Source organism: Pseudorasbora parva, chromosome 16, assembly GCF_024679245.1.
Source record: "Pseudorasbora parva isolate DD20220531a chromosome 16, ASM2467924v1, whole genome shotgun sequence".
Lineage (NCBI taxonomy): Eukaryota > Metazoa > Chordata > Actinopteri > Cypriniformes > Gobionidae > Pseudorasbora > Pseudorasbora parva.
In genome coordinates, this window is record NC_090187.1 from 13,797,662 (window position 1) to 13,869,750 (window position 72,089).

Sequence of the window (72,089 nt, forward strand, 5' to 3'; positions counted from 1 at the left end):
AAACAATTACTCGATCTGCATCAGCTATATTCCAGAGCAAAAACCAAAAAAAAAACAATGTCCGTGTATTTTCTTCCAGAAGTTAACTTTAGTTAAACAAACAATGAAGAAAACTCACAGTACTTCAGCTCCCTTAAATCAGAGACAAACTCTCTGCCCATCGGACCATCTCAGCCCACACGACGAGCAGTGCTCCTCTTTATAACACACACACATGCGCACGGTTACACGTTCTCAGCATCAGCGATCACGTTCGGCTGAAACCCACAACAGCACAAGCTCGGTCCAGCTTCTCATCAGCTCACTCAACACTTGGGATATTGTAAGTATTCAACTGAAAAAATATAACACTGGCCTAGTGGTTTTTGGATAATTTACTGCAAAAATACTACATAGTGCACCTTTAATGTCAGGTGTTGTTTGTTTTTAAATAAAAAAATCCACCTATTCACAGATAAAATATTTTCTTTTCTCTTTTCTCTTTTCTATTCTCACTTTGTTTTCCCGCCCTCATTGCAAGTATTGCATCTTCAATGGAATATCCTGCTGGTAAATTCATAACATACAAAGCTCGCCAATACATTTTTGACACTGTCACATGTATAATACAAAGCAGGCTGCCTGGTACCTCCATAAGTTCTCAAGTGGACGCTATGGCCTCTCTGAGGGGCAATGTTCCTCCTGGAGCACCCACCTCTAACAATCCACACATACTCACTTTCTCTCTTCACATGTTTGAAAGTGTTACCCCTACAGAAAGCACGTAAACACAGCACTTGTTAATGAGAAAGAGAAAAGTGGTGAGGATAAGTTTAGAAACAATAGGGGGAAAAAATGGCAGAGGAGAAAAGAGTGGAGGAGGAGAGTATTTGAGAAGGAAAGGGAGGGGTATAAAAAAGAGCAGCTGGCAGGAGTGAAGCCTGATATTACAGACCGCTGCTCCAAACCAGATGCTCAGGAACCTAAACCAAAGGCTAAACTCAGACGAGTAAGAAAAGGAGTCACATAGTGTGTACTTGAAGAAAGAAAATAATTTAAAAAAGTATTCACACCCTTTATTTCTGTGTATATATAAGTGTCTGAGATAGTTGTGATAGTATTGGACTGAATTATCTTATAATGGCCCTGCAAAATGGAATGGGACGCTGATTTTTACAAACATTTTGCTTGGCTGAAAAAGGTAAGCATGTCTGTTTCTGGATGCCTTTCCATTTTTGTGTCACTAATGTATCTAAATGTTTAATCTTACATTTGAAATATGTAAAGAACAACTTAATTTGTTCATAAGCGGATTAATCTGGAAGTCATATAGGCCTCATGGAAATGTCAATCTCATAGGTGTTGTGTAGGAATGACAGGTAGCCTACCTTAAGAAGCATGATGAGATGCACATCCATGCACAACCTTTTCATGGTTTGTTATTTTACAGTTGTCATGGCTGCATTAGGCTAAATATGAAGTTAAATATTCAGATATGTCAAGTGCACATTCTGCATTCTTAAAATACTAGATTGCTATGGTTAAATGATGTTGTAGGCCAAGTGACATATCAGATTCTGTTAGTCTACTGCATCCATTGGAAATAGTTGACCTAGAATTGAAGAAATTTCCGCATGCAAATTGCATTAAGCTTAATGATTTGTTTATTTATTTAGTAATTGAGTGAATGAGTGAGCATGCGTGTGAGTTAGTGAGTGGGTTATTTTAACTCTTCCCCTGCCATTGATGAGTTATTCCGCTGTTTATGAGAAAATGCTTCCCTGCCATTGATGAGATTTCCGTGTTATCCCTGTTATAAGGTAGGGGGCACTATTATACATCTTGGGAATGAGTACATTATCTCCAGATCTAAACACAGCAAAAAAGAAGCAGAAATGAGAGATCTCATTTGTAAGCAGATGCATATGAAAAATAATGTGATCATCAGTTATAAACAGCATATTTAAATGTGTATAAGTTTAATGTCAAACCAGAAAGTGGTTAGGACTGTGCAAGCTTTCGGGGGTTTGATGGGTTCAGTCTACTCCATTTGTGTTTTGATAATCATATTGAATCAAATCCAAAAAAATATATATTTTCTCTGCTTTTGTCTTGAAATATTTCTTCTTCTTCTTCTTCTTCTTCTTCTTCTTCTTCTTCTTCTTCTTCTTCTTCTTCTTCTTCTTCTTCTTTTTTTTGTAATAATATTTTTATTACGTTTTATTGAACACACAACAATGTATATCACATGTCTGTAACACATTATGACATATAATGTACGAAAACAAAACAAACAAAAAGGGGTAAAATTGCTTGAAAAAGATATACATACATACATACATACACATATATGCATACACATATATGCATACACATATACATAAACAGCTCATTAAAAAAAAAAAAAAAAAAAAAATTAATAACCAACCCAATAAATCAAACACTCTTGTGGGGGGATAGCACGTTTATTTGAATATACTCCAGGGTTTCTACTGATAAAAAGCCATATGCTAATCACTGAAGTAACCCTTTAAGTATTTCACACATCACTGACATATCCCAAGTCCCTCAGCATTCCTGCATGGAGCTTGTGTACAAAATCCTGGTTAGAAAAATAAACCTCTTAAGAAATTCCTTTTTAAAGCTGTAGGTGGGTTGGGTAAAGTGAAGTTTTGCAAACTTGCTGTGGCATATTCAATAAAAACTGAATCAGGATTTTGAAAACCCTTAAGTAGCCATTTACTGTTTACATCTGTAAAGGTAGCTGTGGACTTCAAGCTGGGTGGTTTATAGCGTTTCGCTTTCTTCTCTGCTGATTGTAAACATAACTCTAACCATCTGTGAACCACAGGTCAATGTGCAAGGCCCAGGCAATGGTGAGAGCTACCAGGAGCGACTGTCTCGCCTAGAAGGGGATAAAGAGTCTCTTGTATTACAGGTAAAACATGGGGCAGTCCGTTACAAATAATTTCCTACTTTGCACCTACAGTATGACGTTGCAACAGATAATTTAGATACAAGTATTGTATGAATTCAATGTGAACTTATTTCTAGAACACTTTGGTATGTTTGGATAAAAATACTGTACATAATCAACATTGACAGAAATAAATTATTTATACATATATTTTGCTGATCATATAACATTGAATTTAAGGATATTGGTTAAAGTTATAACAGACTTTTTGGGACTTTAGCTTATTCACTGTATTCCCAGTCCATACATACCATTCTCATCTCCGTGTGTGCCATAACTCTGTCTGACGCTCCCACCGCTAACCTAGCTTAGCACAAAGACTGGAGGTAAAAATGCCGATATTTTCATATTTACATGTTGTGATGTGTATAGTTACATTGTGTAGTAAATCTGGCGGAGCATGAAAAGTTGCGATTTTCTAGACCAATTTATCTAAGAACAGAACTCTCATTCCTGCGTAATAATCAAGGAACTCTGTGCTGCACCATGGGTTCAGCGGCACAATGATGTTCTGCAGCACCTGAAAATAGGCTAACTTCGGTCAACATAACCAACCTGCTTGCCTTGCAGAAAGAGTATGCTGGGGACTATTTTCAGGCGCTGCGTAATATCATTGTGCCACTGCACCCACGGTACGGCAGCAAAGTTTCCTGATTATTACGCAGAAATGAGAGAATAGTTGCTAGCCATATCGGTCGAGAAAACTGCAACTTTTCATGTTCTGTCAGTCTTAGTACACGATGTAACTATGCACATTACAAAATGTAAATAGAAAAATGTTGGCATTAGTTTGTCACTTATTGAGTACTAGGCTAGATTAATAGTAGTAGCCATTTACATCCTGTCTTTGTGCTAAGCTAGGCTGATGGTGGGCACGCCAAACAGAGAAATGACACACACAGAGATACAAATGGTATGTATGGACTTATTTAACTCTGGGTGATACGGTAATTAAGCAAAAGTCCCCAAAAGTCGGCGTGTTCCTTTAATTATATTGTATAATTAAATAATAAAAATGCCAGCATGGGGAAAAAAAATCCCCCTTGATCTGTTCTAAAAATATTCTGATAGCTCTGCTGTTTATTTATTGTTTGCATAGTCATCATATGTTGGGACTAAAACTGACTAAGCACCTGATGACTGGCGATACTTGCTACTTAAAAATACTTTTACTTTAAAAACTGATGTTACAGTACTGTATAATTGCATAGCCTATAGTTCTAAGGAAGATACTGCAACTACTGACCTGATAGATGTTGAAGGCACTGTAGGAAGATTTAAAAATTGAGCTATATTAGCTGTAAACTGCTGATCTGTTCAAACTAAACATTAATAAATGTCAGTTTTATAAAGACATTTTGCAAAAGCTTTTTAGCTGTCAGGTAAAATAATTGAAGCCATTGTACTACAGGTGTACAAAAAAAACACTGGGTAATAAAAGAACTAAAAGAAAAGAAAAGCCAAACCAGTACAATTGTGGTGTTTCATGGGAACAGACATGGCTTTGCGGATTAGTCCTGTTCTGGCTTGTTGGGATTTTGACAGCAAGTACATGTGCAGAGTAAGTGCTTGGACTGCGTATTCCTGATCAACTTGGTTGACTAGCATATGCTAGATTTATTTTTATTTGCTTGAAAATCTGTATAATATAATATTTTTTATAAATGGATTTAGTCTGACTTTGAATACAATAATGAGTTTGATTAGTTTTAAATTAATGTTTTTCCCGTAACCCTTAACAACTTTAGTAGGACAATGGACAAAGATGATGTACCTCGAATTCACACAAACTTGATTTAAACCTGTTTCTCAGGTGAGTGTGTTAACGGATCAGGTGGAGGCTCAGGGAGAGAAGATCAGAGACCTGGAGAATTCTCTTGGGGAATATCAGCACAAACTCAACTCCACTGAGGAGATGCTTCAACAGGTAATATTTATTCAAGAAAATATTTAGATTTTCATTTATTTTCAAAATATTTAATTTTCATTTGCAAAATGTTATTCTCAAATAAGCTCTCAGAGATTTTTGTCAACATGAAATGATTATTTGACATAATTTCATTATAATGTAGTTTTATTACATAACAAATGGAATGAATTCTATATAATATTAGTCAAATAATTTAATTGTGATTAATCACATGTACTGTGTATAATTATTGCATGCATATGCTGTATAAATATTATATATATATATATATATATATATATATATATATATATATATATACACATTTTTTTCTTAAATATATACATGCATGAGTGTGTATTTTTATTTACATAATAATAATTGTACACAGTACAAACACATATATTATGTAAACACAATCATTTTTTTTGCAACTTTCAATTTGACATAACTAATATGTGCTGAGGTCTATGTAGTATTATTGATTAGCACTTTCCACCAGCACTTTTACTGTATTTAAATTTAAGATTTTAACATCCCCAGGCTTTAATAACAGCCCCTTTGCCAAGTCTGCATAACTGTGGCAAATTCGCAAAGGAATCAATACTGATATGAGCCACGCAAAATGTTAAGATCACCCTTTACACATTCACTCTACATTATTAGTTCTGCTTTTTATGACTAATCCTGCTTAAGTTGCTTCACCCTTACTGGGAAGGCCACGTTTCTCAATAGGCTTGGTGAATGTTTAAATGAGCAGTCATGCATTAATGAGCTTGGGTTACTGGCAGTTAATTTCTTACTTTTTTTCTATTAAGGGGGAGGATCCCAGCCGTATCTAGAAACTCAACACTATTAATTCTTCCTAGATTTGTGGTTCATAAAATATAAAAAATATATTTGCTCTAGTTTTGCCCTTAAGACTACTTTTATTTTAATAGAAACTAATAGCTTTTCAAAGGAACCAGCTCACATTAATAGAATAATCTGCACCTGATGTGCCAAAGAAGGAACTTCTGTGAGGACATTCTTTGGTGAGATTCTGGGATTCTGTTCATCACATCACCTTGGCAATCCAAATATTTAAGTGGTGGCAGTATTTTATATAGTATATAAGGTTGGTTTGGGCATTGGCAGGGTGTAAACTACGAGGGAGCTAGGTTCCCCTAAATAAGACATGGACTCCCCTGAAAATGTGATTTTCTTTTTTTAATTTTGGGGAATCTCAAAAAATATTGACAGTGTGTTATTTTGAAGTGCAATTTCAGTTTTGTGTTATGATCATTGTGGATTATTAGGTGTAAAATTGCAAAAATATAATAAATGTATGCATGGCGGCGAATTAAATCTAATTCACTTCAATAAAGATAACTATACATGCTATCCTTGTCATGACCTGTCATGAGTTCTGGTGGTGCTGCGGTGCAAATTACACTCATGTTTAGTAGCCTACATGTTAACGCAAAGATTTGTAGAAAAAGAATATCCACTTCTTGATCTTGGATTTCTGGACGAACAGCAAATGAAGCTGACCCCAGGCCTGTGTGGTTGATTCTCTGTTAAGCATCCTGTCTTCCAGAAAATACGACTCTATAGGTCGTTTTTCAAGCACCTTATTACGACCTTTATTTACGTTTTAACGTCATGCGCCCTCTAGCTGGCGTAAAAATAATGACAGTGTCACGTTACGTCTGACGTCATGAAATGACGTATGACTATTGTTACCAACCAAAATGCGTGTTCATTTTAATGCAATGTCTGGACTTTTTACCACCATTTGTCATATTTCCATTTAGCAAAAATATATTTTTTATTTACCCCACCATCCCTAAACCTACCCAGTGATTTATAGTGCATACACACTTTATGAGCACATGTGTTCCCTGGGATTGAACTCACGATCACATGATCACATGTTGTTGATGTATAGTGCAATGCTTTACCAACTGAGCTATGCAAAACCTGAAATATTAAGCAGATAAAAGAGAAAAATGCTTTAAAATGAAAGTGCTCTATTGTCAATAGGAGCACAACTTTAGAATACGATCCTGTGCGTCGTATTTAATTAATTAAAATATTGCCGATAGGGGCGCAACTTTAGTAAACGCTCCTATGGGTCGTATTTCAAGGAAGTGACAAACCACCTATATAGGCGTATTGGTTGGAGGACATGTTGCTGTTAAGTTAAGGCATGTTATTCCCAATTATCTGTTGTGGCTGGGTTGATATAGGCCTGCGTGACTATCGATGTCTTAAACCTAGTTGAACACAGGAATTATGTTATACTTCTGCACCCTGACGAGTAACTGTAACCGTTGTTCAAGTCAACTCAAAGACAGCCGGATGCTTTGTTTATAGACTATTTATGGTGGCCTTTTGACCTATCAATTTGTGTTGAAGGTGTCGAAGCTATCAAATATGTTCATCAATGATTGTATATTAAGAGTAGAGACACATTTGTGAGCAATTTGTTTTGTGATTTCACCGGAAAGAATAAAGTCTCTCTCCGCAATGGCATTAAGCGATAGATTGACATGCTCATCTGTGTGTGTGGGAATGTTTTTGTGACATATGTGGACAAAAATGTGCATAATGACATGGGTATAACATAGGTATTACAAGGAGAGGGTGCAATATAAGGACTTTGGCCATGTCCTCACTTTTCAAAAGGCTTATAAATTATACAGGATAAGTTTTATTTAGAAAGTAAAAGTGCAGAATTTATTTATTTTTTTATTTTTTTATTTTTTGGGGGGGGGGTAGGTTTAGGGGCAGGGGCAGTGTAAGGGGATAGAAAATACGGTTTGTACAGTATAAAAACCATTACGCCTATGGAATGTCCCCATATGTCACAAAAAAAAGTGTGTGTGTGTGTGTGTGTGTGTGTGTGTGTGTGTACAAGCCAATAGAGAATGTAAACATTGCCAACTTTAATTTGATTCGCCATCTCAATCATTTTGACATTGACGTTAGACCTGAGGCAAACCAGACAAAAATATAACTTTTAAACCTTTTTGACATCCTAACATACAGAGCGCTGCGTAATGAAGTGCAGCAGACCAGTACACTTCCTCTTTTGCAGGAATATAAAAGTCCTCTTTTGAGGAAAAGGGCTTCCCCAAAAGCGACGGTATAGTTTGAACACTGGGCATTGAAATTAGCTTGGGAATTAGACACCAAGTTAATTGCTTTTTTTCTGTAATCAGTCAGACAGGGAAGGAGGAGAGGACAATAAATATGGTAACACTTTATATGAACTATGCACTACAGAATTTATTTATCTTTGTTAATGATAATTTCAATATTTACTAGTACATTATTTAAATCAGAAGTGTGTATTTGGTAACATTAGTTAATACACTGGGAACTAACATGAAAAAAACAATAAACAACTATATTAAATCTAGGGGTGACCCCGAATAGTCGAAGATTCGATGCATCGATATGCGGAGCCTGATTCGACCACCGATCTCACGGTCGATCGGATCCGGCTCGGAGTCAGCTGCTGTCTGGGGAATCTTTGCGGATGTTATGAAACGAGGATTGTGCCATTTTGGCAATATGGGGGTGCTCAATATTTTAAAGACGTGTCGCGGCGCTGAGCTGAGCATCGGTGTGCGACCCCTTTTAAAATTCGAACACGTTCAATGAGTGTACACACACACCGGCGGCAACATTCAGCTCCTGTCCCCGGCCACTCAGGAAGAGCGCTTTTTCAAGGTTTTATATTAAATTTATATTATATTTCACTCAAATCGTCAATGTACATACTGATTTAACCCTGTGCTACAAGATACACTCATCGTGCAGCTCTTCTGTCAGTCGATTCAAAATTGAGCTTGCGTGTATATAATGTGCGCGTCAGGTGGCGGGGCTGAGCTTCGCAGGTATTTTTTAAGGTTTATTTATCAAAATGTTCTTTTATATATTTGTGTGATGTTCTGTAATTCGATCGTGGCTTTAACATGTTATGAGAAAACTGTTTATGAATGTTTATCCACCACATTACCTTCTAGGCTATTTAAACCTAAATAAGAAAGCCATTGTCAGTTTGTCTGTCAGTTGGCGGGCAGTTTTGGTTGCTTTATTAAAAGTTGTTGCTGTATGCAGTCTGTAAAGGAAAATAAAAATAGTTTACCCTTCTGCTGACAAGTGTTGTGCTCATCCCAACCCATTCACACACACACACACACAGATGATTCGACTATCGGTCGACCATACAGAGATTCGACAATTCTGATTCGAATGTCTAAATCCTTAGTCGAGGACAGCCCTAATTAAATCTTTCCCCACCTTAAAAAAATAAAATAAAAAAGTGCTAGCCACCTCCAGGGTTTTTGACCATTTTCACATAAATTGAATAGCCCATAGAATATGTTTTTATGAATATCTGAAGTTTTATTCTAGCTTCATTCATTTTTTTTATTTTTTATCAACGCTTGAATATGGGTAAGTTTCATAAAAAAAGCAACATTTTGAACAAAAAGCTGAGAAAATGACGTGTTTGTGAAAACTTTATCCAGATCAGATTCAGAGCAATGCTCAAACACGGATGGAGTTCATCAACACCCCTAATGCTTGCACAGAACTGTAGCTCATCCTGGGTTCACATTTCATTTAGTAACATTAGACAGTTTTTATTTATATGATGTTTAATGTTGATGATCACGTTATTTTGCATTTGCATATGATTACATGTGATCGCTTGTTTTACTCATAGACTGTAAAAAAAATGGACGTAGTGTCCGTGACGTCACCCACAAGATTCTGCATCTTGGCAACGCATCATCGCAGGTCACACCTGGATAACAAAAAATAGGCAAAGAGGCGGGACGTGGGCAGAGCTGAGGTTACACAATGAATAACAGACAGCAGATAAATGACTATCCACCTGTCAATCAAAATGGTCACACCCTTAATTATGCAGAACTTTAAGGCTTTATGTAACGTTAATGAATGAGTTATACAAAAATTCACCCCCCTCATAGTTGTCATAAGGGATAGACTTAGCCATATAGACCCAAACCACAATTTGTACCAGGCTGTAAACTTTTTTTTTTTTTTTGCTGTAAATGTGGGCATTTTAACCTTCTGGAGCCTGTCCCTAGTGGCCAGTTGATTAATTGCAGTTTAAGTCACTTCCATATTGGCTTCACGAGAAACTGCGGGAGTTTGCCGCTTGGTTTTACTGCGTCTTCCTCGTTTGTGTTTTTATCAGGAAATTCTGTACACATTCAGAAAATGCATTATAGCGCCCTTTAGTGTCTGACAGTGAAAACACAGAAACCTGGAAAATTCAAATTTTGTCCGGGAATGAGTTAGCTAACATTAACAAAGAATAACAAATACAGTAACGTATGTATTGCTCATGGGTAGTTTATGTTGGTTAATTATATTCATAATTAGATACAATAAATATTAATGTGTCCAGCAAAAAAAAAAAAAAAAAAGTATAAAAAAGTGAGAGAAGCATAGAGTGGTCTTGAAGTTTTGACATTTAGCAGTCCTGCTAGAGGCATTAGGAACATTTATAAAGATTAACATTTTCAAGGCATGTTAAGACTCTTGTACTTATTCATACCATTTTCGAGGACTAAATGAACTTCCCTCTGCTTGTAAATCTCATTTTCCTTGTAAGCTAATTGCATATTTCTTTTAACTCGTCTTAGCTTTGAAAGCTCTATGGCTGATTAAATCTCCAGCGTTCAGATTGGAATCTTTTTAGGGCATGTGCCTGTGGTCACTGAGGTTTTTGGCCTTCAAAGGCAAATCCAATTCCAGTGACACTGGCCTAATATTTTCCATATGTTGTCTTTGAAAGTCTCAAAGCTCACGTAAAACCCCTCAGCACCAGCTACTGACATTTTGAAAAGGTTTTGGGCTTCTGTATTGTGGAATAGATTCCTGTTCTGTGTCTGAGTTTAACCATCAAGATCAAAGGAGGCAAGATGTTGCTTTTATGTTTTACACCAGGGGTGCTCAAACTTTTATGGCAAAAGATCAACCACTTATTAAGTTGACCTGCAAAAAATAAAAAATAAAAATCAGCCAGTCATTTGAAAACAGGGCTCTAGCAGTTGGTGGCATGCCGGAATTTGTGTGATTATAAGTTAGGATTGATCTGAATTTGGATTTGGTTGTTTTCATATAAGAAAATACTTTTTCACACAAGCTAATTTACACAATTTCATGTTCAGTCTTTCGTGTTAAGGTACATGCCTAAGAAAGTACTGGTTAATATAAGGTAACTACATGGGTTAAAGTTAGGTTTAGGGGTAGGTTCAGGGTTAGTACCTACTTATTATTCATGTATTGTTATTACTATTATAAACACATAATGTGTACTAGTGCTGTAGTCAAGACCACCTAAACTGAGATTAAGACCTGCATGTGCCGAGACCAAGACCAAGGCCAAGGCAGGGTGAGACCAAGTCAAGACCAAGACCAGACCAGCACTCCTTAAATCCATCTATAAGATCCATATTGAGACTTACTGTCTGAGAAATGACTTATATTTAATGAATACATTTAATTAGAATAGTACGACACAATATAGAGCTGTTAATATATTCATGAAAACAGCTCTTTCTCTTGTGATATTGCTTAATTATATGTTATATAAATAAACTAAATCTCAGAATTTTTGACCATTTATATACATTTTCGGCATTTTTGAGACAATGCTGCATTGCTTTTGAACCCGTCAGCCCAGTAACAAAAGAAATCACGGTAACGCTATTTTAGGTTCAGTTACCTGATAACCGTCACGAGGACGAGGACGTGCTGAAACTCTCTTTGCTTAAATTAGCTCAAAATTACTATCAGGTGTAAGTAATTACCTTGACAAACTATACATCATTAAAAAGATCTAAGACTAAAGTTTAATTTTTTTACCTCTGTTTTATTCTCAAAGTCGTATAGTGACCGTAATGTGTTAATATGTGCCAGGAGTTATGAATATGATCTTGGGCATCGCTACCTTTTGATTGTAATATGCGCGTCATTTGCTCCCATTCATAAAATACTCCTCTGTGGTCGTCATGAAGACACTCGACAAAACAACTTCCCTCAGGGCTTTTACTTCAAATGTGTGCAGATGTGGAGAAATATTGATAGATTCTCACATGTTTGAGTCAAATTTCTATACAGAGAAGTATTATTTATTCAATCTTTATCCAAAATCCGTGGATGTATGATTATGAGCGCAGTAGACTGTGTTATGCTGTGTTTTCAATTCATTCTGGCAGCCGGAGGGCGCTGGAAAGCTGTACTACTGAAAATTCACCCCAAATTTAGCTCACGAAGAACAGACACACCATATGACATTTAGGAAGTATCTAGATTTAGTAATGCAAAATAAAATCGAATAAAACGCTGGTAAATAGAAAGTCCCATAAACGTCCTGAATGGCCGCTTGACGTCCTGTGAACGTCCCCGTGAATGTCCGGAGGACGTCTTTGAGGACGTCCGCGGGACGTCAAGAGGACCCTACACATGGACGTCCGGGGGACGTTCGCGGAGGCCATTTAGGGGACGTTCTGGGGACCTTTTTTTGTTAGCTGGGATGACATTTCCAAAACAGCTTCCTGAGATCGTTATATCGCTATTTTATGCAGATAGACACGTTTTAAGACAATAAACACACAATCGCGGCAATATATGGTTGGTCTGTGTTCTTTATGCCATGTTGGGTGGTTTCATAATAGATGATATTTATAATGCAATGCTATTCCACATAGCTTTTAGCATTGTATATTTTCTGTCAGATTTTTTTGACCCGAAGGTATATGAGATCACATATTGTTAAATAAAATACTCAACATATAAATTATAAAGTGATATGAAGCAAGTTTTGAATAAAACATGATTTTAATCGTATAAATTGTTGTTTTGCTGGTGTGCTAAGCTAACATGCTAGCTTGCCCTAGATGCACCTGCCACTGAGTAAATACTTTATTTTTATGAACATTTTCTAAATGTAAAACTACTGAAATGCTTATTTGGACGAAATGCATTCGATAGAGTCTCAGTGGGGGTAAAGTGAGAGGTTTGATTTAGAAATGAGGTTTGAATAGAACAGTTTGAATAGAGAATCGTTAGTAATTATAATGCAGACAAAAGAATGATAATTAGAGCCATAACCAGTCCGCAGAAGTGTGAATGTGTGCCGGGGAGACAAACTGAATGGGGCAGTTTGCACCTCTAAACAATAGAGGCAATAGATTGAATGAAAGCTGAGAAGACATGGCAATAAACATCAGTTGATATTTCAGAGATATCTCAAAATAAAATCACATGAAACGATCTTGTAAAACGTTTAATAAAATTCAGAGTTTTAGACTTATCATCTTCAGATCTGAAATATAACATGGTCAGACTTGTGGCTTTAGCTGTAGTGCATTTTTAGATTTCTCCAAGGCCCACTTCAATTTTATTTTCATAAAGATATGTCATACAAATAAATTTCTAATAACTTTACAAAACTTTGAAGCTTATTATAGCTTTTTTTTATTATAAAAAATATTATCATTTTGACTTTACAGTAAACTGCTAGGTGTCTGCTTTCAAATGAGACCATAATTATGCTTTTAGTGCAAAGGATTCACAAACTGTATTTGTTTTAGTCTGAGTATACATTTCTTAGGATTTTTTCAAAATTTGGAAGTCAGCTTAAGAGGTTAACTAATAACTAATTGCTTATTAGCATGCATATTACTATGATATTGGCTGTTTATTAGTACTTATAAAGCACATATTAATGCCTTATTCTGCATGACCTTATTCTACATCCCTTAATCCTACCCATACACAAACTTAAATGCTACAAAAACTACCTATTAAGCAATAAATTAGGAGTTTATTGAGGCAAAAGTCATAGTTAATAGTGAATACAGTATGTTTCCCATACTAAAGTGTTACCGAAATCACATTTTCAAAGAAGTTATTGATTGCATTTTGAGCAGTAAGTTTTACATCAAATCACATTAATGGTGTTAAATCAGACAATGCACCAGTAATTTAGTGATTATCCTTGCTGTTGTGGTCTTGACTGTTCTTGTTCTTAGAGTCCTCTAAGTCCGAGACCGAGACAAGACCAAGTCCTTCAAAAAATTATCTTAAGACTGGTCTCATGACCAAGACCCGAGTACTACAGCTCTAGTGTGTACATGGGGACCACGACTGTAAATTAAAGTGCTACCAAAATATCTGTAAAATATTTCCCAGAAATATCTCTTTCATTTCATTTTGTCTATAATTCAGTGTTTTTCACATAACATTATCTTTTCAGTCACTTAATTTTCACACCGTTTCTGTTTAATATGCTTAAAAGTAATGTATTTTCCCACCATGATCAGAGCACCCAAGCTCTGTCTCTTGCTCTCTCGCATGTGTCAGTCCCTGCAAGAGAAGCAGATAAATTTAGCCCTCATAACCTATGTATATTTAGCCGTTGTGGAACAGCAAAGTACAGAGATTTTGAACGGACTTTGTGCCTTCTTCAGAAGACGGTTTCTTCGTTTTACCTTTTTTTTTGTGTTTAAGCTATATGTGTGTGTTTACAAGTATGTCTGTGTGTGGACTCTCATAGGAGCTTCTGAGCAGGAGTTCTCTAGAGTCACAGAAGCTGGGGTTGATGGAGGAAGTGTCCTGTCTAAAACTGAAGCTGGGGAACATGGAGGACAAACACATCAACAGTTCTGAGAGACAACATAAAGCTGAGGTACAAATCTGATGAAATGTAAGATAAACCTTAAAAGTTTCACATTGCACACAAAGTAGATTAAAAGATGCAAACTGAAGTAAGAACATAGCCTGTTTACATTGTGGACATTATCATTGCCATCTCAGCCATTTTCAGTCACTAAAGTAATACCCACACTGTAAAAAATTATATGTTCAATAAGTTATGACAACATGTTTTTACATTTTGTAACTTACAAAATAAGTTAAGAAATGTTAAACTTTTTTTATTAGTTATAAAAGATGTATCTCATTTTTTAAAGTCAGTTTAACATACTGTAAGTTGAAATAACTTAAAAATCCAAGTCGATTGTACTGCAAAAGTTCAAAATTTGCCCCTTTTTTAATGGAGGGTCTGAAGCCTACTGGTTTTCAGGCTAAAAAAATTGCATGTTTGCTACATAGAACTAAAATTCTGCAGATCTTTTGTTAAGTGCTGATACTTTTCTAGAGAGCAGGGGAATAATGATAAGATGTAAATTCATTGCTTTAATGAAATTGTCATCTATTTTCATACACACACAAAAAAAATAACACTACTGTTAAGGTGGACTTGTTTTATCAATAATTTAAAAAGGGCCACATATCAGATTAGTAGATTAGTATTAGTAGATTAGTAGATTAACATTAGTAGATTTATTAATCTATCAATACTTATACTGTAAGTAGGTGTGTGAAACTATGTGAACAAGCAAAGTAAATATATCCATACAATCCTCTATGTTTTAAAACTGTGAAGTGTTTTGAATCAGAATATTGCAAACAAAGTCTTGTAAAAATGTATTTGTAGAGAAAACTTAAAAGTGTTAAACCAGTTGCTTGCACAAAAGTGGTCAACAGAGTGCTTACAAGCTTGTGTTTGTGCATGTCTTTTAATTTACTGTGCGCTATTTTCATGTGATTACAGTGTTCATATATAGTGACTACTGTGGCACAAAACTGGTTGACCTAAAATATACCTTTCCTCTGGCATTACGATGTGCTGGCATGAGCTGTATGTGTTTGTGCGGTCGTGCACCTTTAATTTAAACATAATGGTCTTCATTCAACACAAGCAGAACAAATTTCTTGGTAATGATCTAGAGAGGTCTAGAAGCTGAATCTAACTGACAAATAGCCAGAGTGTTTTTAGCATAGAGAGAGTGTTAAGAATGACCTCAGTGTGACGTCTGACAACTGCTTGGCTTCATACAGTGAAAAAATGGCACCAATTCAGCCGTGAGCATTCCAGCAGCATGCCGCTCTCTCTCTCTCTCTCTCTCTCTCTCTCTCTCTCTCTCTCTCTCTCTCTCTCTCTCTCTCTCTCTCTCTCTCTCTCTCTCTCTCTCTCTCTCTCTCTCACACACACACACACACACACACACACACACACACACACACACACACACACACACACACACACACACACACACACACACAAGGTCACGGTCTTCTACCTGCTATAGATAGGCCAGTTTACCATCTAGTTTACCACGATGTTGGTGTCACATGGCGTCTCATATGAAAGCTTTTTCATCCACGTGCTAGACACAGTAGACGACTATTGACTTTTATTAGAACACAGCTTCCTTTGGTGTGAAAGATGCTACAGGAAGCTATGTTTGAATGTTGACATTTTAGAACTTTTTTGCTGTCTTTGCTTCTGAAATTTACAGTTATTTTTGTCACTGCTTTTGGTGCCTGACATTAAGTTATGTTTTTTTTTTGTTTAGTTTTTTTATAGGTTATTAAGCTATTATGGTTGAAACAGGAAAGCCAAGTTCCTCTGCAAATGACAGCTTTATGCATTCAATTATGAGTTAACTTGATATGTTTTTAAAGATTAGTACCCAGACGATGAAGTTATTTTAAACGCTACATTGGAAGTTGGTTTGTGTTCAAATCATGATTACCCACACAGTATATTCTGGAAAAGACATTTAGTCACTTGGCTCTTTAACAAAGGCTCTTGTATTTGAGACCTTGGCTTGTGTGAAATGGGCCAGTGAGATATTTACTTGTCTAAAGAAGTTGATTTCAGAAAGCCTAGGCTGAGGGGAGCAGACGGCATGTTTTCTCATTGTGGTTTGGTTGACTAGTAGATGTGCTGTTGAATGATGTTCTCGAATGTCCTGAAATGTTCCACCCTAACCAAGCGAGTGACCTGCAAAAGCAGAATGAAGCAAACTATTTTTTTTAAGAAGCTAGCATGATCTTGTGATTAACTTTCTGGTAGACCTTATAATAACTCACCTAAAGGATTATTAGGAACACCTGTTCAATTCCTCATTAATGCAATTATCTATTCAACCAATCACATGGCAGTTGCTTCAATGCATTTAGGGCTGTGGTCCTGGTCAAGACAATCGTCTGAGCTCCAAACTGAATGTCAGAATGGGAAAGAATGGCAATTTAAGCAATTTTGAGCATGGCATGGTTGTTGGTGCCAGGCGGGCCGGTCTGAGTATTTCACAATCTGCTCAGTTACTAGTATTTTCACAGAAAACCATTTCTAAACCAGAAGCCTCAAAGAGCTACTTTGACTGAAATAACCACTCGTTACAATCGAGGTATTGGGGACGGATGGGCTACAACAGCAGAAGACCCCACCAGGTATCACTCATCTCCACTACAAATAGGAAAAGAGGCTGCAATTTGCACAAGCTCACCAAAATTGGACAGTTGAAGACTGGAAAAATGTTGCCTGGTCTGATGAGTCTCAATTTCTGTTGAGACATTCAGATGGTAGAGTCAGAATTTGGCGTGAACAGAATGAGAACATGGATCTATCATGTCTTGTTACCACTGTGCAGGCTGCTGGTGGTGGTGTAATGGCGTGGGGGATATTTTCTTGGCACACTTTAGGCCCCTTAGTGCCAATTGGGCATCGTTTAAATGCCACGGCCTACCTGAGCATTGTTTCTGACCATGTCCATCCCTTTATGACCACCATGTACCCATCCTCTGGTGGCTACTTCCAGCAGGATAATTGACAAAGCCACAAAGCTCGAATCATTTAAAATTGGATTCTTAAACATGATTATGAGTTCACTGTACTAAAATGGCCCCCACAGACACCAGATCTCAACCCAATAGAGCATCTTTGGGATGTGGTGTAACGGGAGGATCCGTGCCCTGGATGTGCATCCCACAAATCTCCATCAACTGCAAGATCATATCCTATCCATATGGGCCAACATTTCTAAAGAATGCTTTCAGCACATTTTTTTAAAAAAATGCCACATATAATTAAGGCAGTTCTGAAGGTGAAAGGTAGTCAAACATAGTATTAGTATGGTGTTCCTAATAATCCTTTTGGTGAGTGTATGTATGTAAAATGCAGAGTATAAAATGTGCATGTAAAATGAAAAACAACAGTTGGTGTTTTTTTTGTTTTTGTTTTTTTCATTAAGGGGCACCTATGTAACATACTCCAAACGTTTTTGTGTCACCCCAAACGTTTGAGTTTATGAAAATGTGCAATGTGAAAGTATAATCATTCATTTATTTTATATAAAATATATATTTTACAAAACATGTTGGACTCTAAAACTGCAAGAAAATCAAATCCAAAAATCTAAACAAGTTGTCTTCCAAATTTTAGGTTGACATCTCAATAAATTTGCTTTCAGTAAGATTTTATTTGGCACAGTGCCAAAATTTTCACTAGATGCAACGAAGCTCCATTACTGACCATATAGGAGCACCTACATTTCCATATATGGTTTGCGTTATCTGAAACATATATATTCATAACTGTCATACAATTTATGAAGTAGACATCCTATTCAGAAGTAGTATGGGCAGTTTAAAAATAATTGAATTAACATCACAAATGAATAATATATATATATATATATATATATATATATATATATATATATATATATATATATATATATATATATATATTATTTTTTTTTTCTTTTCTTTTTTCTTTCTTTCTTTATATTTAGAACATTTTCAGACCTTTTTTCATAAAATCGAATGCATGTTATCTTTTGAACTCTTGGCATGAAAACAAACTGAGGTTTTTACCAATCTTTCATGATTTTTCATGTTCATCACTATTTCAAAATAAAAATCTGAATCTATATTAAAATAATCTCATATTTGAAATAGACCTAGTGTTTTTAATGCTACTAACTGCTTGTAATGCTATTTGTAATGCTGTCTATGTGTAATTCCACTAAATTATAGATAGTCATATTATCTTATGTTGCTGTGCACAATTGCTAATGACTGGGAAAAGATAAGGACTCTAGATTTATTCAAGTAACCTGAAGAATAGAGATAGGAAGGAAACCACTGCAGGTCTGCTTCCCATAATCCATTATTTCCACCTTCTCTTACCTTTTGTTTGTTCTTCCTCTCTTTACTATCCCAATTCCTCTCTGACAGAGCGTAGTGAATCTGATTAGCGAGCTTCAGGAGCAGATGTGTAGGATTCGGCAGGAGATCTCTAGTAAGATCCCAGAGAAGCCAGCGGAGATGGTCCCAGAGGAATGTTGTGGCAGTGAGCCAGTGCAAGCCTTTCTGACTGAGCCAGAGCCAGTGGTAGGTCTTAGATCTGGACATTTAGACAAACTCAAACACTGTGGAACTGTGGTCACTGTGGAATAGAAAGTGGAGGCACCCCTTGGATTGCACAGTCTGTGATTGTTGCCAAGTACATTTTCTGTGCTTATGAATTAGTGTTAGAAGTGTTTTATATAAAAGGGATGACATCTTTTATAAGTATGTATTGTTATGGATTAATCATTGTTTTAGAGCTCATCAGTGACCACACAGTTTTTACTCGGCCTTGTATTTTTCCATTTATTTTCTCCAGAGGCATTTCAGGTTTGTACCTAATATTTACAGTGCAATGTTTTTTAATTGCTGCATTTTTACAAACATCCTACTGGGATCATATTAAGCATCGCAAAAAATTTAATAATTTGGGGTGGGGGTGGTGGGGCTTTCTTACATAAGAAATTGTGTAATTTCTTCTCTGTGTTTTATGTTCTACCTCTAAAAAATCCCATGCTACATCAGTGGTAGTTAATATTTTCTTGCTAGCCTGCAAAAACTATCCTGCTAGCTGCAGTTCATTATCTGATCTGGCTGCAGTATAACTCTTTTCAGATTTTTGGGTTAAGAGGGAACCATTGAATTAGCTATTCAACTATTGTGTTTAAATCAAATTTATGTATGGCTTCAACAGCAGCATATATTTATTTTATTTTATGTGACAAAGTTCAGGCAGGACTGGAATGACTGTTAAAATGTGACTTGTACTTCCGGAGCTCTACTGTTACTGTTTATTACCTGTTAGTTGTAGTTTTGGGGCTGTGGTTATGTTTAAATTGCCAGAACATTTTTTCTATTGTTTAATCCTTACAGAAGGGAGTCCAGTCCTTTTCCTGGAGTTGATTTCAGCTGGTAAAATTTCAGCTCCCTACAACCCTCCTGCAATCAGACACACATAAACCAGATAATTAAGACAGGTGTTAGAGCAGGGTTGGGCCTCACCTCTGCAGAAAGGTAGTTCTCCAGTAACAGGATTGGGAAATCCTTCCTAAATTTAACATGGTGACCACAATGTATTACAATAATGTATCACAACTCTGGTATCAATGGTATTTATGCAAAAAGTATTACCATGGTCATTTTTTTTTTTTTTTTTAGAAAAAAGACCATTCAGTGGGGGAATTTGAGGAATACATATGTTATAATGTTTGCTAATTATTTGTATGTATATTTTATTGTGTGCAATATTATAAAGAACCTGCACCAGGAGCTCAAGACGCTCAAGCATCGAGTTGACGAGCTGGAACAAGAAAAGATGCAGTGTGAGCAGAAGCTCAAGGTGACACAGGTACTGCCTCACAAATTTGACTCATATTTTTTTGTCTTGTTTGCAGAACAGGTCCAAATTTAAGTTGTTATTCACTGATAATATTCCACTGTAGCTTTGAAATCTACGTTGTACTTCCATATTTTCAAACTTGCGATCTAAGAAACAATAGCATCCAGCATTGTTGACATGTAATTTCAAATCATGTAATTATCAAATGTTGTATGGCAAGTATTGATATTCATATGTATCGATATACGCAAATAAGATCTGAGACATAATAAGACAAAATATCTGAAGCAGATTAAAGCAACACTAGGTAACTTTTCAACCTTCATAATATATTTTTTAAGACTCTTGTGATGATAAATCGACTTACAATAGGTTGAATGACACGTCTGCCCTAGCTTGATGGGGTCTGTATCGTTTTTAATCGTACTTTTAAACTTCGGGTTTCGGGTAGTAACCCGAGAACAAAAAGAACTACAAAATTCGACTGCTTTACGGCATATACGTCACTTCCACCAACACCCACACTTCCTTAAATTCGGACGTGCGAGCCCAACTTTGTTCGTCGGATAATATAGTCATGTCCGAAGCAGCACAGACACATAAGACAGAAAAGGATTTGTTGGAGGAAAGCAATAAGAGGAAACGAAAAAGTGATGGGATTAAAGGCAGGACGAGGATCAAAATGTGACCAGCGTTTGCTCGTCGGCGTGAGCTGAAGGAGGCGTGCCCGACCGATGCTGTCATGCTTGTTACGGTGAGCTACCACTCAAACATTGAACTGAAGTATCATATAGATTCTGTAAAACGGTAACCAACAGACTACTATAATGACGCTGGCTTGTAAACGTGAGCATCGTGATTATTTGGCGTTTGAAAAAAATAAAACCCATGAAATTATATTCATATGACATGCTGAAACATATGCCACTGACTGTAACGTTACCTGGGATGAAGACATTTCACACGCGACGCCAGAAGAACTCGAACTCCTCTTGCAGTGTTCCGGGGAACTGTTAGCGCTGCACCAACCCGCGGCGCCACTTTTATAAAGTTATTTGGCCCGCAACGCACCACTGTATATATTTTTACAACCCGCCGCGCACCCGCGACCATTAAATAGACATACGGGGTCCGCGGGTTATGAGACGACCCACGCATCACTAGTTCAGGGCTATCAGGGTTGTCATGTCAACAAATGCACGCGCGATGGCAACCCCTGTTGTAGGATTACAGAGCTTACGACAGTAGTTGAGGACATTATTTTTTCCAAACTGTAGGGGGACCCCGAGAGCAAAAGTAGCCAAGTGCGGCTTTAATAAATAACAATGACTTTTTTTTATTTACAGAACCACAAACCTATAATATTGATGGTTGATAAATACTGAATTGATGTTGATATTGTTACAGTTTAGAGTTTGGTATGCTAGTTAGTTTCTATGGTTTACATTCACCTGTATATCTTGTTTGCTCTTTGTATTTATACCCTTAGTTTCTTCTGTTCATAGTTCTGTGTCATTTGAGTTATGTGTGGTTCTGTTTCCGGTGTATTTGCTATTAGAGAGTTATTGTTAAATCATTGTGCTATTTCTACAACCGCCCCAATGTAACAAACACTTTATTTGGTAACCCTTTATTTTACACTGTCCTTGTTACATATGTTACATGTACTTACCATATTAATAACAGTAAATTATGCATAATTACATGCAACTAACCCTCACCCAACCCCTAATCCTACCATAACCATATGGTAAGTACATGTAGTTAATTCATATTACTCATTACTTGAGTAATGTAACAATGACTTTAATTTTATGCGATTTAGTTGCATGTACTTACTAAAGTATTCATAGTAAATTAATCATAATTACCAGCAACTATTCCTAAAACAAACCCTGTCACCAAGTAATGTATTTAATTAATAATACTCAGAAACTTTACTTTGTGTAATTACATTGAAACTATGTTGCCTTAAAATACATTGTAAAAATAAATGTGGGCTTGTTAACCATATGTTAATTAATAAAAATGAACCATATGTTAATAGCTGGCAGTTGTAATTGACACATGTAACCATGTAACATTGCAGTTTTAGTAATTGGTCTGTATTTTGAATGTGGATTAGTATGTATATCATACTACATACATAAAAAAAGTTCATAAGTACTTTAGTACATAATGATTACTATGACTTGTTAATCATGTAAACAGTTTTAGTGAATTCATTTTTTTTTTTGGCAACATTATAATGACAGAAATCATTCTCCTCTTTCAGGCTGAGATTGTGAGTTTACAGCAGATGTTAAGCTGTAAGAACTCTGAAATAGAGAATCTACAGGCTCAGCTGCTCTCCAGCGCTCCAGTGTCTGTGGACAGTGGAGAAAGAGGTAATGCTTTCTCCCTCAAATCTCTCTAAATGCCTGTCATGATGCAGTCAATACTAATGTTGAGGGCAATTTAGCTCTTTGCATTTTTTCACAGCTGTCTAAATCCTCTGCATGTTAATTAGTGATAGACTGATAGATTAGCCGATATTTGTCCATTTGAGATATTTATCTCATAAGTGTATATTGGCTAATTAACTGAGTGGTTTTAGATCATTAGTTTGTCTCAACAGCAGACAGTACGAATGTTCAGGGAAACCTGTTTTGCATGCAGTCTCAGCATTCAAATGAAGTTACTTAGATACAGTACTATATTTGAATAGCAGTATAAGACGTATGTCTACATTGAAAAGCATTATTCATAAAAGAGCAAATATAAAAATATATAAAATAATAAGAACAAATAACCCAGACATCCTACTGCGTCTGCCAAGTGTGAAGCTGATGTTGTAGGTCATTTGACAATATATAAAGGAAGTAGTGTGAGCAAATGCATATTTTATAGAACAATCTTTGGTCACATGTTATATTAGATGTCTTTAACTACTAAGCTATATACAATGTACTTATTTTGTTCATGATGTATTGTAAAACACCTTTGTGATTTATGATTGAGGTGGGATACGGGTAAGGTTAGGCACAGGTTAAAGGGTGGGTTAAGAGGTAAGGGAATAGTGTTACAGAAATTAATAACATTTGTAATTGTTTTAAGGTATTTCTAATTTCTTATAAGTACAATGTAAAAGCATGTACGCAATAAGTCCATTGAATCAAATAATTCATTTAAATGTTAGTAGCTCAAGACAGTTAGTAGCAAGTTAGTAGCGTATGGCCGAGAAGTTCTTCATTAAAGGCGGTAAATACCCTGACAGTACACGATTTTGGGCACAGCTAGTCATTATTCGTTCAATACCTAATGGTGCAGTTTATAGTGGCACATAAATTACTCTTTAAATGTGTTCTGCATTACACTGGTCATTGGCTGCCTTGCTCTTTAGATCTTGCCCTTTTGAAAAATATATATCGGTCAATCACTTATATTAACAGCAGTTGTTAATAATTGCTTTTTGCATTTTCTGTGTGTTGTGGAAGCTAATGTTTTTTTTTGTTTTGTTTTGTTTTTTGTTCTTACTGTCATTCACTAACCATTAGAGGAGATATACAGAAGGAGAATCAATACCAAACGTAAGCTTGTTTATATTACACTACCTCACACAAATTGCTAGAAAGTTAAATGCAGAATTCATCTGTACACTAATTTCTGCATTTGATTGTGTGAGTTCTCACTTGTCTTATTGTTTTATGTGACCTAATAAACTCATGGCTGTGCGCATGTCTTGTAAGCTGGTGACTCTAAAATGAAGTCATAACCATTTATTGCTCCCCTTTTTTTTACAGCTTTCCTCTGGGAAGTTAAAGACCAGTGTCATTTCTGTTTTCCATGTCTGTAAACTTTAATTATTTTCAGGGTAGTAGATCTTCAACATTTCAGATCATCTTGCATATCTTGCACAAATAGTATTGTGCAGGGCTGCACCATATTTCACTGTTATGGTGTTGTTTAAAAATCTTTGTCTATTTCATTTATTTATCTCTTTTTTATTTTTTTGTAGATCAAGAGCTACAAAGGTTAAAGACAGGAATGGAATCACTTATTGCTGCCAATAATGAAAAGGTATACATAGTTCTTTCATTTTTGATTTTACATTTTGAAATGTAAAAAAAAGATATATATATATATTTTTATTGTATTTTATTTATTTTTTATTGTATTGTATTGTATTGTTTTTGTTTTATTTTATTTTATTTTATTTTATTTTATTTTATTTTATTTTATTTTATTTTATTTTTTTATTTTATTTTATTTTATTTTATTTTATTTTATTTTATTTTATTTTATTTTATTTTATTTTATTTTATTTTATTTTATTTTATTTTATTTTATTTTATTTCATTTTATTTTATTTTTTATTTTTATTTAAACACTATTTTAAATGTTAAGTATTTAAAAACTAAAGTCCAAAATTGTTATGGCCACTAAAAGAAATTCCAAATATAGCTCTTTGTATAAACACACTTTCCTCGCCATGATTACAGGGTGAGCAAGAGTCATTTTGAGCACACTGGGTCCTTTGTTCGTCACACTCCCCTGTGTTAATGGACTTAAGTGTGTAGAATGTCTGGTTTCCCCAGACATGCCCAATACTTGGACTTATAGGATACTGCCTTGCCATTTGAAATAAAAATAAAAAAATAATAATAATAATTAAATTTCTGCTCATGTCACAAGTTTTATACCCTTAATAATGTGATGCTTAATTTATTGTCATTTATTTGTTTAATTATTCACTAAATATTTGTGTGGGTTATTAATATTAACATTCAAAGTTGTTTCAGGATCGTCGAATAGAAGAGCTCACTCTTCTCCTCAGCAAGTTTAGAGAGATGAATGACATCATGGCTTTAGTTCAAGGTAAATTCTTCAAACGTTTTGCCTCGTTTTAACAGCAAATCCACTACAAAAAGGACATTCCATCATTAAAGTGTATAGAAAATTGGCACAACAGAGTTTTCTGATTAGCAACTATTTCTGTCAAAGTCAAGTGATAAATGTTTTGCTAATCAAGTTTAAATAAATCATCAAATTAAGAATTATTTGTTTAGAAATTGGACATGGCATTGCGATCTAAGGCTAGATTTACTAGCTTGTACCAAGTGCAAAACCTCTTTTGGCATTAAAAAAACTACTATCAGGATTTACTAAAGACACGCAGTGAAAAGGCATGGACACATTTTTTTGTGGCTATTTGTAGGAGTTTCCCTTTCAGGCGCAAAATCTATGGGAGGAGAATATTTAAATCAATCGTGTAAGGTGATTTTCAAAGGTTTGCGCTTGTAAATGTTTAGTTCACCCAAAAATGAAAATTAGCCCATTATTTACTCACCGTCAAGTCATCCTAGGTGTATATGACATTCTTCTTTCAGACGGATAAAAGTTGTTATATTAAAAAAGTCCTGGCTAATCCAAGATTTATAATGGCAGGGATTGTTGTTCTGTTTTAGAAGTCCATAAAAATGCATCTGTCCGTCAAATAACGTGCTCCACACAGCTCCGGGAGGTTAATAAATAATATAATTTATAATATCATTAATAAATTACATTAATTTAAATAATTTATAAATAATAAAAAAAAACAATATTTAAAACTTTATTATGTAAAGTGTCGGCCGATCGCCTTCCGTGTTCAGTTTAACCTTTAAAAAGTGTTGAAAGTGCCTCTGCAGTTCAAAGACTTACACTACCAGTTACTCTCGTCTATACACTAGAGCTTAGATTGGGCTCAAAAAAAATCAAGGCTGACCCTAACCGAGCCCGTGCACGTTGTGTCCGAGCCCGGCCCGACCCGGCCCGGCCCGGCCCAACACATTAACTGTAATTATGAGCCCAAGCCCAATTTAAACCCGACCATTTTTAATACGTGGGCATTCTGACGAGAACCAGCCTGTAATGAGCCGAGTGCAGCGAAGCGGACCGGTGTGACCCATGTTAAAACTAACATTGATTATCATAATATTATTTTTTACATTTCATATGATTATGATAAGTGCAAAGATTCGAGTGAGTCAGAAATTATTTTGGTGGTTCTATTTTGTTTAATATTAAGTTTTGTTTTGTATAAAGAATTATTTCATTTTGTATAAAATTGTAAATTCATTTTAATAAAGGTTTATTTGGCCAATTGCCTGGATTTAATAAATAAAAAGCAAATAGCAGTCTATAATCGTGACATGACATCTTGAGCGTGAGTTGCTCATGAACTGGAGCGCGTCTCATAAATAAACTGAAACTCAGCAGGCTACTTGCCTCACAGACATGAGAAATATGCATAGAGAAAGCTTGACATGTCTACTTTTAAATGAAACGATTCGAAACGAAAAGATTTAGTTAAAAGGGTGGTTCTGTGTTATGTTTCTAGGCTTGGTTGTGTTTATGGGGTGCAGTATAACATGTCTTATACTGCACCCTGTCTTATACTGTCTTATACTTGACATCAAGTCTTGATGTCAAGACTTGTACATGTTTTTTCATTATAGATATAGCTGTATGAAATCATAAACAGTCATATGTATCGATATCGTTTTGGTAGTTTTATAGTAATAAAAATAATTTCATTCAGTTAGAGAACAGACGCTACAATTAAAAACTGAACTAAGCACAGACCAGCGGCAGGAGTCGGATTTCATTATCAGTGAGAGAAGCTGACAATAGCGGACGATTCAGTTTCAAAGCTAAATGTAAAAGCGCCCATTTAAGCAAGCTTGCCACTGTAATGTTCTGTTTTAATTTTTCTCATTAAGAACATTAATAATATTAAAATTAAACACACCATTCAATCCATTTGCTTACAAATTGGTTCTCATTCTAAAGTGAATGTATAATACGTGAGGGAATTCATAACAGTGCTCATTATGAATGCAGCCTCCATGCTTTGTGAAAGATAAAGATCAAAAAACAAAAAACTTGCAAAAATTATATACAATCCGCCTAATCCTGGCCAAATCACAGAGATGCCAATTCGCACGGGACTACTATTATCACAGGGCCCTCGGTGTTCGGCGAAATATGTTAGGTAATTTGCGGGGGAATTTTTACTTAACAAATTATAGACAAGGCCAATTCGCATTGGGATTAAGATCACAGACATTCTCTGCAATTATTACAAATCACCAGAGTTCCCCATTGAATACTAATCCTGTGCAAATATATATTATTTCTGATTATGGCATAGCTTTCTGCCCACCCAATTAGACTAAAAAAGGAATGATGTCTCAAACTCAAACGCTTGATAAAGGGCCCGGCCCGACCCGGCCCAAGGATAGTGTCAGAAAATCTCAGCCCGAGCCCGAGACTGAGCCCGGGTCTAAACCTAAATCTAATCAGGGAATCTAAACCCTAGCGTACGCATCTTGAACTCAAAGAAGGCACTTTCAACACTACTCCACGGACAGCAATCAGCCGGAACTTTAATTCAAATAGTTTTAAATGTGGATATTTTTCTTACACAAACGCAACGATTTGCTTCAGAAGGCCTTTATAAACTTCCCGGAGCAGTGTGAAGCATGTTATTTGACAGACAGATGTATTTGTATGGACTTCAAAAACAGAACAACAATCTCTGCCATTGTAAAGCTTGGATTAAACAGGACTTTTTTAATATAACTCAACATTTATTCGTCTGAAAGAAGAATGTCATATATAGTAAATATAGTAAATCATGGGATAATTTTCATGGGATAAAAATTCATTCATCCCTTTAAATTTACTGATGTTTGCATCATTATTTACCACCCAAAAAAGCATTTCTTAAAACAGATGCTAACAGGTAGGTCATAATGGAAATCATCCGGCTTCATCTGTGTTCATTAATTTGCGTGTCATCAGTAGATCACGCACAGAACTGTCCACTCCCATCCCATAATGGAATTGCGCACTCACGGTAATTTGCCCTGTTTAGTATAGCTGGCCCTAAAAGTCTATCATACACAAAGTGAATCATAATATCAGTAGTTGAACAAACATATATCTTCCATAGGCACCGGAGACAAATCAGTACACAACAGCAGTGAAGATGGAAAGCAGAATGGGACTGTAAAGATGAAGACTTTACCCCATACAGCTCACACTGAGGTGTGTGTAGATGTAGTATAGGTGGTTGCTGACACTGTGATACATCACTTCCTGAACATGTTCTGTATTTCTTTTTTTTTTTTTGCCTCTGATAAAGCTGACCTTCAGTAGCTCATCTCCTCTGCTGTCTTCATTTTCTTCTCAGAAAGATGCAAACTCCAGGTAAAAGAGTCTGTGCATCCAAATATCCTCATTTCAAAAATTGATGTCACATCAACATCACATAATGTTGTTTTCACACAGGTCCATCAGTTTGGAGGACTTTAAAGGCAGCTCATCACAAAAGGTTTGACCAAAGAATGAATTTGAATTATTTACAGTTTAGGTGTTGACAAGGATTTAGTTATTTGTGTGTGTTAGTGTGTGTGTGTGTGTGTGTGTGTGTGTGTGTGTGTGTGTGTGTGTGTGTGTGTGTGTGTGTGTGTGTGTGTGTGTGCGTGTGCGTGTGCATGTGCGTGTGCGTGCATGTGCGTGTGCGTGTGCGTGTGGTTTGCAACAGTGCTTATACAAATCTTAAAATTTTGTTGACATTCCAAAATCCGTTACAATGATTCATCATATATTTTTTTAGGCCGTGAATGGGAAACTGGTTGAGCCTGTTCTATCAGAGGAGGTATAGACTTAATCTGTCATCATTATATATTAAATAAGACAGTATAAAAAATATAGCCATGTTGTCACTGGCAGTGGTATAATTCTGAATTCATATGTGGCTTCTGAAGACTGATTATAATGATTAAACATGATTAACATTATAATGATTAAAAATGTCTGCAGCAGCCAGTATTAACCTTTTCTTCACTTCTTACTCATTTTTATAGATTCAACCTACTGATAAAAGACATCAGACACTCCCAGCAGTGTTGAGTCACCCAGAGAATAAAGACTGTGAGACGAGTGACACACCAGACCAAAGGACTCCGGAGAACACAAATGAAGACATCAACCTTAGTATGAGACCCTTTCAAAGTACCTTGTCATGTTTTGAAGTAACTGCTAATGCTTTTATGCCAAGGGGGATTTATCATGTAATAACTTGACAGTTTTTATTAGAGAACAGTTAAGCTTGCATATTGACTATCAAAATAAAGTCTGGACCTTATTGGAGCTTGTTCTTGCCAAGAACTGACCTTGAAAAGTCCATATGACTGACATGTAAAGTTATCAACCAGTTTATTAACATTTTACACAACGTATCAGAGCAGTTATAGACATACACTGACCTTAATAATTACAACTGAATCCATGAACCTGTTGCTATTTATATTTTATTGTAACCAGGTTCTCAATTCCCAGCTAGATTTTTTTTGTGTATGTGTGTGTTTGGTCATGTCTTGATGCCCATTTTAGGTATAGCTCCCCACTTGTTTCTGGTAAAGTACTTTGTATGTGACTCAAATGTACTGTATATTTCAAGTCTCTCCTCCACCCCTATTCTGGAGTAAAACCACTTCTACCATCCCTAAAACCCGGTGCCTTTGATGGGCTGTAATGAAAGGGTCTCTACCAGAGGCCAGATCAACTATCATATGGGCCCCACCTGTTCAGGACCCACCCTGTGACTGAAGCTTGATTGAAGGCAGGCAAATCACTGCCAGATGCCCAAACATGCTTTGACATGCACGGAGACTGGAAACTGGCCTGTCTAAACCTGCCCTGTTAGTTTCTCCTGCTCCATTAGCACAGCTGCTTTCATTTTAAATATAAATATCTAACAATAAGCTAATAGTGCTGAAGACCAAAAAACTTCAACAGAGTGTTCTTTGTTGTTGTAAAAATGTAATTGCATGTAAACTTACACAAAACCATGGCTAAAACTAAAACACTGTAATGACGGTAATTCCACAAAAGAGAGAGATCGCTCCATCTATTCTTACACCATTTCCCCCTTTCACTCACTTAGCCCTATTTGGACGGTAATTGTTTCTCGTGTAGACATCCGTGAAAATACATTTACCTGGCTCCTTAGTGATAAAATTCATGCATCGGGTGGCGATTTATTCACACGGTGGACTAGTTACCTGGTAACGCGTTACTCACGTGGTCAGTCGAATGATTGTCTGCTTTAAATAAAATGTCAGCTTGAAATATAAATTCATAGAATAAATAAAGAATAAATTCATATTTAATTTAATAATTGGAAATTATTAATTATTTAATTATTTAAATATTCTCTTGAAAAAAATAGGAAGATAGGAAATCATTTTTAAAAAGTGGAAATAAGTGGAAATTAGTTAATACAGCCTCTTATTTACATGAGGTTAACATAATGCAGCTAATGTAATGTATATAACGTTAATTACTGCCGTAACAATAGCCCATGTCAAATGTTTGTTTTTCTTCTCTTTCTCTTTTGAGAGGTAATAAAAGATTATTCTTGTAAATACTTTTCAGCAATTAAGTAATAAAAGTGCAGGCTAGATCTTTAAAATGCATCCAAATTACAGCGAAGCGCAACAATACAGGGCTCAGTGACCACAGTGGTCAAAGAGGTTGTAAACAGTGAAGCAATCTATTATGAAAACGCAGAGATGTGGATTCAGACAGCAATTAAATTGCCACATGTTGATGGTGTTTAACAAAAAACAGTAGGTAAATCGGCCAGGGAAATTTTACACGGGTGGTGGGAGTAAAACACTGACATTCTGAATGTATGCCAGAAAAGTCATAGACTAGCCCCTGTAAATAATGAAAAAAAAAATGGTTATGGGCCACACCTGTGGAAAAATTATGACAGTAATATCCGGGGTTTAGGGTTAACCCTAACTATTCTTAACTGACATGAAGGAAAAATCGAACAGAGATTATGTCAGTTATAAATAAAACTGAGGTAGGGTTACTTAGTTCCTCCCTCTAGAAAAGTAGTCCTACCTCAAAACAAGTGTCAGACACAGACGAGGACATAGAGGGATTAGTGCAAGGGCAAGGATTATTATTCAGAGGTTTCAGACACAGGTGATACTCAAAGGGATGGTGACACTTAGACGAAGGATGGTGATGGTGAAGATGATGAAGGTGAAGACGAAGAGGACGATGATGAAGATAGGTGAAGATAGGTGAAGGCTTCTAGGCAGGACAGGTAATCAGTGACGGGATCGGCGTCGATGGTAGGAGGAGGAGGTACGGCACCATCACCAGGATCTGTGGGTGAAGAAGGGAAAGGTTCAGTGAAGGGCTTGAGTAGGGATACATGAAATGATGGTGATATTTTATAGGTGGGTGGAAGGTGAAGGCGGTAGGTGACTTCGTTCAGCTGCCTGTCTACCGAGAATGGTCCGATGTATCGGGGACTCAGCTATCGGCAAGTCCGCCGGACACGAATGTCTCTCGTTGATAGCCAGACCTTCTGGCCTGGCTGGTACCACGGCGTGGGTCCGCGTTTGGCGTCATCATGGTACTAATGTCTCCGGACTGCCTACTGGAGTTGCGGAATCAGTAATCCACCGCTGGGACCTCCGAGCACTCACCCGTCCAGGGGAAGAGCTGTGGTTGGTAGCCGTGGACACATTGGAACGAGGTAAGCTCTGTGTTGGACTGTTGGAGCGAATTCTGGGCATATTCGGCCCAGGGCAGATACAGGCTCCATCTCTCCTGATTCTGGCAGTATAGCCTCAGGAATCTCCTGATCTCCTGGATCTTCCGTTTAGTCTGGCCATTGGTCTGAGGATGGTAACATGACGAGAGGCTGACGGATACCCCTAGGAGACGGAAGAAGGCGGTCCACACTCTAGAGATGAATTGGGGTCCTCGGTCGGAAACAATGTCTTCCGGAAGCCCAAAATGTCAGAAGACTTGGGTGAAGAGTGCCTCCAGCGGTTTCCAACGCTGTAGGTAAGCCTTTGAAGGGGATGAGTTTTCAGGATTTTGAAAATCGGTCGACAACGACTAGGATACATGTTAAACCGTGGGATAATGGCAGGTCGGTCATGAAGTTGATCCCCAGATGGGTTCAGGGTCGCTCGGGGACCAGATGAGGGACCAGCTTGCCCTCAGGGAGTTTCCTAGGGGTGTTGGCAATGGCACAGACTGAACATCCCTTGACGAATTGGGAGATGTTCCGAGGCATGGCGGACCACCAGTAACGGTGGCGAAGGAGCGAGAGGGTCCTTCTCCTGCCTGGGTGTCCAGAGCCCGGTGAAGAATGAGCTAAGTCCAGAAGGGGCAGGTGATGGTGAGATGGGATGTAGAGGTGCTCTTCTGGACCTCCCGGGTGAGCAGGCTGTTGGGCGTTCTCCTGTTGGAACTGCTCGTGGAGCGCCCACTGGATCGGGCTGACAACCATGGCTGGAGGAGGATGGTCTCAAGGTGCTCTGGCTCTGGGTTGGCTTGGTGAAGACGAGAAAGGGCATCTGCCCAGTTGTTCTGGTTCCCTGAGCGGTACATCACCTTGAAATTGAATCTGGTGAAGAAGAGGTGATGACTTGGGACAAATGGGTGTTCTGCTCCCTCCAGCCAGTGTCTCCATTCCTCCAGGGCGAGCTTGATCGCCAGGAGCTCCTGGTTCCCGATGTCGTAGTTCTGCTCCGCCGGGGACAGCTTCTTGGGGAAGAAGGCACATGGATGGAGTCGTAACGGTGTCCCCTTCTGCTGAGACAGAACCGCTCTGACCCCGGTCGATGAGGCGTCCACTTCGACGATAAACGGAAGATGAGGATTGGGGTGGACCAGGATCGGAGCAGACTGGAAGGCGTTCTTCAACTGGTGGAAGGCCTCCGTGGCCGATGGAGTCCAGGACAGAGACTTGGGCCGGTTCTGGAGCAGAGAGGTGAGTGAGGAGCTGAGCAGGCTGTAATTCTTTATGAAGTGGCAGTGGAAGTTGGCGAATTCCAGGAAGCGCTGCAGCTCTTTGATGGTAGTAGGCTAAGGCCAATGGGTGATGGTGTCCACCTTCCTCCTGTCCATCTTGACTCCGTGGTTGTCTATGATGTACCCAAGAAACTGGACAGTGGAGACGTGGAACTTGCACTTCTAGAGCTTGAGATAAAGGTGATGGTCTCGTAGCTTTTGCAGGACTTGACGGACATGCTCCTTATGCTCCCTCAGGTCAGTAGAATAGATGAGGATATCATCGGTATAGACGATGACAAACTTGTTTAAGAATTCACTAAATACCTCATTCATGTAATTTTGGAAGACGGAGGGTGAGTTGGACAGCCCATACGGCATCACCCGATATTCATAGTGACCTGAGGGAGTGATGAAGGCTGTCTTCCACTCGTCTCCCTTGCAAATGAGGTTATAGGCTCTTCTGAGATCAAGCATGGGTAAGATGGTTGCCCCACGGAGCTGTTCTAGCGTGGATGGAACCAGAGGAAGAGGATAACTGAACTTGACAGTCTGAGAATTAAGGTGATGGTAGTCGATACACGGCCGCAAGCCTCCGTCCTTCTTGACCGGTGGTGCAGTTGTTGATACGCTAGCAGGGGCAGCGGTGGAGGAAGTGTCATTAACCAGTGAGGACCGTACAGCGTGAACCAGCGTGTTGAAGTGGTCTGCAGTGCGGTCCCCGCCTGTGTCCGAAAAGCTCTGCATTTGGTCTGGTCTTCTGTTAGACACAGACGAGGACACAGAGGGATTAGTGCAAGTGCAAGGTTTATTATTCAGAGGTTTCAGACACAGGTGATACTTAAAGGGATGGTGACACTCAGACGAAGGATGATGATGGTGAAGACGATGGTGCAGACGAAGAGGACGATGTTGAAGACGAAGATAGGTGAAGGCTTCTAGGCAGGACAGGTGTAGTGGACACCAGAATTCCAGGGCCCAGTTTATGGCCGGGCCCCTCTTTGCCCATAACAGTGGACAAAGGTTTGCTCCATTTTGATTGGATCTTGTTGGACTAGCACAAACAAGATGTCCAACCCATCAGATAAAGATGCTTGGACAACATCCAGACACCTCTTTGAGGGCAAGAAGAAGACCTCTAGTACCAAGCCCAGGAAGGACAGGACTTCTCATTGGTCCACATGCAGTTTCTGCCCTTCACCCATCTAGAGACGGATCCCTAATGTCCTGATTTGTGACAACCATAAACATTCCTCAGGACCTCAGCAGTAGTGGGTGAAACAAAGAAAGACCAAAACTGATCCATCCAAATCCATTCACAACTATGTTTGGAAACCTTAAGACTGATGTAAACTACACACATCCATCTCATACTTATTCAGATAAATAAGTATTCTCAGTGACAGCTATTTGTAATGCAACATCTTCCACAAATTCAGCTGTTAATGAAAAAATGAATGAACACATGACAGTTCAATCTTTTTCCATCATGTTTGGTGTCTATTTGTTTAGTATATTGCCAAGGGTATTCTGATGGTGGTTTGGAAAGTGAGAAATGCATTGATGAACTTTAAAGACACTTTAAAGACTTCTAACTGTGTACAGTATGCAAATGAGTTCCACAGGGGAAAGAAGTGTGGGCCACACTGTGTGCCCTTTCTGATGCCAGCAGCCAATAGCAACACTGAAATGGAGAAGCGCCAAATTGCAATCTCCTCCTATTCGGAAAAGGATAAAGGTACCCTTTCAATAGACACTCCTGGTTCCTGAGTCTCCACATCCGAGAGACAAACAGTTCACCAAGTTCTGAGTCTGTCTGCCGAGGATTAGACTGTGACAGAGCAACCAGGTTCTGAGTCTCCTCCACGCGAGAGACAAACAGTTCACCAAGTTCTGAGTCTGTTCAGATTTCAGCTCCTTTCTTCACTGCACTGTCTCCCAGCAAAACCATTGGAAGAAGTCATCACCATCGGACTGCTTACTCAACCACGTGGAACGTAAATATCACTTAACCAAACCTCTTTCTAGAGACCTTGGCATTGTTGTATATTATCAGTATATGATTTTCTAATTTACATTAGAGGTAATATAACTGATGCTAGTTAATAACAAATAATCTTTTGTTTATTTGTTTGATACATAATAAGGTTCTTCACCTTAATTTCAGAGAAACAACAGTTTATCTTTCCATAAGATAACGTAACTCTTCTATAGCCACACTTAACTTACTCACATGTATTTTATGCATTTTACGCACTTTATTCCTTTATCATTCATTGTATTCATTTAGTAGTTGTGTTAATTGTTCTGTTTATCTTTTGTTAATAAAATCTATTTTATTACAATTGTGTCTTCCTTGTGCTGATAAGGCAGAAAAGGCTCTACAAGTTAGAAATCTCACCAATCTTTCAGATAAATAAGCTGACCAACTCTTCCCCCTTTACATTCATTATAAAGGACTGGGCAGCCTCCTGTGCGGAGTGTTCTCATACAGCCAAGGTAAAAGGCCTTGACTAGTGTCCCAAACTAACAGGGGGGAAGGTGGTCATCTGATGTACTCATAATCACACCTTAAATGACGTGTGATCCAAAATTCACAACGTCAGCGGTGACGTGAGTACCAATCACTACCTTACTTAGTGTCCTTGGGTGGACAAAAGTAAAAATCACTACACAGGTATTCAGTGACGGGATCGGTGCGAGACCAGACAATGGGAGTGAAGGTGAGCCGGGTTGATATAGTGGTGAATGGTGATGATGCCCAGGTGTTCAGAATGATGGTGATGGGGAACGAGTGGGCGTGGCAGTGACTGCCGATTGTGAGGGCGTGACAACAAGTGTACAGCTTGAATAAATTAAATTGAAATTAAATTTAAAAAAACTAAAAAAAGCTTTGCATTTCTTTTTTTCTGCTGAATAATTTGCCACTGTGCTACTGATCCACTGTACTTTCATTGTAAATCTATTTATGTGAATCTTTTTATTTTTTTATTTGATTCAAACTGTGGGACAAGTCAAAATAATATGTGCCAAACAACATCTGGATCCAAGTGCAGATACAAAACAATACAAAGCAACTAAAAAATTAAGAACCTAATACAAAGAAAATCCGAATATAAATAAGTATATGGATGTTTATCTCATGTTGACTCCTCTTGATAAATCCTTAATAGCACCAAGACAGCATTCTGTTGCTGCCTTATTGCAATTGCCACTCAGGTATAGTTTTATTTATTTATATATGTTTCATTTATTAATTATTTATTTAACTGTGTTCCCTACAGGGATTACAGAGAAAATGAAGGACACAAATGCTACTGATCCTTCTTCAGTGTGTTCTGGTGCTGACTCTGGCCAGCGGTCTCCTGTGTTACAGGAAAACTTCAAAAATACCAGCATTCGCAAACTTTTTGGAAAGTAAGTTGATTATAACAAGGAGAAATTGTAAAAACGCAACAATTACCCCCACCTTCTCTGTGTAAGCTAAAAATTAACAAGATTCTGAGATCATGCATGCATCGGAGAATGTGTGTGGTAACACTTTTAATATTAACTATTAACTATTTGCTTATTAGCATATTACTAGGATATTTGCTGTTTTTTGTACTTTTGAAGCACATATTAATTGTTTATTCTGCATGACCTTATTCTACACCGCTTTATCCTAACTATTAATAAGCAGTAAATTAGGAGGTTATTGAGGCAAAAGTCGTAGTAAATAGTGACTATATGTTCCCCATACTAAAGTGTACCATGTGTGTTTGTATTGAGGATAAAGAGAACAGGTGTTCTGTCAGATGATTTGGGGCCCACTCAGTTCAGGAGAGGAGGGTTTAGGGCTACAGCTGGGCCACGGCTAACACGGACACCTGATTCTGGACACTCATCCCGGTAAAGTTCCCATAATGAAAAGGCAGCTGCAATAGACATTGGAGGGACTTGATCTGCTTTATATAACAGATAAAAAAAACAGTTATTGCTCTGATCATGTTATAATCTTCTCTTAATCAGTTCCCACACACCCTTCGCTAAGTGGACGACAGAGCAGGTGTGTGGTTGGCTGGAAGATTGTGGTTTGGGTCAGTATGTAAGTTTGGCCCGTCAGTGGGTGGATAGTGGACAAACCCTCCTCTCTGCCACCCCACAGGAGCTTGAGAAGGTTTATTATTTTGTATAATTTTTGTATATTTATTTGTATAATTTCATATTGTGGTTATTTAGCTGTTGAGATATATGTAGGCCTGCCACTATGGATTATATTAGTAACAGTAATTTGCAGATGATTTTGCTTGGACATTTTTTGCAAGCAAGTGACAAAATCAAATCTTAAATGTCCCCATAATAAAGTTGATGCAACATGATGTAAAATGACCAACCACAGTTTGTTTCTTAAAGGGTTAGTTCACCCAAAAATGAAATCGATGTCATTAATGACTCACTCTAATGTTGTTCCACACCCATAAGACCTCCGTTCATCTTCAGAACACAGTTTAAGATACTTTATATTTTAGTCCCAGAGCATATGCAGTCTATGCACACTGTACTGTCCATGTCCAGAAAGCTAATACAAACATCATCAAAGTAGTCCATATGTGACATCAGTTGGTTGATTAGAATCTCTTGAAGCATCGAAAATGCATTTTGGTCCAAAATTTACAAAAACTATGATTTTATTCAGCAGCAGTCTTCTCTTCCTCGTTTGTTTTCAAAACTCAAATAAAGATTCAAACGGCCATGAATAAGTGAATCAATTCTGAAATGCTGAAATCACATGACATTGGCATCATTGATCGATTCACTGATTCATGGCCGTTTGAATCTTTATTTGAGGTTTGAAAACAAACGCGGTAGAGAAGACTGATGCTGAATAAAATCGTAGTTTTTGTTATTTTTGGACCAATCCCAATAAATTATATTATCAACCCTTAAGATAGACATGTGTACAAGTCTCACTAAAGAGTTCTGATGACTGGTGTGCTCTGTTTTAAACAGGAGATTTGTATTAAACATCCTCTGCACAGAAAGAAGCTGCAACTCGCTCTGAGAGCTTTAAGTAACAAGACGATGGAGAAATCTTCAGAACTGGATCACATCTGGGTTACACGTATGTACTAATATTAAAAAATTAGCTAGATTTGGACAAATACTTTAAGAACATTAAAATGATTAATAAATGGTGAATGCCATTTTAAAATAAAGCAATATGTCCCAAGGCATTGCGGTTTGATTTTAAAACTGTTAAGGGGTGTTGTTAGGCATGACACAGCACAGAGCTTCGAACATGGCTCAGCTAATCATAATTAAGGGCTGTAACTATCCTTTTTATAATGCAATTTAAAAGCTGCAAATTATTTTCTTTCTTTTTTTACATTTAAATGCATTACTTTTACGTTTGTTCTCAGTTTGATTTGGACTTTGATTTGTTTGTTTTTTTTCAGTTTTACACTGAGATTTTGTATCTTTTTTATAAGAAATGTGGATTTGAGTTTTTTTTTCATCGAAACTACTTTCTTTTGCTAAAAGCGATTCGGTTAACGTGTTTTCTGCATGCCAGTTCAAGTGCAGACTTTCACCTCCTAATTTTGTAGGTTGGCTTGATGACATTGGTTTACCACAGTACAAAGATCAGTTCTACGAAAGCAAGGTTGATGGTCGCATGTTGCAGTATCTAACAGTGGTAAGACCAAACGTTCCCTCTATCCTTCCATCAAAAATGCCATGGAAGAGTACACATATTTTACATGAAACTGATGTTCTTTTTTTCAGAACGATCTCTTATTCCTAAAAGTCACCAGTCAACTCCATCATCTGAGCATTAAATGTGCCATCCATGTCCTCCATGTCAACAAGTTTAACTCAAACTGCTTGAGACGCAGGCCAGGGGATGAGGTAAGACGAATCACAGAAACATGCATAAAAATGCATGCACGCATGGATAGTCAAAGCTTCTGTTAACTCTTTGTGCTGTAACACTGAAAGACTGTTTTGTTTTTGTTTTTCTACAGAATAAGACATCTCCCTCTGAGGTGGTGCAGTGGTCCAACCATCGAGTGATGGAGTGGTTGAGGTCAGTGGATTTGGCCGAATATGCTCCAAACCTAAGAGGCAGCGGCGTTCATGGAGGCCTAATTGTAAGTTATCGTTCACTGGTCACTTGTGTAATTTCTGAAATGCAATTTCTGTCATTAATTACTCCCTAATGTTGTTCCAAACACGTAACACCTTCATATTTTGACCTTCCTATAGACAGCAACACCATAACAAATTTCAAGGCCCAGAAAAGTAGTAAAAATATTTTTAAAATAGTCCTTGTGACTACAGTGGTTCAACCTTAATGTTATGAAGTAATGAGAATACTTTTTGCGTGCAACCCCCCCCCCCCCCCCCCCCAAAAAACAAAACAAAAAAAAAAACAACTTTATTCATTAATTTCTTATTTTCCCTGTCACTGTTCACATAGTAAACACAGTGCAGAGCTTCCGAGTTCTACGTCAGAACGCCAGCTCATTATTGGCCGACGCTGAGCACCACATTAGCACCATGACGCATGCATGTGGTGGTGACGCAGAAGCTACCCAGTAATGAGCTGGCATAACAATCTTACGGGTTTGGAACAACTTGAGGGTGAGTAGCTAATTAATGACAGAAATTTCCTTTTTGGACAAATCTCATTATACATGGCCCCATTAATTATTTCCTTTACACGGATTAGTCGTCCTGGTACCTGGTAAAAACAGCCCCAAAGCATGATGTGTCTAACCCCATGCTTCACAGTAGGTATGGTGCAACTCAGCATTTGTTCTCCTCCAAACACAACAAGTTTCATTGGTTTCATCTGACCATATGAGCAATCCTCTTCTGGATCATCCAAATGCTCTCTAGCAAACTTCAGACGGGCCTGGGCATGTACTGGCTTAAGAAGGGGGACATGTCTGGAACTGCAGGATTTGAGTCCCTAGTGGCGTAGTGTGTGTTACTGATGGTAGCCTTTGTTACTTTGGTCCCAGCTCTCTAAAGGTCATTAACTAAGTCCCCCCGTGTGGTTCTGGTATTTTTTCTCAATGTTCTTACGATCATTTTGACCCTACAGGGTGAGATCTTGCGTGGAGCCCAAGATCGAGCGAGATTATCAATGGTCTTGTATTAGGGGTTGCACTGACTAGTCGACTAATCGACTAGTCGACCTTAATGCTCTGCCATGTCGCTTTAAGCTTGACGTCGACTAGTTGCTGGCCTGTAGAGGGCACAACAGGATAAACAATTTCCTGACACGCAGGCTCTGTTTTGAACAGTTAAAAATGACAAATAAATGCATACTCCGAGAGCTCTCCAAAAGACACGATTGATTATACCATCTGGATGCTCAAAATTGATTGGGGAATGCACGCTTATTGTACACGTAAGTTAATCATCGCACTAAACTAATGCATGCTGCATTGCAACACACACACACACACATAGCTGATCGCACATCACCCGGAGATCGTGCGCGCCTCACAAAACCCTTCAGTAGCGCAGAAATGTATCAACACTTTTCTGTGATCTATCAGTAAAATAGCTTAGAAACTGAAAAGTTCTAGCATATATTTCTTGATAACTAAAACTCACAGCTTCACTATTAGTAGAGAGACGCTGCCAGGTAAAATTAATTCACACGCAATTACTCACTAATGCATTCATCTTTATTGTGCTAATTTATTATTACTCAATCTTTATTGTGCTATCTGTATCTTATTCAGAAAGAGAAGAAATCTGTGAGATAACGACTATAAGACAAAAGAACTGATACAAAAGCTGTTATGTAGGATTAATAACCTTATGGGCATTGCTGTGTCATATGCCATAGCTGTGCACAAGAAGACCCGAGTTCTAGTCTCAGCCGGTCTCAGCTCGAGGCTCAAGGTGCAGATCCACTTGTCCGTGCAACACTTCTGTCGTGCCGTGCTCCACTTTATTCCTATGGGTGACGTCAAGCAACTTTAACGCGCTCGCATAGCTTTCCGGTAAGGCAGTGCTGCATTTAAACAAATTTGTAGGCACAAATGACGGGAAACGTCACAACATCACGCTTCAGTCGTGTCGCAAAAGTGGATCTCCATGGTCAGGCTTATTTATTCATTAATGACGTCATCAGCGACTAGTCGACGACGACTCGACTTTCATCACATAAATGTCAACTTTAAAAAAAAAATTGTTTCTGTTGACCTTTGAAAGCTCTTTTGTCTTGGCCATAGTGGAGTTTGGAGTCTGAATGTTTGAGGTTGTGGACAGGGGTATTTTATACTAATATTTAGTTAAAACAGGTGCCATTAATACATGTAACGACAGAGGAGTCTCTTAAAGAAGAAGTTACAGGTCTGTGAGAGCCAGAAATATTGTTTTTTGTCGGTGACCAAATACTTATTTTCCAACATAATTGGAAACTAAATTCTTTAAAAATCATGTGATTTTCTGGATTTTCTTTCACTACTATGTATTATATCTTTCATAGTTGAAGTGTGCCTATGATGAAAATCAGGACTCTCTCATCTTTTTAAGTGGGATAACTTGCACAATTGTTGGCTTACTAAATACTTTTTTGCCCCACTGTAAGTATGATAGTTCAAATCTAAACTCCTGGGCACAAAAATGTCTGAACACTAAGCTTATACATGTCTTAAACACACATTATTGGTCAGGTAATTAGCTACATTTTAGCAAATGCACTCCTTAAAAGCCATTGTTGTTTAGAAAATTAGCTCAAAAGGGAAATATGTATAATTAATTCTAACAAATTATAATTAAATATAGATATATGGATTCATTTGAGAATAGTAGCAGAATTAATATGAATGACAGCATAACAAACAGACAGCATAATCAGTTATCAATTCTAGGAAATAAATTATCTTCCTGGCCAAAGAAAGAATAACCTTTTCCTACTGTATAAAGTACTAGCAGGGTAATATAATGTAGCTAGATTAAGATGTTTAAGTAACATTGATTTTGTGAGCGGCAAACAATAATGGGTATGCTACACACAAAACTAAACTAAAGAAAAGATTGGCAAGAGAAAGGCAGAAGTACAATCAGTTAACCACAACCTACGAGACACATCAAAGAATCAGGTTCACCTTAAAAGGGGCACAATGCACTGACTTGGGTTGCTGAAAAAAGTCCAGATGCAATAGAGTCCAGGGTTTTTCCTGATGTTTTCATTAAGAGTGTGCTGAAGCGTTTGTTGGGGTTTTTCTGGATGCTCCACATTGATTCCCACAAAGTTAACTTGAAGATAGTTGCCAGAAGGAGGAAATGTGGTGTCTCTAGTCTCCGGCTAGTGCATTTAAAGAGAGGTCGCTTGCGACTTCTTGGGCCGGGCAAGTGATCAAGTTTGAACAAAGAGAAGGGGGGAAGGTTTTTGTGGTGCTTAGAGCATTTCTGTCTCAAAACATTTTTGAAAGAATATGGGAAGTTTAATTCAGAATGGTTCAGCAGAGTTGTGTGGAGTTCCATGGTGATGCTCCAGAGTGGTGTCTTCAAAAATCTGGTTAGAAATATAACATTAAATGCACTTCCACCACAGTGAAGCATGGAGGAAGGGGTTTAATTGTGTATGGAGCCTTTTTAGCTGCTGGTATTGGTGAGCTACTTCCCAGTAAAAAAAGTAATGTAATGCGTTGGAGTACAGGAGAATATTGCAGAATGGTTCAAATAGTCATCCACGGAGAGGGTCTGAAGAGGGTCATCACGCATCGCTGAAGGGTCTGCGCCACCATAGCGACTCGGGCAGTTCAGGAGTCCAGGGCAGCACAGACCTTTCAGGGACAGCCTCGATATTTTGTAAGTTTCTTTATCTACAGTATCAGTGCAATTCATGCTAATTTCCTACCTAGTAATTTGTTATTAAAATGGTTAAAACTATTGAAAAGAACACTAAATATTTTGCCATTTTTGTTTTGGCCTTTTTTTCCTGCCAGGAAAGTATTCTAGCCAAGAATTGGTCCCTTTCATTGGAAATCTGCCCAGCTATCTGAAAAATCTGCATTCAGTAATCACAACCAAATGGAAAATTCATAGGCATTCACTGGTCAAAAATGAAAGAACACTTTTAGTATTCAACAAATTAATAAGTAGCAGTGGGTGGTAACAGACAAGAAATGTACGGTTGTACACCATCATGCTGATAACATTCTTTAAGGCCCGGGTATACTTCATTTTCTGCATTCCACTCATTTCCGCTCCATTCTTTCATAGTATACTCTTTTGGCTTAGTGGATTTTGTTTTTAAGCGCTCAAGTCACTCGCACATGCACTGTTGTATGTGCACTGTGGACTCCTTATAATGAAAATTCACACAGATGGTGCACTGATGTGGATGGCTGACGTATACTTAAGTCATTCAGTCTTTACCACAGTATGGAAATCAGGTGATGAAAATCAGCCATTGACCATGCAGGTAACAAGGGGTGCAAGGCCAAGACTAAAGGCTGACAGAAGAAGAAATATTACACCCAACCCCGACAACAAAACTAAACCAAGACTAGACCAAACTGTCAGGATCCAGACATTATGCCCTTTACACTCGAGACACAGATATGAGAGAGCACAGCCCAGAGAACAATCCCAAAGTCATAGAGTAACACAAACACATGAGTGTCACTGGTATTAGGGACAGGTTTTAGTTAGAACTTGACCTCCTTATCATGGCATGTCTCTGCACTCGTTCCGCTGCTGCAGACCTCGCTTTACCACGCCCCCCTCAACACGGACAACTTCAAATAAAGTTTAACCGTAATATGTTTGTAACAATGTTCGTGAATGGATAAGGAAGAAGACAAGGGGTCGACTGACTGGTGTTTATTGTCTCTTTAACTCAGGTTATAAACAGGGTGCACATCGCACCAAAACAAACAAACTTCACTTCTCAGTGTCCTCAGCGCAGGGCTGGACTGGTAATCTGGCATACCGGGCATTTGCCTGGTGGGCCGACGCACTTTGGGGCCGGTATAGTGTTAAAAAAAAAAAAAAAAAAAAAAAATTCAGTGTTTTACTGAATACAATTCAGTATATTTTTTTTTTGTACCACTGACAACATGCAGCGACAGTGGCCCATTGGTTTGTCTTCTGAATTGACAAGCCGAAGCGAGAGAGACCTCCCCTCCATATTAGGCGCTTTTTTCTATTTATTTATTTATTATTTAAGTACATGGAACTGCAAAAGGCGAATATCCGCACAGCGCAGCCGCTGCGTTTAAATACTGCTCTATGAACGGCACTTTGACTTACTTTGTTTTATACAATCGTGTGATATGGAAACATTACAGTTCTGTGGTGAATCAGCTGAAAACAGCAGCGAGCATGTAGGCCTATTCTTGACGAGGTAAAGTGGAAAACGGCAATACACACAAACGTTTCACTTCAGCAGAACCACAACTTACTCTTCAGCTTTAACAGCGAAGAAATATGGTGTTTTGGAAGAAACATTTATTAAAAATGTTGCTATATTACATGAATTAATATTGCAGAATATAAAGCACTTTTATAGAGGCTGTTTTCGTATTTTCTACAGGTGTTTACATTTTTTTCACTTACAAATATAATAGTTTATTATATATGTTTTGGAAACCATATGGCCATATAATGAGGAGCAAGGTTTTTTACCCTGTGACTAAAATGATCTTACATTTAAATAAAACTGGCCTACAGTTAAACTATAGTCTATAAAACAGCTTTAAGTCTAGATCCCATGAATTAAGGACAAAGCTTTTTTTTTTCCTCTTTTAAGTTTTTTAATTGATTTAATTAAATTTAATAGCCTCATGAATAGATATTTATTATATAATATATATATATATTACTTAAATGATGTGTTAACTCTTGAAAAATATGATTGTCAACCCAAAAATGTGATCATTTACTCACCCTAATGTCATTCCAAACCTAAATTAATTTATTTCTGTGTAGCATAAAATAAAATAATTTGAGTTTGTTTTTTTTTGTTCATACAATATTCAAAAGGTAGCCTAACCAAAATGGCTTGGTTGCCAACATTCTTCAAAACATCTTATTTTGTATTTCACAGAAGTCATACAGGTTTGAAATGACACGAGAGTGAGTAAATGATGACAGCATTTAAAAGCAGTAAATTTACTTTACTGCATCCTAGCTCAAAATCAGTAGTGCTTTACTGCCAAGGGCATTTCTGTGACGAAAAAAAAAAAAAAAAAAAGCAATATTAAGTTTATCTGCATTTGCAGCAAATTCGATAATATCTATCATTATTTGTCCTTGTCCTAGTTTTATTTATATACGCAAATATAAGGCCCCAACCCCAGCAAAAACATTCACGGGGACCTCATGGGCCGGATGTGCTGGGTATGCCAGAGCCGAATTTTAGCCCCAGTCCAGCCCTGCTCAGCGGTTTCACTAAGCAATTCCTCTCTGCACATCTCTTTTCCTGTTTGAGTCCGAGCGTGTGTGTGCGTGTGTCCAGCTCCTCTCTCTCTAGTCCTCATTTCCTGGGTGGTTTACATCCTCTCTCCATGCCAATCACTGAAACAAGACACAGGTGTTCCTCATTTGGCCTTGATTCACTTACATGCCGCTCGTCCTTACTCTCTCTCCCGTCACAGACTTTGCTAAACCACGCCCCCCTCGCCACAATGTTATACATAATATTTAGTCTATTTTTACTTGCACTTTATTGTAACATTACAATTTATTTTTCTTTTGTGGAACACAAAGGAAAACATTTTAAACAGTATTGGACCCTAGTAACTATCATTTCAAAATATATTATTTTGTATTCCACAGAAGAAAGAAAGTTTTATAGGTTTGGAATTATATGAGGGTGAGTAAATGATATTCGTGGGATGTTCCTTTTTGGGTAAAATATCCCTTTAAGTTAAGGTTTTTAAGTTTAAGGTATTTTTTGCTTATCAGATCCTAGAGCCTCGCTTTCACTCTGAGACCTTGGCCATGCTACTCAACATCCCTCCTCAAAAGACCCTCCTCAGACGCCACCTCACAACCAACTTCAGCACGCTAGTGGGGCTCCAGGCCCAACAGGAGAAACGAGAGTTTGCCAACGCCAGTGGGCACTCACCCCTTACCATCACGGCCAAAGTCAGGGTACGGTATTACAAATGCAATAAAATAAACCCCTATTCGCACAGGATTAGTATTAATAATAATAATAATAATAATAATAATAATAATAATAATATATTTTATGTATAATGCACTTTTCATTCCGAAGTATCTCAAAGTGCAAAAAAAAAAAAAAAAAAAAAGAATAACAAGTAAAAATATAGAATACTACAAACAATCAACCAACACAGAAAACTGAACACAGAAAACAGAGCCGATGGTGAACAGAAACAGAGCCGATGGTGAACAGAAACAGAGCCGATGGTGAACAGAAACAGAGCCGATGGTGAACAGAAACATAGCTGATGGTGAACAGAAACAGAGCTGATGGTGAACAGAAACAGAGCTGATGGTGAACAGAAACAGAGCTGATGGTGAACAGAAACAGAGCCGATGGTGAACAGAAACAGAGCTGATGGTGACCAGAAAAAAGAGCTGATGGTGAACAGAAAACAGAGCCGATGGTGAATAGAAACAGAGCTGATGGTGATCAGAAAACAGAGCTGATGGTGAACAGAAACAGAGCTGATGGTGAACAGAAAACAGAGCTGATGGTGAACAGAAACAGAGCTGATGGTGAACAGAAAACAGAGCTGATGGTGATCAAAAAAAAAGAGCTGATGGTGAACAGAAAACAGAGCTGATGGTGAACAGAAAACAGAGCTGATGGTGAACAGAAAACAGAGCTGATGGTGAACAGAAAACAGAGCTGATGGTGAACAGAAAACAGAGCTGATGGTGAACAGAAAACAGAGCTGATTGTGGAAGTCTCTGTAAGCTCCGCAGCACACTGTGGTCCACTCTATGTTTTACATTTCTCCCAGCGGCAGTGTCCTGATGATGTCGTCGTGGCATGACAGCTGAAGACCAGATGATGGGTCTTCATGACGATTGAGACGATGGGGATCGCCGCAGCAACCATGCAGGAGGCAGATAAAGTTTTCCGGGCACTTCTGTGGACACACCGGGGTCGACGCAGAAGTCCAAGCCGCTCCACGGTCGCAGTGCAAGACGGAACAGCGACGCAGCCGAGAAGCGGAACATCCCAACATCATGCCGGACACTGATGACGCTGGCCCGGTGCAAACTTCAGCCACCATGCAGCTCAAGCCCGTTGGAGACCACCAGTGAGCAGCCGACATCCAGAAGAGAGAGCAGCCGCAGCGAGCAACATGAAATGTCTTTCAAACCAGAACCAACCTCAGCAATTCAAACATAAACATCAGAGAAGCGGTGGAAAACGGCAAAACAACCAACAACGTCCTCTGAGTGGCTGCCAGCAATCAGCAACAGTCCCAATTGTAGCTCTGACTGTTAGACTTGTCACAAACATACTAAAATAAAATAAAATCTAAATCTAATAGTACAGTAACATGGTTTGTGGGTGGAGAAGCGGCGAACAGACAACGCTAGCGTCCTCTCCCCCAAGTTGCCTCTAGTATTCTATGGGGACCTCTGGTGATTTGTAATGTGCTGAGAATGTCTGTGATCTTAATCCCGTGCGAATCGGCCATTTCTGTAATGTCTAAAATAAAAGATCCCCCGCAAATAACCTACCATATTTCGCCGAACACCAAGGTACAGTGATAATAGTAGTCCCGTGCGAATCGGCATCTCTGTGATTTGGCCAGGATTAGGCGGATCGTATACAATTTTTGCAAGGTTTTTGTTTCCTGTGCGCATTTCTATCTTTATCTTTCACAAAGAATGGAGGATGCCTCATAATGAGCACTGTCATGAATTTCCACACGGATTATACTTTCACTTTAGAATGAGAACCAATTTGGGAGCAAATTGTGGTGTGTTTAATATTAATACCAATACTATTCTTAATAAAATAAACATAACACAATAGTACAATGACAAGCTCGCTCAAATGGGCGCAAACTGAATCTTCCGCTGTATATTGTCAGCTTCTCACTCGGGATAAATGAAATCTGACTCCTGCTGCTGGTCTGTGCTCAGTTCAATTTTTAATTGTAGTATCTGTTCTCTAACTGAGCGAAATTATTTGTATTACTATAAAACTATCAAAACGATATCAATACATATGACTCTTTATGATTTCATACAGCTATATCTGCAAGTCTTGAAATCATATCCGGGAGTTAAGTCAAGTAAATTCAAGTAAAATCACAAGCTTTGCTTATCCCGTGCGAATGTGCCACGCAAAACTCAGATGTGGGGGAGTAATTTCTAAATCACAGAGGTCCCTAGATAATACTAATCCTGTGCAAATAGGGCTTAAGTCATCCATTTTATGCAACGTATATGAAGTTTTTTTTGTCATGTTGTAATTGTATTTTTTTTCTTTCTTAGCCAAAGAAGCTTGGCTTTACTCACTTCAGACAACTGAGAAAGCTCAGGATGGACGAATCAGCAGATTACATCTGCCCCATGGATACAGGAACCCCACCAGTCCTTAGTGGGACACCAAAGCGGCCTTACGCAAGCTTCAGGGGCATCAGCCCTATCCTGGCCAGAGACTCAGACAGACTTGAGCAGGTTGGGTCTAAGAGCTGATTCACTGCTTCTTCAATTCAACCACTCTTAGTCAAACAATGCGACGCTTACTGCCACTAAGACCATAACATGCCAGGTCTGCAGTAACTTCATCCTGTTGTTTGAACCTCAGCATTAACAAGCAGGAAAAGCCCAGAACTGATGTCATCTGGTTATGATGAAAAAGCCCCATGCCCTAACCCATCAGAAAATATTATTAAAGGAACTGTATGTAAGAAATATATTTTAATTAATCATAAAATGGCCCTGATATGTCACTAGACATTAAGAAATCATGTTAATTTCAAATACTTATATCAACTGACAACAGTAGTCCGGCCAGGGTATTGTCATTTAAAAGTTGTTGTTGCAGCCCTCAACTGATGTTAATGTTGGCATGTTGTGTTTTGGCCTGAAGCTCCGCCCTCCACCTATCTACCAATCACAAAGTCAGTAGTGTTACCACAGCTGCAGCTACAAATGTTCCTGCAGGATCCTGCAGCCTATCTGGCAACCTCGAGTCATGGGGGAGGGGGAGAGGGGATAATGATTGCAGTACCAGTTTTGACCACAATCTTATATACAATTCCTTTAATAATAATATTTAGGTAGTTCCAATATCACCTTGGAGGCTTTTTTTTTTTTTTTTACTAAAAGTATTTATTCCTATCCCTGGCACAAAAATTAGTTTTTGGTCTGTATATACATATACCTTTTTTCAGTGCGGACAAAAAATCTGCTTATTTGTCCACATAAAAATCATTTTGAATTGTCCAATAAACTATTTCATTTTTCTCTCCAAGTCTCTATGTCATGATATGAACTGACCCTTTGAAAACACTGCAGCTTTATTGAAATTATGCAGTATAAGATAAACTGCTGACACTTTAAAAATCCTGTTCCATCTTTAATGAGTAAATACATAGGAACTAATGAGTAAAGCAATATTAGCATTATGTATGTAACCCTGAAACCTTAAAAAGGGAAATGTATGCTGTCTCAGTAGCTGATGCTATGGAAACATGGCCCAGGTGTGACGGTATAGGGATACCACTTTAGCACTTTTTTATGCCTGATACCAATATTGCAACCTTGAGCATCTGCCTATACCATTGCAAATTTGCTTCTAGTACTAATTACTAGTTTATTTGCTACTATAGCTATACCTCACTAATTATACACTACTTCATTATAAATAAAGAGACACATACAGAAGACACAGGACATAATATACTTGACCTTCTGTGCTTATATAATTTTTGTAACAACCATGGATAACATGCAGTGTCGGATTTGGATTGATCCTGACTGACCAATACCAATTCCAATACAAGAACTGCAAGCAGTTGTACGGGGCCAAGCCCCAGAAGGGGCTTTCGCCGAACGCAGAGCGACCTTTAAAAGACCGCCCCCCACGGGACTCGAACCCATAACCTCCAGGCGCTGGGTCCATCGCTCATCTCGTTGCGCCACCGGCCGGGCTTGTGTTCAAACACCTGCTGAAGTTCCATAGTTCTAATGAGAGTCGACTCAAAATGAAGATTTTTTTCAAATAAATGCACAGCAATTAATATTTAAAAAGTTCTGTTTATATCAATCTCAGAATGACTCAACGTCTGGAACAGAAGCACATTTTGCAAATAACCAATTGGCATGCTAAGCTAACTAGCATAAAAACACAAACACAGGAAGGGTCAACTTCAGTGACAAATATCTCAGGAACGGTAGCGAATATCAAAAATCCGTTCAGTCATTTCTGTGCGGCTCAGTCCGACGATCATCTGAGACAAATTTGGACAAAATTGGATAAAATTTGTAGGAGGAGTAGCGAAAAAAACTGTTTTTCACTTGTTTAAATATGGCGGACAGTAACATGTTTGGAAAATGACAAATGATATATCTTCGGAATCTGCATAGGCCAGGGAACGAAATGACATAAATTATATCAAATTTGGACAAAGTGTTCAAAAGTTATAAACGTTTTAGCATAAATTCCTATATCTCTGGAACGCTAGGTGGCGCTGTTCTGAAACTTCTCAGGTACGTTTGGGACATGCTGACGGTCACGCATACCAAATTTTGTGCAGATATGTCAAATATTTCAAAAGATATCACATTTTATGACAAAAATCCAAATTGCGGTCACGTGGTTCATTCGATCCTAACATATCCGGTATCACCGGATTCGGCATGTCACGCGGAATCCATAGATATCATTTATATGATTTTCTGATAAAGCGTTCAGAAGTTATAGGCAAAAATAGCCTTTTTTCATATCTTATGACCCCTAGGTGGCGCTGTTCCCAACTTTGGCATGTACCCTCAGATCATGGGTGTGATGAAGTGTACCAATTTTCGTTTTTATTTGTTTAAAGTTTGGCCGAGATACAGCCTCAGAACCAAATTTGGGGCAACCTCATTGAGTTCATGACATCATAACTTTTGAACAAAGAAGAATAAAAAAAATCTGTTAAGTCATGTCTGTGCAGCTCAGTCCAAAGATTATTTTTCTCAAATTTGAACAAAATCGGACAAACTTTGAAGAAGGAGTAGCAAAAAAACTGAATACTGTACTTTTCAAAATGGCCGTTACTGTAATGGGAGGAGCCTTAATGTAAGATAATGAATGTGATCAACATGAGGAGAGAAATCAGGTGTACTAAGTTTCATTTCTCTGTATCAAAGGGTTCAAAAGTTATAACAGTTTAAATGTTGAATATTTGGACTGGTGGTGGCGCTATAGAGTTGGTTGTAGAGACTCCAAATTTGGAGCAATTACTTTTCATAAGCATCACTACAAGTGTGCCAAATTTCATCATTTTCCTACTTACGGTTCATAGGGCTGCCATAGGAACCCAGTGGGAAGAAAAAGAATAATAATAATAATAATAATAATAATAATAATAATAAATATAGCTGCAAGCAGCGATTGCGGGGCCAAGCCTAAGATGCGGCAGTAGCGCAATGCAGAGCCAGAAGGAAAAAAAATGGCAGAAATAGAATGTACTTGAGTAATAGATAGGTTCAGAAGTATAGTTAGGATGAACTAAAAATTAACAGAAGTTCAGATGAACAAAATTATTAAAAACGCACTTATTTCTAATCCAAGAGGAAGAAAGATAAGTACAACACTTACTCTGATAATAAAGGAATCGAAATAACACATTGCACAACATTTTATAAAATTGCCCTCCACGGGATTCGAACCCTATATCTCTGGGTCCGGAGTCTGTCGCTTATCCTGTTGCGCCACTGGGGAGGCACTCTTTTACAAACCTGCAGAGGTCTGCTAACCAATTAGCATGCTAAGCTAACTAGCATAAAGGCAAAAACACAGGCAAGGTCAACTTCAGAGACTGATTTCTCAGAAACGGTAGCGAATATCAAAAATCTGTTCAGTCATTTCTGTGCGGCTCGGTCTGAAGATCATCTGAGCCAATTTTGGACAGAATTGGACAGATTTTGAAGGAGGAGTAGCAAAAAAACAGTTTTTCATTAGTTTTAATATGGTGGACAGTCACATGTTTGGAAAATGACAAATGAGACATTGGCGGAATCTGCATAAACCAGGGAACAAAATGACATAAATTACATCAAATTTGGACAAAGGTTTCAAAAGTTATAAATGTTTTAGCAAAAAATCTTATATCTCTGGAACACTAGGTGGCGCTATTCTGAAACTTCTCAGGTACGTTTGGGACATGCTATCGGTCAAGCATACGAGATTTTGTGCAGATATGTCCAATATTTCAAAAGATATAGCAGTTTATGACAAAATTCAAAATGGCGGTCACGTGGTTCATCCAATCCTGACATATCCGGTATCGCCAGATTCGGCATGACACGGGGAATCCAAAGACACCAGGATTATGATTTTCTGACAATGCGTTCAGAAGTTATGGGCAAAAATAGCCTTTTTTCATATCTCATGACCCCTAGGTGGCGCTGTTCCCAACTTTGGCATGGACCCTCAGATCATGGGTCTGATGAAGCGTACCAATTTTCATTTCGATTGATCAAAGTTTGGCCGAGATACAGCCTCAGAACCAAATTTGGGTCGACCTTGTTAAGTTCATAACATCATAACTTTTGAATAAAGATGAATAAAAAAAATCTGTTTTGTCATTTATATTTGGCTCAGTCCAAAGATCATTTCATTCAAATTTGAACAAAATTGGACAAACTTTGAAGGAGGAGTAGAGGAAAAACTAAATACTGTACTTTTCAAAATGGCCGTTACTGTAATGGGCGGAGCCTTAATGTAAGACATAGACTGAGATCACAATAATGAGAGGAATCTATTGTACTAAGTTTCATTTTCCTACTACAAAGGGTTCAAAAGTTATAGCAGTTTCAATGTTGTATTTTTGAACTGGTGGTGGCGCTATGGAGTTGGTTGTAGAAACTCCAAATTTGGTCCAATTATTTTTAATGAGCATCTTTACAAGTGTGCTAATTTTCATCATTTTCCTACTTATGGTTCATAGGGCTGCCATAGGAACCCAGTGGGGAGGAAGAATAATAATAATAAATATAGCTGCTAGCAGCAATTGCGGGGCCAAGCCCATTATGGCTCTTCTTGGCTTTTTTTGGACTTTGGATATTATTAGGAAACTTTTTTACATTGCCTAATTCACATGCTTAAACAACATAACTTAACTTTACTTACTACACATTGAATTTGACCAATCAATCTTCAAAGCTTTAGCCTGTTGCTTTAAACAGCAGACCACTCATACTTTGGTTTGTTTAATTTTATAAAGGCTTGAGATTTCGAAGGCAGAACTGCAGCTTTTGCCACTAAATGACAACATTACACACATTTTTATAAAGCTGTCCCCCATGGGACTCGAACCCATAACCTCACAATCCGGTGTCTGACACTCATCTCATTGCGCCACAGGGAAGACATGTGTTCATTGACATGCCATAGGTCCATAGTTAAAATTAGAAATTAACTCAAAATTAAGATTTTTGGATTTAATGAACAACATTATATATTTTTTTGTGAAAAATTGGATGAAATCATTCTTAGAAGTAATTAATGTCTGGAACGGAAGAACATTTTTGCAAATAACCATTTAGAATGCTAAGCTAATTAGCATAAAGACACAAACACAGGCAAGTTCAACTTCAGAGGTGGATTTCTCCGGAACGGTAGCGAATATGAAAAATCTGTTCAGTCATTTCTGTGCGGCTCACTCCATATTTAATGTGAGCCAATTTTGAACAAAATTGGACAAAATTTGAAGGAGGAGTAGCGAAAAAACTGTTTTTCACTTGATTCAATATGGCGCACAGTCACATGTTTGGAAAATGACAAATGAGACATCGTCGAAATCTGCAAAACCCAGAGAACAAAATGACATACATTATATAGAATATAGATAATGTTTTCAAAAGTTATAAACATTTTAGCAAAAAATCGTATATCTCTGGAACACTAGGTGGCGCTATTCTGAAACTTCTCATGTACATTCGGGACATGATGACGGTCATGCATACCAAATTGTGTGCAGATATGTCAAATATTATAAAAGATATCACATTTTATGACAAAATTCAAAATGGCGGTCACGTGGTTCATCCGATCCTAACATATCTTATATCACCAGATTCAGCATGACACGAGGAATCCATAGACACCAATATTATGATTTTCTGACAAACCGTTCGGATGTTATGGGCAAAAATAGCCTTTTTTCATATCTCATGACCCCTAGGTGGCGCTGTTCCCAACTTTGGCATGGATCCTCAGATTATGGGTCTGATGAAGCATACCAATTTTCGTTTCGATTGGTCAAAGTTTGGCCGAGATACAGCCTCAGAACCAATTTTGGGTCAACCTCGTTAACTTCGAGACATCATAACTTTTTTTTTTTCCAAGGGTCCAAAAAATTCTGTTCAGTCATTTCTGTGCGGCTCAGTCCAAATATTCTCTCTGCCAAGTTTGGACAAAATTAGACAAATTTTGAAGGAGGAGTAGCGAAAAAACTGAATACTGTACTTTTTAAAATGGCCATTACTGTAATGGGCGGAGTCTTAATGTAAGATATTAAATTTGATCAGCATGATGAGAGGAATCAGGTGTACTAAGTGGCATTTTTCTACCTCAAAGGGTTCAAAAGTTATAACAGTTTCAATGTTTAATTTTTGGACTGGTGGTGGCGCTATGGAGTTGGTCTTAGAGACTCCAAATTTGGTCCATTTACTATTGATGACTATCTCTACAAGTGTGCCAAATTTCATCATTTTCCTACTTACGGTTCATAGGGCTGCCATTGACTCCCATAGGGAGGAAGAATAATAATAATAAATATAGCTGCAAGCAGCGATTACGGGGCCAAGCCTAAGATGCGGCAGTAGCGCAATGCAGAGCCAGAAGGAAAAAAATGGCAGAAATAGACTGTACTTGAGTAATAGATAGGTTCAGAAGTATAGTTAGGATGAACTAAAAATGAACAGAAGTTCAGATGAACAAAATTAACAAAAACGCACTTATTTCTAATCCAAGAGGAAGAAAGATAAGTACAACACTTACTCTGATAATAAAGGAATCGAAATAACACATTGCACAACATTTTATAAAATTGCCCTCCACGGGATTCGAACCCTATATCTCTGGGTCCGGAGTCTGTCGCTTATCCTGTTGCGCCACTGGGGAGGCACTCTTTTACAAACCTGCAGAGGTCTGCTAACCAATAAGCATGCTAAGCTAACTAGCATAAAGGCAAAAACACAGGCAAGGTCAACTTCAGAGACTGATTTCTCAGAAACGGTAGCGAATATCAAAAATCTGTTCAGTCATTTCTGTGCGGCTCGGTCTGAAGATCATCTGAGCCAATTTTGGACAGAATTGGACAGATTTTGAAGGAGGAGTAGCAAAAAAACTGTTTTTCATTAGTTTCAATATGGTGGACAGTCACATGTTTGGAAAATGACAAATGAGACATTGGCGGAATCTGCATAAACCAGGGAACAAAATGACATAAATTACATCAAATTTGGACAAAGGTTTCAAAAGTTATAAATGTTTTAGCAAAAAATCTTATATCTCTGGAACACTAGGTGGCGCTATTCTGAAACTTCTCAGGTACGTTTGGGACATGCTATCGGTCAAGCATACGAGATTTTGTGCAGATATGTCCAATATTTCAAAAGATATAGCAGTTTATGACAAAATTCAAAATGGCGGTCACGTGGTTCATCCAATCCTGACATATCCGGTATCGCCAGATTCGGCATGACACGGGGAATCCAAAGACACCAGGATTATGATTTTCTGACAATGCGTTCAGAAGTTATGGGCAAAAATAGCCTTTTTTCATATCTCATGACCCCTAGGTGGCGCTGTTCCCAACTTTGGCATGGACCCTCAGATCATGGGTCTGATGAAGCGTACCAATTTTCGTTTTGATTGGTCAAAGTTTGGCCGAGATACAGCCTCAGAACCAAATTTGGGTCGACCTTGTTAAGTTCATAACATCATAACTTTTGAACAAAGATGAATAAAAAAAATCTGTTTTGTCATTTCTATTTGGCTCAGTCCAAAGATCATTTCATTCAAATTTGAACAAAATTGGACAAACTTTGAAGGAGGAGTAGAGGAAAAACTAAATACTGTACTTTTCAAAATGGCCGTTACTGTAATGGGCGGAGCCTTAATGTAAGACATAGACTGAGATCACAATAATGAGAGGAATCTATTGTACTAAGTTTCATTTTCCTACTACAAAGGGTTCAAAAGTTATAGCAGTTTCAATGTTGTATTTTTGAACTGGTGGTGGCGCTATGGAGTTGGTTGTAGAAACTCCAAATTTGGTCCAATTATTTTTAATGAGCATCTTTACAAGTGTGCTAATTTTCATCATTTTCCTACTTATGGTTCATAGGGCTGCCATAGGAACCCAGTGGGGAGGAATAATAATAATAATAATAATAATAATAAGAAAACTAACAATTACAATAGGGGCTACAGCCCTTCGGGCTTGGCCCCTAATAATATAGGAAACTAACAGATACAATAGGGGCTACAGCCCTTTCAGGGCTTGGCCCCTAATAATAATAATAATAAGAAAACTAACAATTACAATAGGGGCTACAGCCCTTCGGGGCTTGGCCCCTAATAATAAAGTATACTAACAATTCCAATAGGGGCTACAGCCCCTTCGGGGGCTTGGCCCCTAACAAGAATCTGTATACTCTCTCAGAAAAAAAGGCACAGTCGAGGTGCAATTTTGTTCCTTGGGGAACCGAACATATAACTGTACCTTTAAAGGTACACAATTGGTCCTTAGGGTACAATTATACCATTATTTTCCTCAGTTCAGTCCTAGTGAGCCGCTTTCCTGCAGAGTTTGATTCCTACCCTGAAAGACATCTATAGAAGCTCTTATTGAGAATTAACAGAGGTTTAAATTTTTATGTTTTATTGAAAAAGTTTGGTCACCATTATGGTGATCAGTATTTCTTTTTTGCAGTTTGACTTGGACTTTTATGTGAGTTTGTGTTACAGTGTAAACAAAACACATAATTGTTCAAAGCAAAAGAAGCTATAAACAAAATCTGTCATGAAAATAATGTTTGATTAAACTCATCACTGAATAAAAATATGAATAATTAATATTCACCAACAATACTTGCCACAGAGCAGACATTCAAAATTTTGATCTTTAAAAACATTCTAAGCAAGGAAGTTTAGACCCAGGCATATATCAAGAATCATCACATGAATCTCAACAATGGTGACATACCTAATGCTGCAATGCATGCTGGGAGCCACACGTTTTATACGATGGTGGCTTAGAAAGGTTGTAGCTAAATTCTGGAGGACATCAAATCTCTAGGACTGAATTAGAGGTACAAAAATGTACCCTTACCCTGCCCCAGTGATGACCACTTGTACCTTAAAGGGTACTATTTTTGCAATGCCTCACCAACACCTAATAATTCAATTAAATTCACATTTACCGGTATTTGTATAGCCCTTTTCAAAATACATGTATTTTCAAAGCAGCTTCACAGAAAATGCATGCTTCTACATTACATTTTAAAGTGGTTTGTTATCAGAGGAGACTGTGTCCAAGTTATGGATTTTAGAAATGTAAATATGCAGAGCACACAGTTAGCTAACAATGTATTATTAATCAATATAAAAATAAATGAAGGCACAGACAATGGGATATGTGAAATAAGAACACATGTTGTTAACAATGATTAGGGTATTTAGAAATTGAGCATGGAGGCGTGTTGATGCAGAGCTGCACCATCTGAAGTTCTCACAGGAGATGCAGTCGTCTCTTCACAGGTGATGGTCATCTAAAGTCTTCATAAGATCCTGGATCCAGACTTGAGCTGAGATGCTCAAGTTACCTCGGGATGAGCATCCCAAGATAAAACAGAACAGGAAAAAAATTAACATAGCTGCAGTTCAAAGCGTTAAGCAAAGACAATCATGTACACTGTAACTGGAGTACAAGGTTTTGAGATGCCTAATGTGAATGCTTGGCTAAAGAGATAATCTAGATTTAAACTGGGAGAGTGAGTCTGAGCTCCGAACATTTTCAGGAAGGCTGTTCTCGAGTTTAAGTGTCAAATATCAAAACGTTAATAAGGAAGCACCCATGTCATTAAACTTTTTTCAATGAATTTAGTAAGCAAAAAGCAGCGGAGTATGGCATGCAATCCAGCGTCTTGATTCCTATTTAGGCAACCAGAGCTACATACAGAAGAAGTTATATTCACTCAATGTTGCATCAGTAGCTGATGCTATGTGATAACCCTCTACCACAGTGCTATGCTATGGTTGACTGGAATTTAGTTAGCTTTGACACAAACTGACACAAGACATCAATCGATGGCTTCTACAGTAAACATAAATAAGAGATGAGGAGAAAATTACTGAAACACCACTCGAAAGCGGAAAATAGTGGAAGTGGAAATATTGGAACCTTAGGGACCTGCCATATCTTAGGTCACAAAAAGACATTTAGAAAACAGGAGTGGAATCCATATAGGATGTGCTCACTGAAATTACCAGTATATTTGAGAGGCAAAGGTGGGCAGGTCAACAGGCCAAGTTGAAGGGATGGGAGCAGAGTCCGGAGCCACAGGATCCTCTCTTTTGGGTGAGGCTGGTGGTTCCACGACCTTAGGCTTCACATTTTGCAAGGTGTGCCTGGGGAAGACAAAAGGCTGGAGGCATCCAGCAGAGGCTGAGCTTGAGGAATGGCTGAGCTTTGTGTTAAAGGTGACAGAGGTAAGCTTGTGATCAATAACGATAAGTTCAAATCCCATTCTTAAACTGTAAAAATGACACGTTAAAATAAATTGTAAGGTATCATAATTACACTGTAACAATGACACCGTATAATAAATGGTAACCCTTTATTTCAAAGGATCATTGTTACAGTGTAAATTATATATTTAAGTCCTGAGTAATATAATAATTAACAACATGTACTTATTATAGGGGGTGGGTTAGGGTTTGGTTGAGGTTTCGTTATATGTAATTATGCAAAATTTGATGTTATTACTATGGTAAGTACAAAGTACATATAAAATATGTAACGAGGACACTGTAAAATAAAGTGTTACCCCAATTTGTTAACCAGAGTTTCTTGTTATAACAAGAAATATATTCTTGTTATATCTGGTATATAAATGTGTCACACAATATTAACACTGGTAATTACGTATACTATACGTAACTATAGTTAAACGTAATTACTAGAGTGTTGATATTGTGTGACACATTTGTTCCTGTGTAGTTATTCACAAGTTGTTGTTGTTGTTTTCTTTTCTTTTTTATATAGTTGTTTTTTTATTTATTTTTTTATTTTAGGGTAACATTTTACCTAATCATATTTTCATGAGATTCAGCCCAACCAATTGCTTCAATCAATACATGTTCACTGAAGACGGAAAGAGCTATCAACTCAGAGATTGTTAAAATAATGGAGGAATAGGAATAATTATGTGGATTTAATTCAACAACATTTTTCAGTTTCTATAAAATACTTTTAAAAAAACATCATGAATCTTGCTGTTGTAAGACGAATCAAAGGACAACTCTCCCCTGTCCTAATTGGTTCCATGTTAAGTTAATTTGTGAATTGTTACATTGTACATAAAGTTACATATACCCATGTAGTGCAGGGAAACAATTATGGGTTACATTCAACAGGACCTCCTCATAGAAAAGAGAACAGAATTTCATTCTTGTCTGTATCTGTAATGAAATGCTGCCTCCCTCTGGAGAGAAAAAAGAACATTTCTTAAATAAAATGGTAATGATTACAGACTGTAGCACCCCTTGTTTCGCCATGTACTGCATGGGCACTGTTATGAATGAATGAATGAATGAATGAATGAGGCATTTATATAGCGCTTTCATATGTACTACTCTGTACACCCAAAGCACTTTAAACTCATGACAGTGGTCTCTCTTCAACCACCACCAGTTATAAGAACAGATCAAGATGATGCTGTCCTTGTGATTGTGTAACGTCACTGACCTGGTGTTGAGGAAAATGTTGAGGTAGATGTGTTTTGTGGAGTCTCTACTGTGTCACCATAGACTTGGTTGTGAGCCCTAAATGTCAAGACCAGTGAAGAGAAAGACCCTTCAGCATTGAGGAACATCGCAAAGGTTTAATCATCTGTCATATAGGGGCTTTCACTGCTGACCTACAACAAAAACAACATTGGCAAATCTCAGGCACTCAAACAATTTTTTTTTTTTTTTTTTGCAAAACTCTAAACACATTCTCACTCACAAAAACACATTTTACACTGTGATGCACTCGTGTAGCAACACTGCAAAAAAGCTCTTCTTATTTAGTATTTTGTTTCTTGTTTCCAGTCCAAATACCCTAAAAAAATCTTACATCAAGATGCATTTACAAGATAAGAGGAAGATTATGAGTTAGAGGTGGTGGATGAGGAGAAAGAGGATAAGGAAGAGCAATTTGTGTATAGTGTTGTCAAGGCTGGATCAGAACACCAGAGGGTTTTTTCCTTTGCCTGGAAAAGGACAACATTGCCTGTGATGTGGAAAAAGTCCTCAGGCCAGACCCAAAAACAAAGATGTGATGCTGAGGCAGAATGAATCTCTCACTGACTTTGATTTTGCAGTTGCAAAACTCTTTTAAGTGTACTGTAACATGCTTTTCATTTTGAGTTTGTTTCTTTATAACATGTTGGCTGTTGCAGTTGGATTAATGCATTTTCACAGTATGCAAATGCTGTATACATATATATTTAATACAATACAATATTCAATACAATAATCAGACATAACATTGTCGATGTATTGTGTATTCCAACACCTTTCTATCAGAACCAGCATTACAGTTTTTCGTATTTGCTAAGACACACTAAATGAATCTAGGATCCACTTGATCTTCATCACCACATTCTTAGCACAGTAGAACCATTCCCTTGCAAATGCCTAAACATTTTTCATTTGTTTCACACATTTTTTAAACCCTTTGTCAAAACAGTTACCACAGATCTCATTGAAAAATCAACTCTTCAATCAGCAACTCTAACAACTCTTCAATCAGCAAAAATGCCACCTCTGTGTTTCTATTTGTAAGCATGAATCCAAGAGGACCAAGGCATGAAAGGAGAGTAAAAGGGCATGACAGAGGGGACAGAGGGGTCAGAGAAAGAGAAGTTTGCATGAGTGGTGGAGGAGCCGCAGCAAGAAGACACAATCGAGCTCATGTTTTAAATTAAATTCAAGCAACAATTATTGACATTGTCATCGATCATGGCTTGTCCTTTAGAGAGGCTTGACAAACGTCCAGCCCGTTTCGAGTCGGAGCACTGTGGCATCTATTGTCAGGCTTTTCCGAAATGAGAACAGATAAGTCACAATGTCACTGTATATCACTGTGTATTTGAGCTTTGCTGTATTTCCTTGTTACAGTAGCAGAACAAAATATCTACAGTAATGCAGATATGTCATCAAACCCATTTATGCGACTGTCATAATGTCAATTGACATACTTTTTGTATAAAACTACCACACACCAGGGACAGAGGAAAGATCTTTAGTGTTGAACAGGAGTGTGCCATTGTATGGTCTTGGCAAACAATGCAATCAGACTGCGTGAAATCCAGGCAGTAGTAATTGCAGCTCATGGAACATTTAGAAATATAAACAGGGTACATTTGGCAACTATTCATCGAGTCCTTAAAGAAACAGATTCAGAATGAAGCAGCTGTACAGAGTTCCATTATGGCTGGGTTAAAAACAACCCAATTGGTAACGCCGCGCTGGGTAAATATTGGACAGAACACATGCTGGGTTAAATGAACCCAGTGGCACTTTAACCCAGCATGCTAGGCTGTTGAGAAAACGTCTCGGTTACGTCTGTAACCTTAGTTTCCTGAATTGAGAAGGAGATGCTCTGTTTTTGTTGCGCCATGTGCGAGGAGCTCGTAAAAAAAAATGCCTCTCTCTATGACCAGGTCTTTGCCATAGTGATTTAATTTGTTTTTTTTTTGTTTGTTTTTTTACCCGTGGCATCGAACGACCATCTTTACCATATGTAAAATAGGCTGATAATATCTAGCTTCTCAAAGTCAGATAAACCCTTTAATTCCTCAGAATTAAATCAGCCATAATCAGCAGACGATACTGTTTTTATATATATATATATATATATATATATATATATATATATATATATATATATATTCATTCATACAACATGTTTAAGCAATCAAGAAAAAACTGTAACTTCTTGAGCAATTTGCGCTACAGTAGCTTGATCTACAGTAGCTTTCCTGTTTGAGACCAGTCTTCACTCCTCATGTGCATCACTGAGCCTTAGCCGCCCATGACCCTGTTGCCGGTTCACCGCTGTTCCTTCTTTGGACCACTTTTGACAGATATTGATCACTGCTGAATGGAAACACCAGTTTTGGAATGCTCTAAAAGTAGTTTGAAGATTTGGTTTTGAAAAAGTGGGTGATGGTTTTGAGAAATGTGTTTTAGCAATTCAGAAAAACTGTAATAAAGGATGAGACATAGATTTTTAAATCGCTGTTGCACAGAGGTTTTAAATTAATATGGAAGAGGATTAGGGCCAAAAAAAAAAAAAAAAAAAAAATCTCGAGTTTAAAGTCATTATAATGCGAGATTAAACTCGTTAAATTTTGGAAAAAAAAGTCGAGATACAATCTTGAGAATAATCTCGATATTTAATGAGTTTATTCTCAAGATTGTATCTCGACTTTTTTTCTCGAAATATAACGAGATTTTTCTCGAAACACAACGACTTTATTCTCGATATGTAATGAGTTTATTCTCGAGATTGTATCTCGACTTTTTTTCTCGAAATTTAACAAATTTAATCTCGCATTATAATGACTTTAATCTCAGGATGCTTTTTTTTTTTTCTGGCCCTAATCCTCTTCCGTAATACAACCATCAAATTACATTACAAAACTGTTAAAGATATAACATTGGCCTGTTACAGAACTCGATTAAAATGAATCAACTGCTAAAATTTCAAAGATCTTACAAGCAAACCTTTCATATATTTCCAAAATTAAAATAAAATAAAAGAGTGTTACAATCCACAATCCAGTTTACTAAGGCAGTGTTCACACGAACACGAGTATAAATGCAGCTTTGTCTATGTGGTTTGGCCGTTCATCTACAAGCAAACACAGTATCCGATCACTGAAAGTGAACTTTTATGAAAACTCCTGCCAGGATGAAGATTTTTAGAAACTGGGGTTGCAGTTTTGTCATGAAGACAGTGAAACCGGAGATTGGTTTGAGACATCGGAGTATGCCCTGCTATCTCCTTTGTTTGATGTCAGATTGTGCACACTATCTCCTCTTTTTCTTTTTCTTTTTTTACATTTCTTTTTCAAAATCGTTTTATTTATTTTTACAGATTTTGCATCTGTGCAATGGTGAACATAGCCAAAATAGTGCTGCTAATAATTGTGCTAACAGGGCTTTTCACATGTATACAGATGAGGGCCACGACTCGATTAAAAAAAATTATCTAATTAATTAGAGGCTTTGTAATTAATTAATCGAAGTTAATTGCATTTTAATCGTATATAAGTATTTGACTTGAGAACAATGAGAAGTAATTTTCTCATGGATTTTTTGTAGACCATTGAATAATGACTGAATACATAAGCTTAATCAACAAAATAATGTTTATTTATTTCAGTCCAGCAGACCAGCGCAATGTTTGCCATTAAGTGTAGCAAAAGCATATTTGTGATATTTGAGGCTTCTTTCTTCCATTCTTTTTGTAGGTCGCTTGATGTCATCTTATGGTTGTTGAGTGACATTCAAATATACTGCCAGTCATCTTGGTCAGTGGAGAGTCATTTTTACCCTCTGTCGGTCTGTAGCTTTGGTGTCCCCAATGTCTGCAGCTTGACCTTGTTCTGATGAACTGCTGTCTTTAAAATTGTAAGGATAGTAGCAACCTGATGCTCACTGTACCCCTCTGTGTTAGGATCCAGCTGGGGATCGAACTCGGGTCTCCAGTGAGTGTGTCCTTGATGCAAACTACTTAACCACTGGAGCAGGTTGCAGCCAAATGCAGAGGACAGTAAAAAGTCTGAGATTTAATCTTTGTCTCTTTACTTCAGATGGGAATAAAATAATAGCAAGAGTGTTAGCACTTTGGGTTAAATGTGCTACAGGGAAACTCCAACAATTCTCTTTGACAGGCAATACAAAAAGGGTAATCCAAACAGAAGAAATCTTCTTAAATATCAGACCAAAAAGATAAGTTCAGAAATCCACAAAAAGGAAAAAAAAAACATACCATCCAAGAAATGAGCAGAAGACAGGAAAAAAATCTCAAAGCAAACAAGTCTTAGGAATGTCAACACTTATGCTAATGTCAGGACTGAACAAAAACAAAAGGCCTTGAGGCCTTAACTAGAGTTTTTCATTAGGTGTGATTCAACAAAGGTGAGAGCATTACAATGATATAACCATGGATGATTAATCTGGATAGAAATAATGCCATCTAGTGGTTAAGTCAATGAACTACAGATAAAATATTACACTCTGCCAGTAAAACCCGAATTTATCCCTTCTTTTCCCCACATAAAACTTTTCTTTTCAACTATTTGGGAATGGTCAATAGTTATTATTTGATTTAAATTATTTTTAAATTTATATTTTTATATATTTGAGATTTTTATTTTATATTTTATACACTCTCAGAATAAAAGTTACAGTGGAGGTACAATTTTGTTTCTTGGGGAACAAAACATATAACTGTACTTTAAAGATACACAGTTGGTCCTTAGGGTACAATTATACTATTGTTTTCCTCATTTCGGTCCTAGTGAATCACTGTCCTGCAGAGTTTGGCTCCAACCCTGAAATACATCTATATAGAAGTTTGGTCACCATTATGGGGATGGATTTTTTCTTTTACTTGGGCATTTTTATGTGAGTTTTTGGTTTTTATTACAGTGTACACAAAACATATAGTTGCTCAAAACAAAAGACACCATAAACAAACTGTATTGTGAAGAATAACGTTTGACTAAACTCTTCACTGAATAAAAATAATAATAATGAATATTCACCAACAACATTTTCTTGGCACAGATCAGATGTTCTAAATTTCAATTTTTACAAACATTCTAAATTGGGAAAAGTTTTGATGCACACACATATCAAGGATCAGCCTATGAATCTCAATAATGGTGACATATGTTGCAATGCATTCTGGGAGCTTTATACTGTGTTTGCTTAGAAGGATTAGAGCTAAACTCTGGAGGATCATCAAATCTCTTGGACCGAACTTGCCTACCCCTGATTAGAGGTACAAAAGCGCTGTCTTCCAGCATTCTGGACTGACCTAGGCACCCTGCCTTGGAGTTTAAGACGACGAGGGACCAGCTCAGCTACCAAGGTACACTGGGAGGCATATCCCACTTGGAGAAATGCAATCACAGTGCCTACCCATAGTAAGGACTTAGGAATACACGTATGACCCACCTATGGGATGCATACAGAAGAACCTGGAGTTTTTCAACCCCAGGGGTGGCAAGGGTCTTGCCAAAGGAAGACACGCGCTCAAGGAGACTTACATTTGGGCATGCACTCTGGTGCCGGCATCAACAGTGCTGGAGGAATTCAGGGCCTTCGGAGAGGTTCACCTGAGTGAATATAAGTGCGCGTATCCGGTCCATTTAGGAGGGGAATGTGTCCAGTCACTGGCCATCTGGGGCAAGTAAACGAGAGGACACAAGTTCCTCTCGCAAATTAAAAAACCTGGCAAATGTGTTCGTGTCGCCCAGCCTGCAGCTCTACAGATGTCTGTCAGCGAGGCGCCACGCACTAACGACCTAGTGGAGTGTGCTTTGACCCCAAGGGGGCATGGCAAGCCCTGAACCTGGTAAGCCAGGACAATGGTGTCCACTATCCAGTGGGACAGCCTCTGCTTGGAGAGAGCCTTCCCTTTCTGCTTCCCTCCATAACAGAGAAAGAGCTGGTCTTAGGTCCTCAAACACCGCGTCCCGCGTACTGGACAGAGCAGTGCTGAGGCTGGGTCTGCCTCCTCCAAGGGCAGCGCTTGCAGGTTCACCACCTGGTCCCTGAAGGGGGACATATCCAGGCTGAGGTCTCAGGATAACGTGAGAGTTAGCCGGCCCGAATTCTAGGCACGCTTCGTCAACCGAGAATGCCTGCAGGGATCACCCTCTTGATCGAAGCCAGAGCAACGAGGAGCGCTGTCTTCATAGACAGGAACTTAAGCTCCACTGTCTGCAGAGGCTCGAAGGGAGCCATACGCAGGGCAGTTAGGACCACTGCGAGGTCCCAAGAGGGTACCTGTAAGGTGCAAGGTGGATTTAACCTTTTTGCCCCCTTGAGGAACCTGCGGATCATGTCGTGTTGAGCATTCATGCTGAGCATGCTCATGGTGAGCAGCTATTGCTGCCACGTAGACCTTGAGGGTGGAGGGAGACAGCATTCTCTCCAACCCTTCCTGAAGGAAGGAGAGCACGGACAGATGACAAAAAACGTAAGCCCGTTTCGTGGCCCTCGCTGAAGTGATAGTGGCGACCACCTGTCCTACCGGGTGTCCACTCAAACCTGCCGTGTCCCGTCTAGGAGCCACACGTGGAGGTTCCACAGGTCAGGAAGTGGGTGGCATAAGGTGCCCACTTTCTGAGAAAAGAGGTCCCTCCTCAGAGGAATAGGCCAGGGAGATGCTGTTGCAAGGAGTATGAGTTCGGAGAACCTGGTCTGGCCGGGCCAGTACAGGGCGACTATTAGGACCTGCTCCTTGTCCTCCCTGATCTTGCACAGGAGCTGTGCGAGAAGGCTTACTGGGGGAAACGCATATTTGCGTAAGCCCTGCGGCTAACTGTGCGCTAGTGCATCTGTGCCGAGGGTGTCCTCGGTTAGGGAATAGTACCAGCGGCAATGGGAGGAGTCATGGGAGGCAAACAGAGCTATCTGTGCATCGCCAAACTGGTCCCATATCAGCTGAACCGCTTGGGGATGGAACCGCCATTCCCCCAGTAGAGGCTGAAACCATGACAGCACGTCAGCCGCACAGTTCAGTTCCCCGGGGACATAAATGGCACGAAGCGACCTCAGATGCTTCTGACTTCATAACAAGAGGTGGCAGGCAAGTTGCGACATGCGGTGGGAGCGTAGACCACCTTGGCGGTTGATGTACTCTACTGTCGCCGTGTTGTCTGACCGGACCAGTACGTGCCTGTCCTTGAGCAGGGCTTGGAAGCGGTGCAGGGCAAGACGTATGGCCAGCAACTCGAGGCAATTGATATGCCACACACGCTGGGGCTCTTTCCAGGCCCAAGCGGCGGCATGACCATTGCACATAACACCCCAGCCCGTGGCAGAGGCATCCGTGGACACCACAACATGCCTGGAAACTCGTTCTAAGGGAATTTCCACCCATAGAACCTGGAGGTTCCTCCACGGGGTGAAGGTTTGGCGGCAGGTTGAGGTCACTTGGAACCGGAACGTGCCGCTTTGCCATGCCCACCTCGGGATTCAGTTCTTTCTTTAACCAACAAAAGGGTGCTGCCGGCCCCTTTTGGGGGGCCAGCAGCGGGTTGGGTGTTTTGTAACAAAATATTCTCCCCCGGCCCTCTTCCATGGGAGGGAAAAGTCCTGTAACCATCTCCTTGGAGAGAACCGAGTTTGTCTCCGAGCGGCCTGTCTCAAGACCGCCGCTAAGCCTGCCTTTTTGCTGGCTTCGGGGCTGAGACAGGCAGTGCCGCCTTCCTGCGGGCAAATCCGCATTTCGGCCTGGATTAAGGCTGCTGCTGTGGCCGAGCGGGAGGAGCGGGTATCGCAGGAGGGCGGCCTCGGCGGGAAGCAGACTGAGGCACCTTGGCCGGCGGCGGAACGGGCGCAGCAGCTGGCCGCCGGGGCAGGATGTGCTTTATCGCCTCAGTCTGTCTCTGAGCGGTCGAGAACTGTTGGGCAATGTCCTCGACCGCCCGGGCGAATAGCCCAGCCTAGGAAATGGGGGCGTTCAGAAACACCAGTGCCTTCATCCAGAAGCACCACGGGCAGTGTTGCGGAGGGAGGTGTGGCCCGAGGCACGTGCGGCGGGTTGCTCCACACCGTTATCCTCAGATCACCCTGACCACCAGCTAAAGTGCTGCCTCTCTGGAGACATCAGATTGGGGTGTGTTAGAGAGGGCTCTCCCTCTAGCACGGAGATCACTGAGTCTCGATCTCAACACTGCGATGGTCATGTTCCCGCAGTGGGAACATGACGCATCCATGAACGCCCGCTCAGCATGCACTAAACCCAAGCATACCAAACAGCGTTCATGCCCATCAAACGTACTAACCAGCTGACCACACCCAGGAACGAAGCACGGGCGAGACATCTTTAAAAGCTCTTTTTTGAGTCGTTTTTTTTTTGCCTTTCATTGATACATTAGGCTTTAACTGATCAAATATATCAGATAAGTAGGCCAGTTTTGCACAAAATTGATCATCAAAGTAATGCTCAGCAAGAGGGAGGGGTTGCTCGTCCAGAAATTTGTGCACTTCTTTTCTCAGTCCAAAAAGACAATTAGTCACACATCCTCTTGAAAGCCACCTTATTCAACAAAAGAGCTGCAAATGATCGGCATTAAGACACAGAGCTGCAAACAATCTTGAGTAGAGTGCATTTTTCTTAATATAGTTAACGGTTTTCACAGCAATGTGCATTACCTCATGCAGTTCTAGTGACAACTACTTTATTGCAAGACTTTCCCTGTGCATGAAACAGTGTGCCCACTTTGCTTCTGGCACTCGCTCTTGGGTTTGTTTAACAACACCGCAGTGTTTTTCCATCATAGCAGCTGCGCCATTTTTTGCAAATACCTGAGCAGTATTTCTAATTAAGACATTTCAGTGCCTCTTTAAGGCAGTGAATGACATTATCTGCCGCTGTTCTCATTAGAAGTACTTTGCAAAATAGCCGATCTTCACAAAGATTACTGTTCATGCAGTATCGGACAAAAAGTAACAGTAACAGCCGTTGTCTCCTCCATCTGTATGGCAAAATAAGGGCTTGCCTTTATTCATTCCACAAGTTGGCATTCAATGTCATCGCTCAACAATTAGTCTAGCCACGGTGCCATTGCAAAGTAGTATTGACTGAATTTTGGCTGCAGCTGGGTCACCCAGTAACTCTCAGCACATATCCACAGCACTTGGCAAAATACATTTCTCAGCAATTGTAAATGCTTTCTTACCACGAGCAACATGAGCGGCTATTTCAGGGTGACTTTTTGTTGAGCCTGAAGCTCGTCTTTTTTCCTTATAAAATATTATTTTGGCTTCCCAACACAGCCCGGGTGTTTTGAGTTCAAACGTCTCTGCAGCTTTGATGGTTTTAACGTATCATTTGACAACATTTCTCCACATTCAACACACTGCGCCTTCGGCCTGGTCTTAGTACCTGCCCATATAAAACCACATTTGATGTATTCAGTGTTGTATTTCCTCACCACACACTTGAGCTTTTGCTCGCACAGGTATGTCTCTCGCATCTGTTTTTCATTTCCGAAAACCATCCATATTACAGTAACAGAATGTTACTGCATCTGATCAAACAAACGTTCAGTCTGATGTTGTGACGTGATAGGTGTTGCCATATTTATACACAAATTAGATTTTAGATAATGCATCTTAACTTGAGTGTTTTTGACCATATACATTCATTAGAACAGTTAGATCATTTGGAAGAAATGGAAACATTTTTTTTTGGGGGGGGGGGGGGGTGAAACTGTCAGTTTCAGTCAATCTCATGTCAATCTTGAGTACCTATAGAGTAGTATTGCATCCTTCACATCTCCAAAAAGTTTTTAGTTTTATTATATTTATAAAAGAAAGATAGGCTGTACTGAGAAAAAAAAGAGCGGCTGGAGGCCATATAGTGTGGGTGGAGCTAAAGAATCACGAGCGTGCAGATACTGCACGAGAGCTTCTGAAAGCTGACATTGTCATGTGTGGAAAAGAAAACGTTACCCTAATAAACCATGGCTATCAATCAGATTCAACTAATACATATATGATCCAGAATCAGATCTGGTTTATGGTTTGGTGGTTTTACAATAAACAAACTGACACCTATATTGGTCAGCTAAACAAATGTATTTAAACACACACCATACATCGCATGCTCCATTGATAAATGAACTATACACGATCGTGTTGTTTACTGATGTTTACTTACATAAAACCAACAACATAGACATTTGAAGCGATTTTACTCCCCGCCTGCTTCCAAAGAAGGACCGTGAACCTTTATCGCTGGGACCGCTCCGTCAAAAACCCACTTCTTTGGTAGCATTGTTGATTTCGTGAAGTCCTGTGACAGCAGTGACCATGGAGATCCACTTTTGCGACACGATTGAAGCGTGATGTTGTGACGCTTCTCGTAATTTCTGCGTTCAAATCGGTTCAGATGCAGCGCTGCCTTCCCGGAATGCTATGCGGGCGCGTTAAAGTCAGTTGATGTCACCCATAGGAATAAAGTGGAGCGCGGTGCGACAGAAGGGTTGCGCAGACGAGTGGATCAGCACCTTGAGAGCAGTGTTTATAGGTGTGCGGGAGAAGAGCCCGTACGGCCCATAATTATTCTGAAAAATAATTAGCAGCTTGTGTTCATTTGGGCAATGAGACATAAGCACTCATCATCAAACTTGTGTCTACAAACAAATATTCAGATAAAAAAACAGTTCATGTCCCTAAAAGTAAAAAAAAAAAAAAAAACAGCTGCATTATCAGTTCATGCTGTAATGCATGCTAGGTGCAATAGTTCAGTTTTGTTAACCATTGTTGACTTTATGATTGTTGATGTCTGTTCATGTCTAACTGATAAAACTTGTTTTTTCTGTATTTATTTATTAATTTATTTATTTTTATTAACAACACTGTATCGTTTAGTTGTTCTCGGCATCCAATCACAAGAACATGTATCACCAAAATGGTGACTCTGATGGTGAAAAAAAAAAAGATATATTCATAAATTTGATTTAATCTAAAAGCTCTATGGCTGTTAGTCAGTAGTAATTGCTGTGCTGTCTGTTCTCTTTTTCTCTGCTCTTGTTGTCTTGAAAGATGTACAGTTAACCCAGTTTATAAACTGCAACACTGCTTCCACATTTTTACTTGAAGAGCAGTGTTCATATCATTTCAATTGCAGACAGATTGGTTCTAATTTAATTTGATAACATACATTTTTGAGTATAATTAGGTACATTAGTTTTATCTTATTTCTCTTTAACCTATAGCGCGTGCGCGTGCACACACACACACACACACACACACACACACGTTTGTTTTGTGAAATGTGGGGACATTCCATAGGCACAATGTTTTTTATACTTTACAATCCATATTTTCTATTCCCATACAATGCCCCTGTGGCCTCCAATGGCCAATGTCCTCATATTTCACCCTCTCCTTGTAATACCTATGTCATACCCATGTCATTATACACATTTGTTTCCACACACACACAGACTGTGCACAACTCACCCCAATCAAGGGTACTTTGATTTAAAGTTTGTGTTTAATTAATTATAGGCTATATTTTAATTCATGAATGTTCAAAACATAACTAGTTTTAAGTAAAACTAAAGAGAATATTGACAGAGCCGGTGTTATA

General features: G+C 38.5%; 1 protein-coding gene across 3 annotated transcripts; it reads left to right on the forward strand.

The window, feature by feature from the left end:
* The first annotated feature begins 979 nt into the window (after nt 1–979).
* On the forward strand, nt 980–49,755 carry ppfibp2a (PPFIA binding protein 2a). 3 transcript variants are annotated; one of them, XM_067419275.1, is made up of 24 exons: nt 980–1,180; nt 2,831–2,917; nt 4,770–4,883; nt 14,455–14,586; nt 18,987–19,142; nt 20,353–20,445; nt 22,712–22,823; nt 23,973–24,005; nt 24,434–24,495; nt 25,218–25,293; nt 28,415–28,509; nt 28,607–28,671; nt 28,753–28,795; nt 29,081–29,122; nt 29,331–29,460; nt 36,579–36,711; nt 37,066–37,185; nt 37,306–37,453; nt 38,287–38,398; nt 38,883–38,971; nt 39,061–39,183; nt 39,300–39,425; nt 46,216–46,404; nt 48,742–49,755. In XM_067419275.1, the coding sequence occupies exons 1-24, from the start codon at nt 1,133–1,135 to the stop codon at nt 48,943–48,945; spliced, it is 2,532 nt and encodes an 843-aa protein (XP_067275376.1). In that variant the 5' UTR covers nt 980–1,132; the 3' UTR covers nt 48,946–49,755. The 3 variants fall into 3 exon arrangements, with proteins under 3 accessions (XP_067275376.1, XP_067275377.1, XP_067275378.1); XM_067419276.1 differs by lacking the exons at nt 980–1,180; nt 2,831–2,917 and adding an exon at nt 4,434–4,517; XM_067419277.1 differs by lacking the exons at nt 980–1,180; nt 2,831–2,917; nt 4,770–4,883 and adding an exon at nt 5,784–5,899.
* The last annotated feature ends 22,334 nt before the right edge of the window (nt 49,756–72,089 follow it).

What these genes read in the sequence shown, in the direction of transcription:
- ppfibp2a (XM_067419275.1), top strand. Translation starts at nt 1,133, where the DNA reads ATGGAATGGGACGCTGATTTTTACAAACATTTTGCTTGGCTGAAAAAG. An exon ending in AAGAGTCTCTTGTATTACAG is followed by an intron (nt 2,918 to 4,769) that starts GTAAAACATGGG and finishes CCTGTTTCTCAG; the next exon opens with GTGAGTGTGTTAACGGATCA. An exon ending in AGCCTGTTCTATCAGAGGAG is followed by an intron (nt 29,123 to 29,330) that starts GTATAGACTTAA and finishes TCATTTTTATAG; the next exon opens with ATTCAACCTACTGATAAAAG.